Source organism: Scaptodrosophila lebanonensis, unplaced genomic scaffold (assembly GCF_003285725.1).
Source record: "Scaptodrosophila lebanonensis strain 11010-0011.00,11010-0021.00 unplaced genomic scaffold, SlebRS2 tig00000043-arrow-pilon, whole genome shotgun sequence".
NCBI lineage: Eukaryota > Metazoa > Arthropoda > Insecta > Diptera > Drosophilidae > Scaptodrosophila > Scaptodrosophila lebanonensis.
Genome location: NW_022060545.1, coordinates 7,135,348 through 7,202,619, shown reverse-complemented (window position 1 = coordinate 7,202,619; position 67,272 = coordinate 7,135,348). Strand labels below are relative to the sequence as shown.

Sequence of the window (67,272 nt, the reverse complement as noted above, 5' to 3'; positions counted from 1 at the left end):
CTGGCTTGACAAACAAAAAAAAGTAGAACAAAAAAATGACTGTGTGGCCATAACATAGAACATGGCTAATTCTTGCATGACAATTTCACATTCATAACCCTTCTGCGAGGCCGTTGTTTGAACGACGTCCAGTTGGCCGTCAGTCTTCCGCCTCATAATTTTTGTTCTTGTTGCCGTGGCCATTTCTGTTGCTGTTGCTGTTGTTATTGTTATTGTTGCTGCCGACACAACACGCTCATTTTTTCACGTTTGTTCGACGTTCATTTCCATGGTCGGGATTTGCAGAATTTCAGCGCTGTTAATTGTTAATTTTTATGGTCTGGCAATTGCAATGATAAAACAATGGAAACAAAAAAGTGGCAAACAAAAAGAAAGAGAAACAGATTATGTGTAAGGGAAAATGAAGAAATTAAAGTGCGGTCGTGCCGGTGGCAGCCTATAAAAACAATTTACAAAAGCAATAAAAAGACGAAAATAGCTTCAAATTGAATTTCAAAGATGTGTGTAGCCTTCTTCTTTTTTTCTTTTGTATTGATAGCAGCTCAATGGAAATATTGAATCTCTAGTAGTAGTGTGTGGGGCGCGGGAGCGAGAGTTACACTCAATTTCCTTGGCCAACACACCCACAGCAGCTTAAAAACATCAAAGCCCAAACCAACGACCATTAAAGGCGGTTCTTTTTTTATTTGGCTCTTTCCTGCCATTGCCAACCCTTTCACGCACTTACGCAGCTTAAGCAAACAGTGAGCGACCAGAAAGGGTTTGGATGGTGGGGGTTGGAGCTATTCGTAGCGTACGTTTCAATTTTAAAGTAAATATTTGCCTCCAGGGTGCTTTTGATATTTATTAGCTTCTGTTCCTTGGGTTGTTTATTGGCTGGTCATTTGGCGAATGCCACTAAGTAGTGGACATTAGAGCCGGGCTCTAGGGTAGGAGGGAGCTGTTAGTTCTACTAATGGCACCCATATATGCCATAAATTCAAAGCTTTACCTCTAAGTGAAGGGTAGTTAGCAGCCGTCGATTGGCGACTTTTCTGCAAATGCAAACAAATTACATTTGATTAGAAATATGCGTTGGGGTGGGAATTAAACCCCAATGACATTTGACAAATGATCGGAGGCAACTTTAAGCGATTAACTCGTTGATTTGGCACAGACCCCAACCCCTTCCCCCACCCTCCGAAACATTCCAAGGCAGTCACAACAAACTACTTAACATATTGTCGGTGTGGGCCCAACATGTTTGGCTGCTTGGGCCAATGTCTTAAAGGATTTCAGTGTCCTTGCCTGATGATGCGTTGTCAAATGCTTTGCCTGTCTAACTGACTGACTGGCTGGCTGTCCAATGACATGCAAATGTATGCAGATCTTCGCTTTTGTCATGTCAACGCAGGCAAATCGCAACTTTTTTTTTTTGTATTTTCGGGAGCACAACCAAAAATTTCTAACCAGTCCGTCGCCTTCGCTTGCCTGCCTTTTGTATAAATTGTACCTCTTTTCTATATGTTTTTTTCTCGTTTTGTTGGTTAAATCTGCGCGCATGTTTGTGAGGCAAATAAAAAATGCAAAATAAATGCGTAAATCTCTAACAGTAAAGGGTCTGGGGCGGGCTGAGGGGGCGTGGGGATGGGATGGGCCAGCAAATGTGTCTGCAAAGTTTTTGCAGGTGCCATGTCTTTGTGTGTCTGCCCGATTTCAGTTTCTATGCAGACGACGACAAGAGACAGTTCATCAACTTGACTTGTGATTTCCGGTTTTTCAGTATTTTAGTTGTTCTTTTTTTTTCAAATTCTTTCGTTTCGCAACGACAACTTTAAAAGCGGATTAGGCAATGACACAATGGAGCAACGCACCCCTGTAGTGATAGAAGATGAGCTTTGCGTGCAAGTCTGATAGTTTCTTGGAAGCTTAGGAATGCAAGTCATAAGGGCATGAGAACAAGGTTCAATAATGCAGGTGAACACTGTCAGCAGATTCAAATTCTAGCTACATATATTGCTTATGCGATTTTTTTAAATTTGTATTATGCAACATATAATTATTTGGAAGGATCACTTACACCTCGACAGATAAGACATGAAAAAATTACCATACAGTGTGTTTGATGGTCGCAGAAGGCCGCATAAAAGCGAATACGATCTGATTAAATAGTGGCGTTAGTGGAACATTTTAATTTTAATAAGAAAATCCAAATTTAGAGCACGTTTTGCTGAGCAAACTAATTTCACGCTGGTTAGGTCGTTAATTTAAGGACCAAATAAATAGCTGAATTTGAGTTGCAGATGTCTAAATAATTTAAATATTTAATTTTGGAGCAAAAAAAAAACCGCAACAAAAAATTTGTTTAAATAAAACCAACCACTGATAAACGTCTCTCATATGTATATTATGATAAATAGTTATGTAGATAGATAAATAGATAGATAGACAGATAGATGTTTCATATAAATTATTTTCAATCTTTGGCCAATATTATTATGTAGTTGATATTAATACATTTTCATTTCGATTTTTAATATATTTTCATACTTTTGGAACTATCTATTCGTGTTGGGAAGAAGGGTTTAAAATAAAAGCTTTAATTTTCTTTAATGTTCTTAATTCCTTTGAATTCAAAGTTATCTCTTAACATTATGGTTTGTTTTCATTTGTTTGATTGGTACTGTTACTTCAAGTAATGAATATCAAGTTGATATTGATATGATTTTCGAGCTTGCGGTCAAATTTGTTTGAAAGTAGAACATGCCTTAAAGCCGAGATATACTTTCATTCGTTCTAAGTCCCCATGACTTTCTTGAATCTTGGGATCAACTCACTACTTATGTTCCTTTCAGCTGAAATATTTTCGAATCTAAAATGCAGGCTTCAAGTTATCTGCCTCAGTTAGTTCAACAGCTGCCGCACTTTGTTTAGAATTCACACACGCACATCGCAGGTTAGACGCAACCATCCCCGCTCCCTCCCCGGCCCAGTTCCTGCCTCAGCATTGTTAAATACCAAGTGGCAAAGGTGTGCCTCTGTGGTGTGTGGCGTGAGTGCCAAAAATCCACCACTCGTTAAGTTATAGCCGCCATACATACGAGTACATACATATAGTACATACTTGTATATATGTGTGTACACAAAACAGTGAAAACAATTTTTGGCGCAGAAAAAATAAAGCGAAAATGTTTTAACGCTTCGACGCATAATGACAACAAACAAATCGCTTCATTTAACAAATAATAGCTGCCAGCAGCGACGTTTAAAAAACAAACAGCAGCAAGAGCTGCAAAAACAACAACAGCGGCAACAGCCGAAGAATTTTCAACTGAAAAAATAATCGCTTATTGAACACGTTGTCGTTGTCTTCATCAACATCAGCATCAGCATCGAGAGGTAAACAATGACACATGGCAAGTGCCACGCCCACATCAAATGAAAGCCAAGTGGCACTTGTCGAGAGTGAAGCGGAATGAAGGGGGGCTGGGGGGAGAAGAGCGTGCATATTTTTTTGCAATTAGAGTGGGACGCATAAGGGCCCTGAACAGACCATTTGACTAGGTGTGGGATAGGGCCTACCATTACTTACCGATGGCAGTCCACCCCGTTCAACCAGTAATGCATAATTGCAAAGAGGGGCGTAGACAGGGGCGGTGCTGGACGCAGGCAGCGCATGAGCATTTCTGCCACCGCATAGTTTCGTTGATTGGCAGACATGTAGATATAACTTTGGCTTAATTAACGCTGCGGCAAGCAACAAAAGCAACCTGTAATTATCATGATAATAACAACAATTCATTTCTAACGAATTACCTCGTGGCACGCAGCAAGCAGACAGCGAGCAGCTCTAAAAATAACAACCACAAGAACAATAAGAATGGCTGCAACAAATGGCTGCCACTGCAGATGGAAAGTCCCCATTCATTTCTATTTATTAGAAAGCTCATGCGAGACTCCACAATTATGTTACCGTGTCTTAAAAGGTTTTACCCATAACTTATTTTAACTTTAAAATAACAAAAGACCTCAGTCATAGAAGATTCTTCCTAGTGTTCCCAACTCTTCCATTATGTAGGTATTAGGCGGACAAACATGTGTCTTAAAACTCGCGAAAACTGCTTCAAGATTATTATTATTATTTTTTTTATTCTTTTTTTATTAGTTTTTAGTACGACAAGAAATTATCTTATAAATAAATGTTCTAGTCATTATTATTTAAATGGCTCTTAAGTCAGATTTGTTCAATTTCTAAGTTACAAGCGATTGATATTTTCCAGATTCAACGCTACTATTTGGAGTCATTGATATTATCTGGTTTTTTTATTTTAGTCTTTATACCTTATAGTAGCAGAGGATGCATTTTTAAACCCTGTTCCCGAAAAATAAAGGGTATACTTTAAAGAAAATTTTGTAGCAGGCAAAAGGAAGCATCTCCGACCCATTAAAATACATATTTATATGTATTCTTAAATATAAAAAACTTGTAGAAGCTCCCAATCCATTTCCGCGCTACTGAATTAAATGTAAAAATCTTGGTGTGTTAAATCTTTTAATTCACTTTTAATAGGAATTCCTTAATACCTCACAATTTCAAAACTATATTCAGAAACCGAACTAAATAGCAAATTTTGGTATAATTCTCTACCTCTCTTTATAAATTATCAAAATCAAAAATCAATTTAAAGAAAACCTATTAGCGAAAGTATTTCTGTCCTTTTTACTACTCCTATGGAATCTGTTCATTTCAGAATTATGACTATTCGATTGGTAAGCTTAATAAATAAACTACTGATTGATAAGCTAGCCCCAAACTAATTAATGGGAAATTAATGAAAGTCTTCGAAAAGAAAAGATAAATACGGCAATATAATTTATGATTCTATTTGACAACAAGCTGATTGGATAAATTTTTAAACATTTTGAATTTAATATTTGATTTACAATAAGCAAATGCAATTAATTTTATTGAAATTTCAGTGGCCTGCAATAAGTAACTCAAAATTATTTTTCGTTTAACGCAACATTGTTTGATTTCAACAAAAACTAACTGCATATATTTTCAACTCAGTGTCAAAACTAACTGAAAAACGTTTTAAATATATTAACCACTTCTTCATTTCAAATAAGTTGTTAAAATGCTTAATAAATTTTGATTTTGAATTCATTAAAAATAACTAACTAACATTAAAAGGTGAATTTGCGAATAAATATATTATTAAAGGAGAATAACTTCTTACCCTTTGAGTAAAGGGTATACAAATAAATGAGCTTCAAACAACCTAAAAAATTTTAAATTTTAAAAATGTGAGATTAGTGTAGAGTATTTATCTTAATTTAAAGAATCTGAATGTGTCGATACCATTACCCATTGGGTACAGGGAATATTGTAGAGGTTTTATCTTAATTTAAAGAATCAGACAAAATGTTGAAGTCCACTTTTCATAAAGCTGTCGAGAATTCGAATCCCTTCTGTGGTTTGACAGCACCTTATTGTGCTCTTTTGAGTTTCCCCAAGTCAAGCTGACCCCAATATGTTGGCCAGCACATTCGAACAAGCAAATTGAACTTGAGGCAAACATGCAACTTCCTTCCTTCCTTCCAACGACAACCACATTTTGTCGCTGGCTTGTACTCGTGCCATGTAAAGTTGCCAATTTTGTGGCGCTCAAGACATTTTGAGGCTAATTAAGTCCACTTCTTGCTCTGGTTGCTGACAAGCTAAGAAAATGCTAAACACTTTCCGGCATTGACATTTGCCGCGCTCATGCAAGCCACAAATGTTGCGCATACGCCACGTTGCCGAGCAAATTTATGCTATAGTTCTCCCCGTATTTCTTGTTTTTTTTACAGTTTTTTTTTAAACGACTATAAAAAAGTAATGTACTGTAATACCACTCTGAAAGTGTTGGTGGTGCTGGAAAATTTATGACAATTTAAAGCACGCTAAGCTCACAACAAGGAAAACTCTCGTATTGCTTGGCACTTGGCACTGAGCACCCAAACCCAAACCTTGAAAGTCCTCGGCTCTGGCCAATTAAAAATGCTTTCCCGGCTTATCGCACGCGCACCCGCGTTTTTCTTTGGCAAAGTTTTACGAATTTCCACACCAGCGCCTCCGCGCCTTCGCGCTGCTGCCTGCTACTTGCGGCTTTTGCTGTTGCTCAAAGGTGTTGAAAGTTTGTAGAAGTTTCGTCCTTATGCCTGCGCACAAGTTGTACTCGCTGTAATCTAGCGACGCTTTAATCCTGCGGCTGGTTTATTACGCCGCTTCCGCACGGCTCCGCTGATAAGAAATTAATGTGCAAAAATTTATTGTAACCGCCAGCAAGGCGTTAGCGACGCCCACGCTCGCTTGGCAATTAGCGGCCTAATCAAATAAGCCGGTTTTAATTGTTGTAACAAGTACACAAATTATTGAAGAGAAATCGGGTCTGGACTGCAAAGCTGCTCAGTCGCTCACTCAACGACTTGTTCCTCCTGCTGCGGAACACCATAGAAGAGGACATAGGCGATCTCTAGTGCCGAGAGCAGCTGCATGCCGAACATCATAATAATCTTCATATAAATGGGTCCATAGTTCTCGGCTGCCACCACAGACTGGTCTGCAATCAGGCTGAACACGTGCTGCACGCTACTCACATAGCTATGGATGCAGTGCAGCAGATAGGGCAGCATGAATACCCAATTGAGACTATGGATGTGCCCGGCCTCACCCACAACCAAGTGTCTGCTTCTTAATTTAAAGATCAAAGCGGCGGGCAGGGTATATATATTGGCTTCTCCAAAGGTTGCAAAAACATTGTTAATAGCTACACCTAGTTTATAATGCCCAGACTCCCGATACAGATGCAGACTAGGACGTAGCAATATAATCCAGCAGGCACCAAGCAGAATCAAGTAGATTGTCCAACGCCTCATGGCTTCGCCACTAAGAAGTTGAGAGCTCAAGCGTCTGATCTTAATAAAATAATTTCATATTTTGACAGAAATATTTCGATACATTTTATAAAAACACAAATTTCAAAGCAATGAAAGAGCGAAGGTAGAGTGCGTGATTTATTAGTGATATTACTTGTATATGTAAGTTTTCAATCGTTTCTTTTTTTTAAAATATTATATCATATTATTATGAATGGACCTGCAAATTAGGCCATGACATAACATTTTACATACATAAACGAGACATAAGTTTTACAGTTTAACATTACATTCTATACATTTTTACATTTATAGTGAAAACATTTCACTATTGGGGTTAGTTAGTAAGATCTCTTTAGGCGGCTGATTGGGATAGATGGGCAGAGGGACCTGGGAAGACTTTTGTGCCGATTATTTGGTGTGCCGATTTTTTCGGAACTCCACAGTTTCTAAATTAGAAAACAACACTTTACGAAATAAACATGTAACTAAAACATTAGACATTAACTAAACCATTATAACATAAAACATAATTATTGAAACGAAATGGGCAATCAAAGGTTTGAGGAATTGGGACCGAAAGTGTTATATATATTAAATATATTTTTGAATGCTCTAGATAATACCCTCTTAGGTTAATACGTAGTATAAATGCTTGGGCTGTAAAGAAATGATAAAGTAATTTCCTATATCGAGTCGAAGGCCCTAGGAGCTAGTGCTCGGTAAACTAATATTAATATTAGTACAATATTTAATTTTTAAAAATAAAAATAATAAAAAAATAAAAATTTCCTATATTTTCGTCCAAAATTCTAGACCGAAAATGTTGTTTTGCAACTGTTTTCGAGAAATTACTGGGAATTAGACTGGGAGGAGGCTTCCTCTATCATCCTCTAGTGTTTATTTAAATCTCCATTTTTTGATCATCAATTTTGAATATTATATAAGGCGCTCTATAATCGAAAACTGTTCATCGTTTTGTAACACAAAAAAAGTCGTTTTCATTGGGAATTAAAGTCTGATTTACCAGACAGCAATTCTAAACACTGCTAAAGTATAACAGCATTTATAACTTCTTTGCTAACGAAAATACAAGCTCATACAAATCAATCACACAATTTCTAAACACAATTAAGGCTAATGTTTAAATGTTAACATCGCTCTAAAAACACAATTGGTGATGGCGTTTTTCTCGTAACTAACGTGGACGGCCAAATAATTCTTTGCACTAAACGGTGCAAAGTAACTTAAATCAAAAAAAAAAAAAGTCTGATTTATTATAGATAACATTATACTTGTATGTTTCCTATTTATTTTTTTTAGTTTCGGAAAGTTTTCATTGGGAATTAAAGTCTGATTTAGTATAGAAAAAATAATATGTTTCCTACATCATTGTTTTGGAAAGCCTTCATCTAATTTCTGTGCGAATGTTAATATGAGGTCTGTCTTCTTTATATGTATGTAAGTACATACCTTCGCAACATTATAAGCACCCCACTGACTCACACTTAGCGTTTTTAGCCATCTTTTAGTACGCCTTCTATGCACTCTATCCCTCCCAACCAAAAATCATTTACTGTGCCTACCTTGCTCTACCCCTCCCCACCTGGACACACTGGCAAGGACTTAAGAAGCATGAGGACACATGTTGGAACGCACCTCATGCAGCGACAATGGGCCGCCTCTAATACCCACGCAAAAATATAGCCAACTAAAGTCCCTTAAGCACTCGCCGCAGGACACAATGGCAGGACAACGTGGCGTGTAAGAAAACAAAAAATAATAAAAAAAAATGGAAGACAACCTAAACAACATTTCGCACTAAGACCCGCGCTTGAGCCAACCAGTGAAGTTTTGCAGCAAACCGCAAGTCAAACAGAAATCTCAACTGGCGAAAATTTATGTGCCTCAGGGCGGCAACTTCATTATGCAATGACCTACAATGAAATGGGCTGCCGTTGCACGAAATTTATGTGCAAAGTTGAGAGACAGCCTAAGTACTGGGGGCTTGCCCAGACAAGTTGAAGTTGAAGTTGCAGCTTCAACTTAGCCGCAACACTTGCATCTCCACTCGCCTGTTCCACCGCTCGTGACGTCACGGGGCGCTGATAACGACCCATTGGTATTGGTAGCTACTGGCAGCTACCATAGCTAGGCAATTAGGTGATAAAAAACCTTGCCCGAGCTTATCGCCTCAAAACTAGCACGACAATTCTCAGTCCATAAGTTGACTGCCAATTGAAAGGTACGACATGGGAATGGTTCTCAAATATTTGCTGCTACTGGGCTGCTTAGGGTGTACGCTCGCAGAGGTGCGTTACGACCACTACAAGGTCTATAAGGTGCGCATAGATCGGCTGGAAGAGTTCGAGCTACTCAACACCAATGAGCGCCAGTTGCAGGTGAGTTCTTGTTTCAACTTGTCAAGTGGTTCCCCCATAAAAGAAGTGTGGAACCTTGCAGCTAAGCACTTGGCGCGAAATAAGAAAGTTGGGCGAAGAAGCAGACGTTATGCTGCCACCCGAGACACAATTAGCCTTCGAGCAGCTACTAGTGGGCCACAACATTACTTATGCGACCAAAATCGAGAACGTCCAGACGCTGATCGATGGCCAGAGGCCAAAGCAACGTACTGGTTATATGGAGTGGACGCAGTTCCATACGCTGGATGAGATCTATGCCTGGCTGGATGTGATCGAGGCGCGTTACCCCAACATTGTGACACCTTTCATCATTGGCAACTCGTACGAGGGACGACCTATACGTGGCATCAAAATCTCCTACAAGCCGGGCAACAAGGCTGTCTTCATTGAGTCCAACATACATGCGCGCGAGTGGATTACCTCGGCTACCATCACCTACTTCATTGACGAGCTACTGGTGCCTCGTAATCCGGGGGTGCGTGACATAGCACTAAATGTCGATTGGTATATAATACCAGTTCTGAATGTGGACGGTTTCGTTTACTCACACGAAGTGGTAAGAGCTACAAATAATCGATCTAATCAATTGCAATTATGCCGCCGTTTATAGACGCTTATCGTACGGCCATATTATTACTTCCATAATAATAAATTTATGGGAACTTATCTTTATTGCTTTCCCTATTACCTGTAGGAACGACTCTGGCGCAAGTCGCGTCTGCCCTCCGATCCGACTGGCAACTGTATTGGCACGGATTTAAATCGTAACTTTGATTTTCTTTGGATGTGTGAGTTTTCTCTTTTTCGTTCTACGTTCTCAATATCTCATTTCTAGTATCAGTTCCGCTCCATTTCTCGCTCTCATATAAGCTTTACCTTTTTTTTAAGAACTTTATTCTCAATTTTGTAGATTTTCATATTTTTCTTCTCTTAAGTCAAACCTCAGATTTGCCTCGCTCTCAGATTATAGTAATTCTTTTTTTTACAATCTTTATCTTTATAATTTCAGTGGTGGGAGCTGAATCTGATCCCTGCTCGGAGATTTATGCTGGACCCTCTGCCGAATCCGACGTAGAGATTCATCAGTTGACCACATACATAAACAATTCCATACCCGAGGATACTATTAAGATCTATATATCACTGCACTCCTATGGTCAGTACGTGCTCTCTCCATGGGGTCATGTAGATGACGAATTTCCCGACCACTATCCACAAATGATGCACGTAGCCGAAGGCTTTGCCAACGCCCTCTACAGACGCTATCAAACGGAATTTACCTATGGTTCCAGTGCCACCACCCTATGTAAGTGCTCAAGACCCCTTTTATTCGAATCAATAAGTATTTATATGCATTTCACATATCATATATCAGACAAGGTTTCCGGTTCGGGCAAGGAGTGGGCCTATGGCGTGAAGAACATACCCATACCCTACACCATAGAGTTACGTGATAAGGGAGAATACGGTTTTGTACTGCCACCGGAAGATATAATACCCGTGGCTCGTGAAGTGACGGATGGATTTGTTGGCATGATAATGGCCGCACGTGAAATTGATATTTTGTGAAGGTAGACAAACGCAAATTTCTTTCGAAATAAAAATCCCCCTTGACAAGCAGTTGTGCAGGCCATGCCCCAACAGAGAACCCCCGTTGACAAAGCAGTGTGGCCGCCACTGCTTGTTAAGCTTTTGCTCCGCCCCAAAAACGAGCGAAATGCCGAAGCTTCCAATCAGCGCGCGTGCGAGACGCAAAATGGAAAACCGAAACGAAATTTGCCGAGTTGCGCTGATAAGAAGAAGAAGAAGTAGAGGAGCAGCAGCAACAGCAGCAGCAGGAACAGGAACAGGAGCAGTCCTAACGGTTCTGCGCCGCTGCTGCTACATTTTTTTGCTCAGTTGTTTATGTTTGTTGCTTTGCTTGGCTTTCGTTTTATTTTTTTTTTCTTTTTGCCTTTTTCCAAGTGTGAAAGGCGCCGTTGTCGAAGTCCAAAGTCTCCGCCTCTTTTCAACGCGCGCAGCATCCTGCGATTGTCGTGGCTGTGTTGGCGAAAGCTTATGTATGCTTATGTGTAGGAATGTGTATATGTGTGTGGCAGATGTGTGTGTGTGTGAATGTGTGGATGGCTCCTACTCGTATGCGCATCCAGCAAATAAAAATAAACGCAACGAATCGCAAATCGAGCTGCCAGCCAACGAAATTCTTCAACAACATCTACAACATGGCGCCTGTCTGCCACCTAGAATATACGAATTTTTATATACATATACGAGTATGTATAGCCGTACCACATAACGGTGAACATATAGACAGCCTCAGCTCGTACAAGTAGATGCTTTTATGTGCGCTTGCACTTATTTTTTTCAATTTGTCTAATGAAATTGCGTTTCCATCTTGCGACGCAGTGCAGAGAGCAGCCACAAAAAACCAAAAAAAAAAAAACATAAAAACAAAATAGAAGAAGGAAACTCGGAAAAAATCTTGGAAATTTCGAGTAAAATATACCGTTGACACTTTTTGCGCATACGATGTACGCGACTCCCTTCCTTTCCACTCCTGCATGCACACATATGTGTGTGGCTGGTGTGTGTGCCTTTGTGTGTGTGTAGCTGTGTGTGTGTGTATGTGTCAGTGGTCGCCTCTTTGGCTCACTGCTCATTCTGCATATAAATTGAAATTTACTTGCGTTTCTGCTATTGCTAGTTTGTGTTGCTGTTGTCAGTTGCACCTTTATGACAATTTTCTTGCTGCCACTTTCTTTTTGTTGCGCATATTGCGGTGATGAATTTTTCCCTTTGAGTTATGTAAGATGTCTGTACAGAGCACTAGAAGGTGCTGGGTTGGCTTCCACAACCGTTTGGACCATCCTTTTGGCTTTGACAGCTAAAACCCCTTCAAACGAATTGAAACAAATCACACGAGAGAAATACACGCAAATGCGCATTATGTCTAATTAAAGTAATAGATCCTTTTTCGGTGGACAAAGTTGGCTCTTCAGAGCTTTAAGAAATCTGAAACCTCTTGAATATATTCTTGAAAACTTATATTTCAAAAATAACCATTTTCGTGGTAAGGGATCTTTTAGTTTATTGTGTATATTTTATGATGCTGCTAAAATTGGCCTTAGAAAGTAATTCACTGACTAATAAGGATACATTATTATATTAGTGCCTTCCGTAGTACACCTCATTCTGTTTTTACACGGTACATTGGTTTCAGAAAAAGTCATGTAAAAAAAAAACGTGTAAAAAATACATTGATCATGTTTTTTTTTTTTTGAATCGTACTAAATGGAATAAAAAATATTTAATTTTCAAAACGTGTTAAATCAAAACCGATAAAAATGACCGTGTAAAAACAGAATTAGGTGTATTACTTTAATTTTTTTTTTTACTAAACCCTTTAAATTCTTTAAAGCCGTGTTTGATGATCCAAAAGTGGTCCCAATCTGTAAATAATTTGAGACTTAACTTGAAAATTTCTAGACAATTACAGTGAAACATTCTGTTCCCCTCTACAGCTTTCACAATAAGCTTAAAGGCGACTTTAAGGGGAGGAACCATTTGTATTATTAGCGTTCACGCGCTCATCTTTTCATTCTTAGCTCTACTCTCCCTCTACACAGCTCAGTTATCTGCTGGATATGTGCAACGATGTCTGAGGGCTGGAAGTACCCCACCAATCTCACACCTATCTTGTCTATTCATCTCGTCCTAAAAAATCAGCTCAAAGCTGTACTTAGAAGATCTTTAAGTTGATCAAAACTCGCATTATGGTCAGACCAACCATTAATTTGGTTGTGTACATTTTTTGCCTATCTGACTATAAGTCTATGGAAAATTTAGATGTAGATTTAGAAGATTTCGCATAGAGATTTATCGAATTGTAGACGCAGGTGAATCATTAAACCTACAACAAAAGAAATTCTTTCACTAAAATAAACCTCTAAAGTACGATTTAGTGTACCAGTTATTTATCTGTCTGACCTAAACTTAAGAGGGACTTTTGGCAAAAGATCTTTCTAAATTTTCAAATACTCAAAGCTTGAATGAGCATTTTTGTCAAAAATCCGCTCACTTGTGCTTCAATTTAGTTCCCGCTTATGTGGGAAACAATATTTGAACCATATTTGAGCTGTCAGTTCAGCTCTCAAGACTCCAATTATATCAAAATCATGGCAGCACTTCTAATTTGATAATTCAATTCAATTCTCCTGACAACTAATCAAATGCGTTAGTTACCCAAAAGCCAAACCTCAAACCAAAATTGATTTAATTGCTGCCAAAGCAATAAACTTCAATCGCAATTGACGCTTGACACTTGAGAGCATTGCGAATTCAGAGATCGAGCTCTGCACGTACAGCTGGCAAGCTGGCTGGCTGGTTGCCTGGCTGGCCTGAGTCATGGTAGCGACTCCAATGACTCCAGCGAAAGTACACACGACTATATATGATGACAATGTCGATGTGGCTGTGATTGTGGACGATGGCTTGGCATCATATTCCCAGCGCGCGTCATGAAGCTGCGGCGTCTTCACCTTTTTGGGCGATTTGCTTGCAATGACGCTGGATGGACGCCCAGACACGCAAAATGCCGTGGAGCATATGCCGGACGCATAGAGCACCAGCACGAACTGGCGTGGCGCTCCAACTTGGCTCGGTACGCCTACTGTACGCAGTTATGACAGACCAAAGCGAGAAGCCTTAAAAGGCAAACCTGCACGTTTATGGACTGACGACAAAGACGACGACGACGATGAGGATGACGATGAGAATGACGATGACGACGATGATGATGATGAGGACGACGACAATGGCGTTGACAATGATGTGGATGATTGGTGTTTCTGTTGTTTCGTAAGAAGGGTTCGCTCGCTTTTCCCGTGAATTGCCAGTCTCTGCGACTAAAAGACAGAGCCAAGTCAAGCCAAGCCAAGCCAGAGTGCGTCGTCGTCGATATTGCCTTATATGACAGGCAGAAAAGGCGGCGAGTTAGCGACGTTTGTCTAGACAGTCTGAAAAAAATCACAGCAGAATCATTCAGCCTGCCAAGTTTGGTCAACGCGCAGACGCAGCCGCAGCCGCAGACCTCTGAGGCAGCTTCTCAATGATTGCCATGAATGAAAGCCACGAGCAACGAACAATTAGTATGCGCAGATTGTGATCAGTCGGAAGTAATGCTAATTTGTGCCTTTTTACGAGTAGCATGGTCCAACAACTCTGGTTTTTCTTTTTTTTTTTTGTTTTTTCTTTCCAAGTCGCTCTCCATCTCTCCTATTTGGTCTGTACTACTTTTTCTAAGGCTTGAGCTCCTGCAAAAGGTCTGATGCGGCCCCAGAGATGTTATTAACTTTTCAAGTCCAGAGCAGGTGAATGAATGCAGCTGACAAGGAAGTCCAGATGCGTCTGCTAAGCCTTTTGCACGACCAACTCCATTATGCAGGGTGGCGAACTTATCTATGCCATTAAAACCGTTAGCAGATGGCATTAGTATCCTGCGCTCACAACACACCTGACGCTCCTGCTCGTCTCAGAAAGGCAACGCCAACGACGAGGTCAACTTCAGACAAAGGCATGCAAATGCGATTTGCAAAGTGCAGGCTATGGGATGGGGTGGGATGGGATGGGTGGTGGGAGGAAGCCTTGTAGGAAAAATAAGAAAACAACTTTTACGTTAAGCAGATGAAAACATTTGCATTTCTCGGTACACCTTGAAAGGACCGGCAGGCAGGAAGCGAAATCAAAAGCTTTTTAAAGGATATTTCATATAATTTCACGCTTAAAAGACACAGTGTGCTTGGACGTGAACGACCGCCCCGTTGTTTGCTTAGCGGCCGAGGAAATTGAAAAAAGCAGGAAAACTCGTCATCATCTTCATCGTCTTTGCCACACAGCCGTCGCGTTACCCACGATCCAGAGCTGGGTGAGGCCTGCCCGGCAAGCTGCTTAAAAAGCCGGCAGGCAACATCATCATTTGGGTTGGTTGTGGATGGTTGCTTGCTGCTGCCTGACTGCTAAAAATTTGCATGCGACTTTTAAATCAATTATTGTTAAATATTTATTTCTTGACAGTCCATTTGGGGGTTATCTGTTAGACACCGCATGGGGGCATATTATCCTAACATAAATTACATGATTGATTTCATTCGAGGGCCACAATGGAATAGCTGTGCGTAAGCACAAGCGAAAACAAATGAAAAAGTAAACAAAATGCAAATGCCCTTCTTTTTCCGGCACTCTTCGACGTGGCTTTATTAAAAAGCTTCCAAATTAGCATATCATTTGTACAGTTTGGGGCAATATTGAGAGCAACAAATTGGGGACATCACCATACAAAGCATTTTGAATGAAACACAGAATTAACCTATTGACCAGAATATTTAGAAAATAACTAAGAATGTTGTCCGATTTATTCAAATACTCTCAGCGGCATTGCAAAGCTAGAATGAGCTAAACAAAGATAACATTAAGATAGTTATCGTGAACGTAGAATATCTAAAAAGAAAATCATTTTTATAATAATTATTAATGTAAGTAAATGCATTTAAATATAATTTGATTGCTCTTCGGCTTCTTTCTTTATATAATTTAGTAGCTTTGCCTAAATTTAAATATTCGTTGTATAAGTATGCTAGAAGTACTTAGTTCAGAGACTGGCGTGGAAAAATGTCCGAAGATCGATTAAGTGGTTTTGTTGTTAGAACGTTTTATTATTATGGTTGAAATTTGGAAACACTTCCCTAAGAAATCAGTTCAATTACTGATGAGTGATCATCTTTCTCGGGAAATGCGCCCCAATTACAAAACTTAACTAGGACAGGAAGCGACACAAATTTTATATCAATTAATCTCGACATCTAAATATTCAAGTTTTAATTAAACTGATTGTATATTTAAATATAAATCTATTTATATTCATTCTGTCTAGCCTTTTTATCCATGTGTTACCCATATACATATATAAATGAATCTATTGATCTTAGCATTTTCTTATCAATGGTAAATATATCATTATGCATCTAACTGCTCATGCAGCTTTCTACCGATCTATCTGTCTATTATCAACTATCTATGTGTGTATCTATTTATTTATTTATTTTTTATTTATTTATTTATTTATTTATACAAATTAATTTATGTCAGCTATCTATCCATTTCCCTATATTTTTAACTATTTACAAAAGACGGAATCTAAAAATCTAATACCCTTAAAATAAAATTGTAATCAAGTTAGCAAGATATAAATATCATCTGATATATATCTATTGCAGATATCAACAAATTTATCTCCGAAAAATTCCTCTGCCATCTTTAATCAAAATTTTCAGAATTTTAATCGAATTCCACAAAGATATTGTTGCGATCAAGAACTTTTTCAATCATTATCCACTCCAAGGCATCCATTTTAATGTTATGGTCAAAAATGTCTACAATAACGTCCATTAATTCTTTGCATATATCACTATTCAATTCAATTCTTTAATACAAATCGCCAAACAGTGACAATAGCTGCATTTTTAAAGGTAGTTTACTGTTTTTGTGGAAAGTAATTTTATCTTTTTTAAGCGCACATTTCTCCAATAAAATCAATTATTTGAAGTGCGACAGGCCAACTAAAAAATGTGTAAATTAAATGAAAAACGAGTTGTTTTTCTATTCTACACTACAATTTTTATAGATTATTAAAATTGTTTATATTCTCAAAAAAAATTGGGTTTTCAACAGTTTGTTCAATAAATAAACTGCACTTAATTCATATCGAACACCAGATCAAGGCCTTAATGTTTGTCACTTGATTTTTTCGGTTCTAGCAATCGCTTGGTTATCTTTTTAGTTTTCTTCTGGCCCGACATTTCCTTACACAACACATACTTGTATACGAGTATATATTTATTTTACGGAATATATTCTTTATTTATTTAGCTGGTATTTTATTTTTTGTGCGCGCCTCTCCTGCAATGTGGAGCGTGTGTTTTGCTCACTGGCGCGTTGACATCGCCATCAAAATGCTTTGACGTGGTTTTTGATTGACAGGAAACTCATAAATAATTCATGTCATTAAATCATGTTACATTTTTTTTCTTCTTGCAACTCCAACATCTTCTGCTCGCTGTTGCGAGCAGCCACTGCCCCACCAACTCCCCTGCGTCGCCCGTTGCCTTTTTTTTATTTGGTTCCTCGCCATTGAAACAAGTTTCTTGTGAGTCGGGCGAGCCAAGCGAGGTATTCGCACAGCTGCCAGAGTGCCGAGTTTTGAAACAGCTCTTGCACTTCTTAGCTCAAGTCCTAGCAATTAAATGTCAAAACTGTTCGGCTGCCTCCAAATGTAACTCAATTCACTAAAGGCGCTGGGAACATGCTCTACGCTCCGATTTTTTAATATTTCTTGAAGAAAATAAGTTTTCAATGAATATAATTATGCAAAACAGCAGCAGGCAGGACACCACTGCCGGGCTACGAGCTTGTCTATGGGTGGGCGTCGAGTCGGGGACCGCCGGACAGGGCTCGACTCTGGCGGTCGTCACTTGAAAGGCGCAAAAAATACATTAAAATTACCAAAAATAAGGCGCACAACAACAAAAAAAAAGATATGAAAGCAGCTTGAAAATATTTAAATATTTTAGATGTTCACCCGCATCCGACCGCACAATGGGACTTAAAAAGAGATCAAACCTCATTTTTTCCTTGAAGAACCTGCACGCAAAATAGTTTGCTAGCTGGAAACCAAGTATTTTAGAATAACTTTCGACAAAGCTACCCCTAATACATACTATTCTTCACTTAATACACTCCATAACACTGCATCCTGAAACAAAGAAAAAATTTAGAAGGAAAACTCTATCTCACAATATTCTAAAAAAATAAAGAACAAACCTGAAAGCTTGTCCAAATCAAATGTACAAGACTAATACTTGGACACACTACCAAATAAAAATAAAAAAATTAATCCGACTAAAAAAAAATGAATCCAAAATCAATATATTCTCACGTCCTGTCCGTTCCTTTCCAGCAACAGATACAATTTCCCAGCCAATTCAGATTTTGTATCCCTTATCTCAAGCTAAAGTCCCGGCAGTCCCGGCAAGTTACTTTAGTAGATTTATCGGAATTATATTTATAAAGATTTATAATCTATAATAAGTATAAGAAACATTTATTGCATTCCGAAAAAATTACAACTTTTAGCTTTTGATATAAATTGTTTTCCACATAATTAAATCTGTACCACTCGAGTTTTTCGAAGAACAAAAACGAATCATCAACCTTTATTCGATTTGGGGAATAATAAATTTTTAAAACTGAGTTTCTTGGCTTTCGAATCAAAATTTCTTTGTTCTATTATTCACAAATATGAGAAAACTTGACTTAATATCTTTGTTGATAGACAAAAAAAAGGATCAAGAAATCGGTCTCTCTTTTGCAATAAAAACAAAAATCATAATCATTTCTTTTTTAAATTCGTTTCAACTTTTAAAACCACTTTTTCTTAGATTTTCATCCACTGTTCGGCGGTCGTCATAATATTTTCATATTATTGCTTGTTTTAATTCGTTGTTTCATGAAAATGTACAAAAAATGAATCATTTCATTTCTTTTTCCCATTTCCCTCTCAGTTTTGGAGCATTTTCTGCGTGCTGTCAATTGTCCTGCGCTGGCGGCGGCTGACGGCGAAAGTTTTTAATTTTTATCAAAGATTTCTGCACAGCTTTTAATGAAATTTTTTTGCTTTCGCTGCTGGAAAGGATTTCTCTCGCTGTGCCAGGCGTTATTTGCATAATTTTTTTTTCTTTTCGTCTCACTTGGACAGCGGCAGCCATTTTTAATTTGTGATTTTTAGTGGCACCCAAAAGTGTCCTTAAAGAAGTTGGCAACTTTTCGTGCGGTTTTAATTAAAGTAATTTGCGGGTGGTGCCATCTCTGCGATGGATTGGTTGACGGGTTTGTTTTGCTGGTACTCGTATCTACAATCGAGAAACGGCAAATCATTTTAATTGCTTTAGATTTTTGCAGCATCAGTTGCCCGCAACTCCTACCCCCTCCTGCCCCGACTGCTGGTCCTGCCCTTGTTTTTGGCTTTGTTGTTGTTATGAGTGTGTGTGTGTTTGTTGATTGTGTGCGGCGATAATAATTACACGTCACGCTGCCACGCAATCAAAACATTATTTGTGCAAAATCACGGAGCTGAACTGAAGCGGAAGTGATGAAGGACTTATTGGCTGCACGCGTCCTCGACGATGGCGCTGGCTCTGGCAATGTCGCTGACGCTGTCGCTGACGATGGCAACGAGTACGTCTAGGATAGCGCTAAAAAGTTTAAAAAAAATCTTGCACCCCATGCAAAGCATTTGCATGCGTCCACAGAGATCGGCCTGAAGGAGCAAAGCCTCCCTTGGGCCGCCACTTCGCGCGTGTAAAATTCAACGCAACGCGTGCGGTCACGTGGCAGGCGGTTGGACGAGCAATCGAGTTGGGCCGTGCAGCGGTGGCACGCCCACTTTTTTATGATAGTCCGACACCTGGTCGATGAACGTTTTACAAAACGCTGGCAGACGCAGCAGCAACGTCATTCATCCAACCAACGATTTCATTGTCAACGATTTTTCACCCAACGCCAATCAACAAAGGCAACAACCACAACAATGTCACACAGTGCCACCAATTTAGCTATTTTCCGCCAAATTTTTGGATTTATTTAAATTATTTTATTTCTATTTTCTATTAAATGTGCAGAAAAAACATTTTTTGGATCATTATATATTTCTGGTTTTCCTTGACATTTAAATTCAAATTCAAACATTAAAGGCATCAACCTTTCAAACTTTTTTGTTTGTTTTTAAATAGTTTCATAATTCACCATTCTCTATAAATTATTTATTTGATAACGCAAAACTCTGAAAATTTTTAGTAAATTTTCTTGTCTCACATAATTTTATTATACCCTGAACCCAAATGATAAAAATGCTGCCCCAAAATTCCAAAACGACAAAAAACTATACTATTATCCCGCCTACTTTTAGCGTCTTTAGAATTTCCTTATGCTTTTTACTAAACTATATAGTTCTTTATATACTTTCATGTATATATTATCATCTGTAATATTTGTTTCTTTTTTCATATTTGGAATTTATAATCCTGAGAAGGAATCATCGACAAGTCTATTTGAATAAACCTTCCATACAGAAACTGGGAGTTACGATAAAATAAAAATTCAGCCCTTTACGTTAGGATTTATTCAGCTACTTCTAGCTTATTTCCATTGTTGATCTGTCTTTTTTGACACTCAAGAATTGACAGCACTGATGTCAATGGCGACAACAAGAACCGCAGCAACAGCAGCAACAACGCACGGAAAATCGTTGAAAATTATGTAAATTGTTTTTGTTAGGCCAGGAAAGGAGTGCGAAAATTTGCCTAAATGCTTTATAACCAACTCTGTGGCAGTATTTGGCTGGCATGAGACTTCCATTGGGGCCTTCAACTGTTGCACGCACATGACAGCGCTGTGACAGAAACATATGTTGCCACAATCAACAACGTCCTGTCGAGCAGTTAAGAATGCAACCCTTTGGCGCGAGGGAAGACACCCACCCTTTGAAGGCAAATTCAAAAAGTTACAAGACCTACAAAAAAATAAAATGCAACAAACAAACAATTCGAATGAATGGAGGAAACAGTAAAAGTTTCCTAAGTTCCCGTGACTTTTCAAAAAAAAAAAAAAAAAATAGTTCACGCTTACGAGTAAAAATAAATTCTTTTCAATAGCAACTATAGTCAAAGCTGATGCGGAATATAATTTAAATTACAATATTCGTTAAGCTGTCACATGAATTTTGTATATTAAATGGCTCCACTCGATCAGTACAGTCCTCATTATTTATATTCTTTTGAATCATAGCTACCAACGAGTTCTTGCTAAAGAGGTTTAAATACGTATACTATAGGATGTTGCACTGCCAATATCAGCTTATTTAATTTAAAATTTAATATTTCAAAAAATTGTTAACTCTTAAAACAACAATCTAGCTTTATATTAATTGACTCCACTCGATCAGTACAATCGCCATTATTTATACTCTTTTGAATCATAGCTACCAACGAGTTCTTGCTAAAGAGATTTAAATACGTATACTATAGGATGTTGCACTGCCAATATAAGCTTATTTAATTTAAAATTTAATTTTTCAAAAGAGATATTTAACTCTAAAAACAACAATCTAGCTTTTATCTCTGCACTACATATTTTGTTACTTCTAAACACAAAATATTGAACTTAACCGCCAAGTTAAATCGGTATGATATCTATCCCATTAAATGTTTCTTCTGCTTCTTCTTTTCTACCAGTTTTTCCCACCAGCTACCACTAAAGCAGGCCAACTCCCCGCTGCCTGGCTCACCCCCTGCCATGCGCACACACGTTCAGGGCAATAAAAGCGCAAACGTTTCAATTCCGTTGCGGCTGACAAATGCACAAAAATTGCCAACTTTCTGCCCCAAAAATATTATAATGATAAAAAAGAGAAAGGAAACAAGATAGCCGTAGCCAGATAAGAGGGCGATATGGACATGCCATCGAGTGTTTTGATTTGTAACGTTTCTCACTTCATTATTATGCAATAAATTGTAGTCCCATATAATGGGATGTTGTCTCATATTGCAGCACACGAGCGCAAAAAAACTATTCGGTTAGGGCGACATTGTTTGGAGGGGTTGGCAAAGAGAAATAGAGCATCGCGCTGAACATTGTTGGTGAAAGTTAATGAGCCCTGACATGAATAGCGTATATTTCTTGTCTAATTTTCGCCGGCTGATAGCTGTTTTTATGTATACCGTTTTCCTGCTTGGGATCTATGGTTTAATAGCCCTCTTAATCCAACGAATCCAACGAATAGAGTGCATATCTCAGTACTAAAACATATCATGAGCCATCTAATCGTATAGATGACGCTTTTAATGTCGCTTTATGCCCAACCATATATCATTATATAAATCTTACAACTTTTTATATTGTTATAATAATATTAGTTTCTTTCAATTCCTTGCTACAACACTAATTAGAAAAAAAATATAACATGTCTAACGAGTTGTTAAAAATAAATGATTGTAACAGGTTTGGAGTCGGTTGTCAAACCAACTGAAATGGAGCGATATTCAAACCAAACCGATCCGTATTCAGAAAGTTGTGTACATACGACAAAAATTATTGAAAGTTCAACTCTGAAATAAAATTTGGATTGCATTTACCACCGAAACTTTTTCGCTAGCTTTCTACTTTCTATTTAGTATTTTTAAAGCATTTTTCGAAAGCTAACGTAGCTTTTAAGTCGAAAGTTTTCAGCTGAAAAGTGTTGCCAACTAAATGTTTGAGTAACTTTTAAAAGTTTTTGAAAGCTACTTTGTTAATGAAAGCTCGCCTCTGCGCGCTTCAAAAGGCCGGGAAAATTGCTAAAAATTAGTTTGTCCTTTATAAATATTGAAACATTAATTTTGTAGTTTATTTGCAAATAAATAAAATTGTATTTTATATTTAATAATTTTCAAAAGCTTTTTCAACATGCCCCAGCAGCATGCCCTTCGGCGCTGTAAGCTTTCAAAACATAATTAGGCAACAAACCAACCCCTGCTCGAAAGCTTACGCCAAAAAGCTGCAACCCAAAAATCCACCCTTGTAAGTGGCTGGCTCTCTGAGCATAAAAGCTCTGGCGCTCGCCCTACATGCGCCAGCGTTGCGGCGCGCCACAGTATGTATGTGTGGGTGCGTGTGTGTGTGTGTATGTGTGTGCTGGCATGTAAGCTGCGCTCGCTCGCTCCGGCGAGAAAAGCACAAAGTACCCGTACGTGTATTGGTGTCTGTGTGTGACACACAGGAGTGTCAGCAGCATAAATTTCAGCATACAAATTTCACACACTGGCTACGCGTCGCTAGAAAGTTTCGGCGAGTTTTCGCAGAAAATCCATAAATGAAAAAACGCAGTGTAAATAAAAGCAAACAAAAATACCAAATTCCAAAGTTCCTCTAGTTTCTAAATTGTGTGTAAATAGCCGAAATTACAAAAGTAAGCGCGACTCTCGTAAACAACAACAACAAAATAATAATAATAATAATACTGAAAGGGAATGAAATGTTAAAACAACGGTAAATGCTGCACGGCATGTGCCTCTTCTCAGGCAGGGGCGTTCGTGGCAGCAACGACGGCGGCTTTTGTGGATGCGGATGAAGATGAAGAAAACTGTGTATGTGCCCAAGTGGTTGCGATGATAAATCAAACAAGTTTCCAACAAAAATCGGCGCAACAAAGCCAAAAGGCAAATGCCAATACACATGGTGCATAAAAAATAAAAATCATCAAAATCAAATAAAGCATAAATTATGCTTTTTGGCAGCACAAGTGGCCAGCAACAATAACAACAACAATAGCAACAGTAGCAGCAGCAGCACACACTCACACACTGAAGAAAAAACTATACAAGTGGATATATTTTGATTTTTTTTATAAATAGAAAAATCAATTTCGCACGCAGTGCGCCGCACACACACACACACACACACACACGCACACGTAGAAAGGGAGTGAAGAGCCGTTGCTCTCATTTCGACTCTCACTCTCTCCATCTCTCACTGCCTGACTGACTGACTAAATGACTCTCTTGCTCAGCATATTTGGCTGCGGCTGGCTAACAGTGTATGCGTGTGTGTGTTTGTGTGTGTGTGTGTGTGTGTGTGTGAGTGTGTGTTTGTGTGTGTCTATTAAAAGCAGCAACAGCACGCGCATGTGGAGGGAGCTTCGCTTTTTAGTGTACGCGGCTGCTGCCTGCTGCCTGCCGCCTGCCGCCTGTGCTATGTGAGAATAATTGAATATAATTCAAGTGTTTTTGTTGTATTATTTGTTGTGCTTATTATTATTGTTATTATTTGTTTAAATAAGCAAATCGAAAATAAAAGGCGAAGAAACAACACAAACAGTCGTTTCATGTGCGATGACAGCAGCTATAAAAACTGTGCGCGGAAAACTGCGTGGAAATTTGTTGAAATGCCATTAAACAAAAAATTATATTCCAATGTGTATATACATATGTACGTATGTATGTGTGTATGTATTTATTGAATGTGGCGCGCAACAGAAATAATAACAGCAACAACAACAACAAGAGCAGCAACAACAATACAGGACTGTTGCAGTCCAGGCCGAACCCATAAAAGGGTTTGTCTCTATGGCAATGGCAACTTTGGAGCTGTGAGGGGGCTACGAGGGGGCTGTGTGGGTGCAGCGCAGCGTACGTTCGTGTTTACAAATTGACGCTACAAATTGAATTTATAGCGCGTCCCGACCGCCAGCATAAGAAACAAGTGGTTGGGTGGTGCAGGAACGTGGAGAGGTGGTGGCGCAGGCCAAGGTAAAAATTTCCGCTACTTTTTAAAAACTTGTTCGCCTTCATATACATATGTACATACATATATGTATGTACATATGTGTGTGGAATGTTTGGCTTGAACTGGTCTAAAAAGTGGGTGGATGGGTTGGATGGGCTGGCTGGGTGGTGCCGGTGAAACGCAAGAGACCTCAATGACGGACACGGACATAGAGGCACGCAACGCAACGCATCGCATACCAAAGACGACGCTGCTGATGACGACGTCTACAAATAAAAAAAAAAATAATAAAAAGACGTACAAGTGGCTGGACGGGCGCGTACTATGATGCTCTTGTTGTTGTTGTTTGTGCCCTCGTCGCGTAAAAAATGATTTCGAAACTGACGCACAACAACAACAGCAATAATAAACAGTAGCAGCAGCAGCAGCAACAACAGTCACAACAACAACAAGCAGCAGAAATCTAATAAATTAAATTTACACACATAGTTAAATTAGTGAAAATTGAATAAAACACAAGAAGAAGAATATATATATATATACTATATAGTATAGATAGTAGAGCAGCCGCTGAGCGACAGAAAGACGACATGAAAAAAAACTAAAAGTAAATAACAACAACAAAAAGCAAATAAAGCAAAGTCAAAAAACACGCAGAACGTGTTGAACAACAAATTAAAAACTTTAACGCCGCCGCTGACGTCGCAGCTGAGACGACAGCAAAAGCAGCAGCAGCAGCAGCAGAGGGGCAGCGACAAAGGCAGAGATCGACAGCAACTGCGACTGCGACACATCCACAGACATAAAAGATGGGCTGTGGACAAAGTAAAATTCATCTATATCCAAGGAAATCGAAGAGTAAAGCAAATGGCAAGAAAGGAGGACATGGTAAGCAGTCGAGTGTGAGACTAGCAGTGTGAATGTGTGAGTGTGTGTGTGTACTTTCTCTCGCCTTATAACAAAAGCTTACACGCATGACGACATCAATTTGCCTGCCTGTCTGTGCAGTTATGTGTGCATTTATGTGTATATGTGTGTGTGTGTTTGTATGTGTGTATAAGCCACCTGTTTCCACAATGAGGACATCATTGATTAATATGCCAGCAACAAAAGCAGCTACAAAAGCGCACTATAAAGCGTTAGGCCGTTTTAAACTCACACACACACACACAGAAATGGTGGCACACACGCCTTTAATTATGCATGTGTACCTAAGTTTATATATACATAAAAATTTCTTTTTTTTTTAAACCCTAGCCTACATAAAAAGTTTTTCTGTTGAGCCTACCTCTCACCCACTTTTATTTCACACATAAATTTAGCGCATACATATGTTTGTGTGCGTGTAATTAACTGCTAAAAAGCAACTTGTTGTGCTGGCCAGGGGTGTGGCACAGGGTGTTACTGGGTTTGTGTGTATGTGTGTGTGTGTGTGTGACAAGTAGGCGCGAGCACTTTTGTCTCTAAGCCTGAGCTGAGCGTGCAAAAAAGGGTTAAAATGTATAGCATACACAAAGGCGCCGTTATGCCATAAAAACGACCCATTTTCATTGCTAAACTGGAGCTGTCGGCCTACCGTCCCTTGTCGGGATTTAATTATAAAGTTGTTCTTCTATATTTCTTACCAAATTAACATTTAATGTGGATAGCTATTTTAATTAAAATGCTTTTTATTTTATTTTTTTGGAGAACAACATCAAAGTCAGTCCCAAGTTTTAGTAAAAACAAACACACATTTAAAATGTACACACTGCGGTTAATATATATAAATACTTTGCATACTTTGTGCCCAAATAAACCCTTTTTTTTAATTTCCAAGTTTCCTTAACAAAAGATCCACATACAAGTATTTAGATGACGTTAACTTTGTCACACATTTTGGGCCGTTTATGCGGGCGCAAAAACAGAAAATTTTAGGAGGTTACAAAGATTCATTCGGAAAACTTGATTTCCACTTGAGCAATCAATTGCACACTTTTCTTTATTCGATGCAGTGATGCCTGTTTAGCATGCTTAGCACTATGAATCATTATATCTGGGGTATATTTGTATTCAAATTCAAAGCTCAGTTCATGAAATAGGCAAAGGAAAGCATTAATTTTATGCCATGATTCACATATCTTAGGAGCTGGCTTTGTCCCAGAGTCATGGTGTAAGCTGACGCAGCCTCCTTTATAAGGAGTAACGATGTCATACTGTTTCTTTTCAAAAGACTTGAAATTGAAAGTAATTTTAAAACAATAAGCATTATTTATGGTTTGAAACGTTGCCTGGCATAACAACTTCATAGAACAATATATTTATCCATGTCAATTAATGTGGAATATATACCTATTATTTTAATTTGAAACAGTTTGAAGCATACACTACTCTGTGATTGTTTTTTTTACGAATTATACATTAAAGAAAAATGCAATTACGACTTTAATTAGGCATTTAGTCTTATTTAAATTTTAAATATAAAATTTATATAAAACTATTGTTTTGATTGATTGGCATTTTTTGCATGCGTATGTTTAAATAAGGAATGGGCTTTCATTAAAATGATTTTTAAGTCTCCTGACCACTGGAAGCTTGAGCTCTTGATTAAATCACATAAATAAAGTTGATTGGTTTGTCTTAGATGCTAATTAAAATAAAGTTTTTGTCTGAACTGAACAAACCTTAGCAAATCAATGATTTAAAACTCGTTTCATCGACGGGTTTAGCAATATTAATCATACGCACTGTGGATCCAGTGCTCTCGAGCAATGGGCATTTCTGTTTGAGCCAATCTTTTCAAACTGTAAACGTTTCTTGTGAATTGTAGAATTTACACGAATGTCTACTTACAATGAAATATTAGTAGAAGGTATTTGTGAAGATTATTTCTATTCATAAAATTCCAATGGCTTAATAATTAATCGAAAGTTTTCCCCAAGCAGCAGTCTTTTATCGCTTTTCTTTTGCCGACTATCCACTTAAAGACAACTGCCTCGTTCTGAGATATATGCAAATAGAACTTTTATTTTGTGTGGATGTTTTTTGTGTGTGTGTGTGTGTGTGAGCATATGAGTGTGTGCTTGCGTCAATTTGTCTTACTCTGAGCACCCTTCTCAAGCTGGGAAACTTCGAAACTAAAGACATTCATCTTTCCTGCAGCCGATTCAGATGCCGAAACGGATGAGGACGAAGGCCACATTGAGGACGCTGAGAAGGCCCAACAACGGGAGCGGGAGAAGCACGACGAGAGCGAGGAACAAAGCAATAAAGAGATACAGGACAGTGAGGAGGATGTTGCCGTGTCGTTGTTGCGTGCCAAGAATCTATCGCTGTTGCAGAGCCAGTAAGTGAATTTTCGCCTTAATGGCCCATCAAACCAAACTAAAACTGCCTGCACCTTACAGAGAAATATCGTCAAGCCAACAGAATTTCTTTCGCATGCTGGACAAAAAAATCGATGAGGTAAGAAATCCACAAATCGAAATCATCAGCTAGTCGCCAATACAGTAGCATATCTCACTCCAGGGTCCCGACTATGACTCGGCGAGCGAAACCGAAATTGCCTTGGAGGAGGCACGACTGAATGCGTTGGTGCAACATTGGGAGTCCGCCAGTCTGACCGCATCGATATGCTCCTCAGCGAGTCGTTCCCTGCAAACGACCCCCATACGCCAAGTACAAGTACCGATCAAGCAGCTGAATCCAACGTCACGTCCCGGCGCCCACTTGCTGCAGCCCTCGGTGGCGGCGGCGGCCCAACTGCTGAGCACCTCCGTGACGGGTGGCACAACGGATTATCTACCTCAGCACGTCTTGGCGGGGCGACAGGCGCAACAGCAACAACAGCAGCAACAACAGCAACAACAGCAGCAACAACAACTACAGCAGCACCAACTCATGCAGTCCACCGGTATGCTGTTGACGCACATGTCCCCCCAACTAACCACCGTCAATACGTCCAATGCAGCTGCTGCTCAGCTGGCGCAGCTGCAACAGCAACAGCAACAACAACAGCAGGCACTCTACCAGCAACAGCAGCAGCAACAACAGCAGCTGGCCGCGTATGGCACCCACCTGCTGGCACTGCCTGCTGGTTCGAGCGGTGCCACCTCCTTGCTGGGCGCCGGCAAGCCTCAAAACGTCAGTCCCAAGCGCCTCCTAATGACGTCAACGGGAGCCGTTTACAGCACAACGGCGTCAGTCAGTTCCGTGCAGCCGCAGCCACAGTTGCAGCCGCAGTTGCAGCCAACGCCACAATATATAGCAACCAACATGATGCAGCCCGGAGCGACGGGCTTCATCAATGGCGCCATGCAGATGGCCGCCTACTACGGTCCCAGCACTGCCCCACAGACAGCCCAAGCACCACTTCCTAACATCACACATCAACAACAACAACAACAGCAGCAACAGCAGCAACAGCAGCAGCATCAACAACAACAACAACAACTCGAACACGACACATACGACCCACAAACCGCTCCACACAGCCAAAGTCAACAACAGCAGCAGCCAGGTGTCTACTACGGCGAGGTCATGCATGGCGTGCAGGTGAGTTCATCGATCCTAGATTCGAAATTAAATGTCCTTGACTACTGAAATAGCACTTAAAATTATGAAAAAATGGGAGAAAAATTTGCTCTCCATTTGTGTAACATTTAGGAAATCCCTGCAGACTCATATACTGGAAATATCATCTTTCAGAAAAAAGAATACAAGAATACAAGCTATTAGGATTGCTTTTTTCACTTTTATTATACTGTTATTTTGATAACTTCATAAATGAAATAAATTAATTGTCAGGTTTATTTAACCAATTTAATGATTGCACACGATGGACAGTTTTAAATATGAACACTCTGCTAATAAAAATAATAATAATAATAAATTAAATTAAACTTATAGCTAAATACAAATACAATTTAAAATAGGAGTTAAGTCTTATTTAGGTCAGTAGGGTGTGACCTCTTCAGCCTCCTTCTCATTAACCTCCTCCTTTAATGGGCCGTTTCAGCAGCCTTGCTAATTTACTTTGAAGCTTCCAAGTTCCTTATCTATGTTTGCTGTTTTCATCATGGGGCAGGGCATCAGTTAGCAGGCGAAGGGTTTTGGTTTGAAGAATTCGGATTTTCTTCAGTTGGCAATTATGATTCCAACTATCAAAACCTTTAAAAAATACGAACAGTCAGAGTTCAGAGTTTGCTTTAAAATAGATTTGGAATCTCAAAAACTATTGACAATATTCTGTCCAAGGCATGCGAAGCACTTATAATTGTTAGACCACTTTTAACGATGCAAATAAAATTAAAAAGCCAAAAAAAAAAAAAAAACTTCGGATCTAAATGCATTACTTACCTCGAAATACATTAAAACGTTAATCATTTTGATTAAATGATCTGAGAAATGTTGCCTGGTTGTCATTTAAGTGACATAATGTTTCGAGGATGATTCTTAAGTAAGAATAATAATAATAATAATAATAATAATAATAATAATAATAATAATAATAATAATAATAATAATAATAATAATAATAATAATAATAATAATAATAATAATAATAATAATAATAATAATAATAATAATAAAATGAATAGCTGATTCGGACTAAATGAAATAAAATCCACCTGAACATCTCTATAAAAATGGTTATTGGAAATTAACCAAGTTAATGCGATTTTCGATTCAATCTTTGCATACCCACGACAATGCAAATTTAAGACTTCTATGGTTTTCTCATGGATGTCAGAACTGGACCAAATTAAAATGAAAAGCACTAGCTTTCAAAAAAAAAAAAAAAAAAAGAATCATCAAAATCGGTTCACTCAGCATGAGTTCCCCCATAAAAAAAAAAAACGAAAAAAAACAGTCGAATTGAGAAACTCCTCTTCTTTTTGAAGTTGGTTTAAAATTAGATTACTACCTTCCTACCCACGTCTCACATGAAGCATTTAACTAAAGCCGATATAAACAGCAATAGCTGATTGAATATAAGTTAATATTACCTTAGTTATAAATCATTAATTATAAGTCAAAAGTAGTTCAAAAGAAATAAAAAATATAAGGACAGCCCCTTTCCTCACTTTCGATAGGAAGCACCTGCCCGAAGCCGATTTAAGCTGATTTAATAGGTTAATTATCACGCTAACTTTTAAGATTAAATTTCGAAATATTTACCATTTAAGCAGTAATACTTAATCAAATAAATTACATTAATAATTGCTTACATCAGCAACTTCAAGCAGCATTAAGCAGCATTAAGTTAAATCACATTACTTTCGATCGAGAAATCATAACTGGCGATATATACTTTAGAGAATGTTGTCTGATGCGTTTCGTTTCCAATGCAAAAGCGCCAGCTACCCAGAATATTTGCAAAAGTTTTGGAATTTTTCTCAATTTTTTCTTAATATTAAATTTGACTAATGTATCGAAATTGTTATTGTATTTGCAGGCCGCGCCGCCCACGGAATATAAATTTCCGCCGGCCATAAGCGTACAACGCCTGGCGCCGCAAGTGCAGCGGCAGCTGCGGGAGACGCAGGAACTCATAAAAGACTCGTGTCCGCAGCTATATGCAGCGGGCTATGGCAGCCCAGGACCACCGATACGCAACCCCAGCAGAAATCCAACTAGAACTAGACCCACCCTGGAGACGCAGTTCTCGCAGGAACTCTCGTGATATCTATATATGTAAAGCACACAAATCCGTTTCAAACCAACAAATTGCACGATTGTCACAAAAGCTCTTCAAAAGTACCCCCCAGATGGTAACAACAGAGCAAGTGTTGTGCCTATGAACAAAAATGATCGAAAAACTCAATTAAGTCCGATTCATCACCTCATCATACCTCATAGATACTATAACTATTTGGTCGTAAAACTTTGCTAATAGCTTTCGCGCGGATTCAAATTCCTTTTCAATTTTCTATAAAAAGGTTCTATAAAAGGTTGATCTAATTTTTAAAAAATAAAACAATGTATAAACACTCTAGGAATACCTTCTGGATGATGCTTTTTAGCGGCTTTTGTGACTTTCCTCTCATAAAAGTAAAAACACTCACACTCACAACAACAAAAATGAAAATGAAAAGAAAACAGAATTAGGAACCTGCGCCAAAGAACAATTAACCAAAATTAAAGAAAAAATTAAAAATTACAAAAAAAAATCGCCAAAAAAAAGAATTGATGAAAAATTTGTAAAACTCTGCACTAAATGTTTCAGCCCTGCCCAACCTTCCCGGGTTAACCAATCGACAACTTATAAGCGTATTACTTACAACAGCAACAACAACAACTACTACTATAAAAAGTAAATGCGGAGCAACAAATAAAATGCATTATAACGTATAAAATATAGAGTATAAGAGAGGCAGCCAACAACAAGTAGGAGCAGAAGCTAAAGCTGAAGCTGAAACACGTTCATGATAGGCACGAAGAAGAGAGCAGCGCAAGGCAAATAGATTTAGATTGAGAACACGTACATACACACACACACACACACACACACATATATACATGCATATAACTTTACGCTATGTATGCCAAAAACAAAAACAAAACTAAAACTCTATAAAACAAAGAACAACAGCAACAACAAAAGCAACCACAAAATTGACTTCTACATTCTCACATTTTGTTAGTCATAATCATGGTGTAATTTTTAAATAGTTTCTGTAAAATTTGTGAGTTAACGATTGAATGGAAAGAATATATGATGCTATAAAGTTGGAGCTAGGGGCGGTCTAACAATGATGCTGTCTAGTAATATTTGTATAATTTAGTTCTATTTATTATTATAATAATTTTTGATGTATAATAGTTTTTCTTATATAAAAAATATATACATAAATATATATTTAAAATGAAAATAAAATCAATTAAGTTTAGAACCGAAATCGAATTATTGTATGGAGAATTACTCGTATCTGGATACATAAGAATCATAGGAACAGTAAGTTATTACAACAAAAGCGAGGGAGCGAAGAAATGTATCCAAAAATAATTATATTAACCACTACTAAGCTGACTAAAGAGGCCCTCTATGTCAAGCTCTATTCTAGGAACTCAAAAGTAAGTAAGATGGTGCGGACCCCGATTTCCGAATACACTTTTTAATGCATAAACTCCGAATCATGAACTAGTAAGTATTAAAAAGACCTTTACAAACTTTCTTAATTTTTAAAGAATTTTTTTATTTTGATATCCCATATGTTTCCAAATATAGATTAACAATGCAATGCAATTTGTAAACAAAAAGAAATTTTTATTGAGCTAACGGCAAATAGTTGCATCAATTTGTTGTAAACTAGGCAACTTCTCACGCAATTTGACACGATAGCGCATATCCTCGGCCAATGGGTTTCCCTCTAGGTAGATGGTAGTCAAATTTGTATTATTCTTTAAATTGTCCACACTTCTCCAGCTCGTTATCTTATTGTCGCTTAACCAAAGCTCATCGATTTTACTTAAATGTTCCAAGTGGTCGATGTCTGTGAGAAAGTTCTTCGATAAATCTAATGTCTCCAGATTGATGTTTTCATCCAGATTTTCAATAACTGAAATACCATTCTCGGACAAATACAGCTGTGACAAATTTTTCAGCATCTCTATATTTTCGATTTTAGTTATGCGATTAGCCTGAAGACTGAGCACCTCTAAGTTTGCCAATGTACTGAGATTTTCAATTTTTCGTATCTTATTTTTACCCAAATATAAGTACTTTAGGTTAACCAGTGTATCCAAATTCTTTATAATGCGTAATTTGTTGTCACCCAACTCCAGCAGAACAAGGTTTTCCAATGATTCAATATTTTCGATTTCCGCAATATGATTGGCACATAAAAATAATCTTTCCAATTTCAATAGGTTGCTTAGGTTTTCAATTTTTGTAAGTCGATTAAAACTAATATCTAGCTGTTCCAGGTTAATCAACATATCCAAATTTTCAATTTTCCTTATTTGATTATCATAGAGCTCTAACTCAATCAAATTTGTCAACGTGTCCAGGTTTTCAATTTTCTTTAAAAGATTCCAACGCATATATAAGCGCTTCAGGTTTTCCATTTTCTCCAAGTGCTCGATTTTCCCTGCGTGATAATGATTGAGATCTAGAGTGGATGCTTTTGGATCAACAGCTACTGCTTCCTCTATGGTGGAATATCCTTGTGGCTCAATCACTAACATTCCGCTATTGTTAATCAAAATCGGCGGATTCTCTTCTGACGCTCCAACATGGCGAATAAAGATAGGCATTCTTAATTCTCCGGCTTTACTAAATCCTTTTGGCTCGCCCATGCTCCAAAAACATTTTATATTTTTTGAATTTGTATGTAAAAATTTATATTTAATAAATAAGTCCAATGCTTACTAAGTCTAAATACTGAATACACTGTAATATCAATAATTGACGGCTCATTACATTTAACATACCATACTTAACATCTTGTAATATTATAATATATTATTTTATCGAGATATCTTAAAAAACAAAGAAGTTATAATGAGTGAGAGATTATATAAAACCACCAAACATATTTGGTTGTAATAGCTTTAATCACTTTGAAGCAAATTATCCGATTGTTCCTTTCGCAGCTAAATGGGTCCTATCCGGCTGGCTTTGACAAATTGCAGAACTACAACATGATAGATAAACAGTTTTTTTATAAATAATTTTCTAAACTATTCGATTTTGCATTACATTCGTAGCTTCGTAGCTCTTAAAAGTGTTTTTGTTTTATTTTTAAATTTCGGTAGTTGAAGTCAGCTGTGTTAAGAAGAACTGCTTTTTCTTTAAATAAGCAAAAAGCACCACCACCATTCACAATGTGACTCAGTCTAGCCCGACTTACCAGGCGAACATAAATGATAACAGGTTCGCAAAATCAGCGACAAGCAGTCGATTCATTGGGCTGCTTTTCAAGTGCGAAAGGGATGCCCAATGCAGAAGCAGCGCACCTACTCAATACGCACAACAAAGAAAACAAGCAATGCAAAGACAACAACCGCAAAGTTAACATTTGGATTTTGTTTGTCATTGCTTATCCCAACCGTACTTGGTGCTTATTTCTGTTCGCCTGGTAGACGACTCATGCTGAACGCGCATTTTGAGGACTGACTTCTGCTGCCGCAACAGACTTGAGCTGTGTGGGAAATGAGTCAACGGCCATTTGTTATTTTGCATATTACGAGCTATGGTGACGGCTTGTTGAGCAGTATTATTGGCTTCATTTTGCTGCCTCTTGAATCTGAACTGCTTATCGGTAGTCATTCGTTTTGGGAGTCCAAGAAAAGGGAAATCTGAAATTCCGTGGAACCTAAGGAATTGCCAGCCATTTTTAAAAGTTTAGTTAATTCCTTTATTCTTTTTAATTCAATTCATAATAGGTTTACATCAAGTAGAGTTGTTATACATAGTATTATCATGTTTTTTGTTTAGTTTCTTTCAGCTAAGCAATAGATTAGACTAAAACACATAATATGGTTTTTTGTATGTCTACGCATTTGATTCTAAGAAATTGACCTTTTTATATGTATTTATATGCATGTGTTTCTGTGTATGTTGTGTGATTTAATGTGTGTGGTGACATACTGGAGCATTGCAAATTTTTTAGATGAGATGCAATATTACAATTTTTGAGATTTTACGTAAACAGCAGAAATCAAATACGCCAGGGCTTGGAAACGATGCTACCAACGTCAACGTTGGCTAACACACTTAAGTGCCCCTTTTGAAATTTGAACAAATGAAATACAGAAGAAGGTGTCCTTACAAAACTAGAGATTGAAGTAGAAACTAAAAAATTTTTCAAATTACAAGCGTATTTGATTTCAATTCAAACCATATTATATAGCTGACTTGGGTTTTTAAGAAAAAGGAGATCTTAACAAGCCTCGGATCTCGGGTTTCCTTGTTATTTTTTTGTTTTTTTTTTCTTTTTCTTTTTTTGTTGAGTGCTTGCTTGTGTATAGGAAAGGAAATTATAACAGAGAAAAACCTTAGACCATTTGGCCCAACAAATTTGAATCTACACTTTGGCGGTGCGTGTACTTAATTTTGTACGGGCAAAGGTGGCGGCGGATATGCAAAGATATCACCACTATTGGCCATCACATACGGCGCAGCAGCGGGAACGGCATACTGGGCGCGGTAAGGATTGGTTGCTAGAGCCGCAGCGGTTCCACCATTCAGCGGCACGGTCGCAATTCCCGTCGACATGTTCGAGTACTGGCCATAAGCTTGTGGCGGCGGTGCACCTGCTGCTGCCACCACCTGCGCCGGTTGTTGTTGCTGTGCTGCTGGCATGTTGGCAAAGTTCATGTTGTATGGTGTGAAACGGGAGCGCTTCTGATCTATGCCATAGCCCGCGGCAGCGGCAGCCGCAGCCAATTGCTGCTGCTGTTGTTGTTGTTGTTGCTGCTGTTGCTGCTGTTGTTGCTGTTGCGGAGCTGCCACCTGAGCTGCACCAGTCTTGGGCTCAAAACAAGCGGCATTCGGATTGAATCGTGAGAACTGCACGCCATTTGGTTGTTGCTGCTGTTGTTGTGCCGACGCCGGCTGCGAGCCTTGCTGCTGATAACCGGATGGACGATATGCACCCGCATTGGGTGGGGAAGAGCGTGGTTTGTGCTCGAAGCGCACAACGCTGCCGTTCATTCCCCCAGCGCCTGCATTGTAGCCACCGCCGCCATTGCCAGTGCGTTGATTCATGTTGGCATTGTTGCGATAGTTGCCTCCGTTGTAGCCACCGCCACCTCCGCCCATTTGTTGGCCATTGCGCGCCTGATAGCTGTTGTTGCCGCGATAACCGCCCATGCCCCCGCGCTTCTGGTAACCACCACCATGCATAGCCATGTTCATTAGCTTCGGGTTGATGGTCTGCAAGAGATCGGATATAAAATATGGAATCAGTTAAGCTGTCTGTCATTTTTTGAGGCAAGTGGTTTTTTTAATTAAGTCTGCTCACCTGATTTGCCTCACGCAGCACTTGTATGAGATCATTGGCCTTGTTGGCGTTTGAGTGCGTGAACAGAGTGTATGCGGTTCCCCTATTATTGGAGCGACCTGTTCGCCCGATGCGATGCACGTAATCCTCAGAATTCGATGGATAGTCATAGTTGATAACAAACTTGACATCGTCGACATCTGCGTTTTTGTTTCATTTTGTTTGATTATTTGAAAATTGGAGAAGTGAGCGACATGTTAAGCATTTGTCGAATAAAAACAATAATGCAATATGCAAAAATTATAAACGAAAAACGGAAACTTATGTGTGTGGTGTGTGTTGGTTGAATTTGTTGCTAAACTTAAATACGATTGGTTTTTTTTTTTTGTACTTTGAACAAAAATTTCGCCATCAATACTATTTAGCGTATATAACAACTATACATCTTTGACAAACAGATATATGTTTTTCTTATACTGCAGAAATGTGGACCTCGACCTTTGTGTTATCATTCTTAAACATTGTTTTATTTTTCCTTTTTTTTTTTTTTTTTTGAATACACAAATTTTTGTTTAAGCTTAATGCATACAAGAGACGGCTTGATTAAAATTAAAGTTAAAGTTGATTTTTGTGATTGGTTATGCAAATGGGTGCAAGGTAAAGGGATTATGATTGGGACCATGGTGGGACAGGTCAGACGTGAAGGTAATGTTAGTTTTGGGATGGTTGGCAGGATAATTTGGGTGTTGCGCATAAGACTATGTTTAAAAGAGAGAGCGAGAGTTTAACATAATTAGTCTAGTACTTACCCGATGGCGAGCTTTAGATAAAATTAAGTTAGGTGGTAAGGCTTACGTAAAAATGTTCCTGCCATTTAAAGTTGTTGTTTGTAGTCTCGTGTAGTTGTGAAGCTAAGTGATGAGTTCCGCGTCGCGGCGCTAAAAACTTAAAGTTCAACCCTCAACTTGTATAATATAGCTTATCTTTTCATCTTTTTTTCTGACATATTTTTTTCTTTGTGTATATATTGGTCTTAATGCTTTAAACGGTTTTTTTGCAATTTAAAAAATCGAAGTCCATTTCAAAAGTGCTGATGATATTTTTGTTCACACACAAATTTAGGTTTTCTTTGTTATATATATATAGCGACGTAATATACAATATACGATATGGTAAATACATAAAATAAGCTACGGAAATTAGTATCAGTCAAAAATTATTTGGCCGCAAAATTGCAATTTTACATTCTAGAAGAAAAAATGCCAGCATTTGTCACACACTTTGGTTAAGTAGGAAACCGAATCAGCAATATACTAATATAAAAAAAAAACTTGTTAAAGGAGGCCATTTAAGTTAATTGACTGAAAATGCAATTTCTTTTCATCCAGGCCTACCAGCTTGTGAGCTTGAATTCTTAGCCACAACGACTTTCAAAAACATCGCTGTTGAATACTTGTATTTACATTTTAAGGATGTTTATTTTTTTTTACTTTGCTTGGCCATTGACTCCTTGACTGACAACAAATCGCAATTATACATATATATAAGTATGTGGGTACGTTACGATACTCAAAGAAAATGTGATTGCACGACAAAACTAAAAACTATGAGTAAGAAGAGCAACAATAACTAAGGGTATATATAAACTTCATATAACCAGCAATGCATGGAAAACACAATCCCCTCATTATTTCGCCCACACCATTTGTTTTTTTTTCTTTGAGAGATAATATCAGGTATAAGTGGTAGATTTTAAAGATAAATGAAAACAAAACAAAAACGAAAACGTATTTGATTAGTTTCTTTGCACTGATACTGTTGTTGAAGAGTACATGCTTGTTAACTTAACCTGTAAACACAAAGAGGTCAAGTTTGTCAGCAGGGGAAACGAACGGGCGGGTACCACAGCAAATGGTGCACCGCCTACCGACTCATATTGAGTCGAGAGAGCAAGAGAAAGTGAGAGAATGAGAGGCTTGGCGGTGTTGGCCGATTCATCGCTGCTCAGACTGAGCCAGAACCGAAAGCTCGGCTGCAGACGACGACGAATCCAAAATAATGAAAGAACCCTTTAGGTATGTTGATCCACAGCAACAATTGCTTGGTTAAGACAATTAAAGACAAAGGGACAGTGGCGCTACGGCCGCGAGGCCGGCAACGCCGCTGCCAACAATTATGGTGGTAACCAACACTCACCCAGTCCGCGGGCAGCCACATCAGTGGCCACCAGGATAGAGTGACGTCCATTGCGGAAGGAGGACAGCACAAAGTCGCGCTCCTGTTGCGACTTGTCGCCATGAATGGCGCAGGCGCGCCAGCCTTGACGCGAAATGTTGCGTGTGATCTCATCCACGCGTTTCTTGGTCTCCACAAATATGATGGTCTTGGTCTCATTCTCGGCCGATATCTCCGTCAGCAACTTGATTAGCTTGGCTATTTTCTCAGACTCATCGCACACGTCGACAATCTGGAGAATGTTGTGATTGGCCGACAGCGAGAGCGACCCAATGTTGACCTGTATGTAATTGTTGAGAAACTCCTCGGCCAGCTGGCGCACTTCTTTCGGCCATGTAGCCGACCACATCAACACTTGACGATCGGGGCGTATTTGCTGCATGATCTTGCGAATCTGGGGTTCGAAGCCCATGTCCAACATGCGATCAGCTTCGTCAAGCACAAGATATGTGCAGCGTTTCAATGTAGTTGTGCCACGCTCGAGAAAATCAATGAGACGACCTGGTGTAGCAATCACTATTTCCACCCCGCGCTCTAAATCACGAGCCTGCTGACCTTTAGGGGCACCGCCAAAGATACAGGTGTTGCGCACCTGAGTGTTTGAGCCAAACTCGATGGCGACTTGTTGGATTTGTTGTGCTAGCTCACGAGTGGGTGCTAGTACCAATGCTATGGGCCCATCGCCGCGCTCCAAACGTGGCTGATTATTGATGTGGACTACCGCGGGCAGTACATAAGCCAGCGTCTTACCTGACCCGGTCTGGGCCACGCCCACTAAATCACGGCCGCTTAAAGCGATGGGCCAGCCCTGCGCCTGTATAGCCGTGGGTTTAGCGAATCCCTGCTTGCGTATTTCATTCATTACATAGTCAGGGAAGCCGCCCTCCTCGAATTCAATGCTTGGTGTGGGCACCTCATCGCCCTTAATAGTGATCTCGTTGTTGGCCAAGAATGAGTCAGTTTCTCCTTTCGTGCGTGACAGCACGGACTCACAAGGCTGATAGAAATTTTTACGGAATGGAGTCAAGTTAACTTCTGCCCAGACAATCTTTGGCAAATGAGCGCCATGATTTGACGTTCGGTTGCCGTTGTTACCAAAACCATCGCGCTCGTTGCGCTGTCCGGTCATGTTCATGCGACGTGGTCCTGCGGCATTTACAACGCCATTAAATCCGCCGACGCCGTTGCCCCCGTTTCCACCGCCCGGACCACCACGGATGTATGGAGCTGTACGATTACGTTGATACATGCCGGCACCACCTGCACCGCCTGGGCCACCCATACGATTGTTGGCCATCGCGGCTCCTGCGCCACCGCTGCCACCCATGTAAGCGCCCGCACCGTTCACACCACTCTGGTTGTACCTGTAATTACCGTTGTTTGCCATAAGTTACAATTTTGCGCATTAAAAGCTATTTTAATTCCAAATATCAATTTGTATGTCTATTTATGTAATTTCTCGTTTTTATACTGCCATTTTGAATTATTGATTTTCAGACGTTGTACGTATGCATGCATACATGTGTGTATGTATATGAGCATGTCAAATTTTTTCATGCCCATTGGAGCGCTAGCGCCGCATGACACCAAAAAGAAGGGTCTAGAAAAGCGTAGAATGTGCATAAAAAAACAGCAGAAACTTACATTTTTATGGTTCCTTTACGTTCACTTCACAATTAATTTGCAAATTGTAATTTATAAATACAGTTTATTTTAATTTTGTCACCAAAAAATTGTGGAAAATTTCCAGAGTGAACTTTTACGTGAGCGAGTGTTGGCAAATGCCTTTGCCAAGTGAACTACCGTTTGACAATAATGTCTTTGCTAATTTTTGTGTGTGTATACATTAATACGGTCACACTAGTATGCGATACGCCAACTAGTTGGCAGCCTTTTGGCCAGATGTTTACCCTTAGCGATTGGATTAAAAAATAAAATAAACAATTTTCGATTTCACACAGCGCTGGTGTCCTTATAGGGATATAAAATGCGCACGAGTTATAAAAGGAATCGGCCCTTCGATTTCAAACTTATTGATCTGGTTGAGCCCAATCCTGTTCTCTACCAACGAACGGGACTGTCCAATTACGAGGCTATGAAAGCCAAGAACTTAATTTGGGATAAAATTGCGCAGCTTATGGGTCGGAATGGTAAGTTAATCCATTTTTAGTACTAAAAATGGCACCTAATCATTACACGCTTACTCATTACCAGTGGAGTTTTGTTTAAAGCGTTGGAACAACCTTCGCTATCAATTTAAAAAGGAATTGCGGAGAACTGAGAAGCTATGTCCAAAACTTGGAGTCGTCCGTAGATCCACATGGCCATACCTCGAACGATTGCGTTTCCTGATTGACACGGAACCAAAACAAAAGTGTAGAGTACCCACCAATCTTGGTGAACAAACTGAAATGGAAGCTACGCCAGAAGCAACAACTTCTGCACCTTTGGAACAAGGGGTGTGGCAAACATACGATGGGTGTCTGGTAATGCAGGTTACCCAAACCGAACAACCTGATGCGTCGACATTTATAGACGGAGACGACAGTTTCATAATCGAAGAAATTATTGAAGGCCCAGGTGAACAGATGATAAAAGAAGATGCAACTTACGCAAATTATAGAGAACAGCAGCAAACACTTCAAAATCAACCTACACAGATTAAACCACAGAGACCAGCATCATCAGCTGTTAGTTTAGAACCATTTCTCGATGAAATCGATGAAAACGTAAGTTTCCTTAATGTGGACAGCTTACTATCACAGCTTAAGGCCGTACAGCGGGAACGCGCCGAACGACGGGTGTTCGCTTTCCTCCTCAAATGCCAACTACGATCATTACTTAACGAACCCATTGACGATTTAGTTATTTAATTAGCATTAGGCATAACAAACTTCATCTTCTCTAGAATTAAAACCTCGCACACACCTTACACTCTGCATTTGTCCAGATCCAGCCAGGGTATTTTGGGCTTTGTTATGAACTGCTCGCGGGATAAACTGTCCAGCATGACAGCTTGCTGACGAACATACTTGACCAGGCGTTCGATATGCGTGTAATCGTCGCAATTCAGCTCAAAGAAACGTCGCCAAAGAGCACAGGCCAGCACCTTATCGTCGGACATGATGCCCTCGTCGTAAGCAATAAGCGCTGCTTGAAACTGTTCCGAGAGTGTCTGAATCTGTTGCCTCGTACGTGAGGGGTTATTAGCCTAGAAATAAATATGAGATGAGGACATTTTCTTGATGATATTGTCGCTCGCACTTACACCCAATTTTTTGGCTCGTGTGTTCACATCACCCCACATTGCCTCAACTATACAATTTCGTAGGAAGCGACCATCTTCGCCTGTTTCCGAACCTTCGGCCATAGACCGCATTAATAAAAGCCAAACGTGCAGTTCAGTTACGAGAAACCACGAGTTGAACGTGTTTGGCAGGTTGAAATCGTTAAAGAAAGCCACATAGTTGATCTTGTCCGCCACACTTTCGTACAACAAATGGCTAGCAATCTTTAGGCGCTGTATTACGAATAGAAAATAATTTTTATAAAGATTTATATAGTACATATGTAAGTATGTGGGAGATACTCACCGCTTTTGTGTTGGGCGTAAAACCGACTTTGGTCAGAACGCGCTTCAATATATTGGTATCACCAACGTCGCTTTGTTTTGTTTTGTCCGAACTGGTCACAACGCCGGTTGCGGTAGGACCTGAGGAGCATAGTCTGCAGTGGGGTGTAAAGCCAATCGCTGTCACCGCGCTTGGTTTATATATGTGTAGTGTCAGCTGTGGGATCAAGTGAATATTAATAAATAGTATATCGGCGTTGCAGAGTTGGTTTATATAAGAGTTGCATGCATCGCATGATTGACTTTTCTATTATCGCCCTGATCTTCACAGTATTTTACTTACTGCAGGCCGTATATATATGCCGCTCGCCAGCCTCCTAACAGTGCGAGTGCATAGCATATTTAAATAAAATGTTCAATTGGTTTTAAAAAAATGTATACGAAAACTACACGCGATTTACAAAAAGAACAACTGGACAGCTGTTATGTTTGACTGACAAAAGGTGACTGCTACCACCACATACGCTGAATTCAAACAAGTTGGCCCGTTCCGCATTACAACATATTAACCGGCCGTTGTGAAAAAACACAAATAAAGAACATACATATTTTGTACTAAGTATGTTGCGATTGCCCACACAAATGTTTAAGCATGCCTTGATCTTGCAAAGGCTACCACCGCCATGCAATGGAAACACCACAGTTAAACTGGTCCTGCGTAAAATGAATTCACAGCGACCGGCTGATTGGCCAATAGGAGTAGCCACAAATGCGAAGGATAAGGAGAAAATAACCGCACTAGGTTGGTTCCTGCTGGTAAGTGAGGTTGATCTCGATATTGCCATTTATTGACATACCTTACTTTGTTTTAGCTTATACCCGCGACCACGTTTGGTCTAGGCTGCTGGCAAGTGAAACGCAAGATCTGGAAAGAGCAACTCATAAAGGACCTGAACGAGCAGTTACGCATGCCGCCCGTTGAGCTTCCCGATAAGTGTGTAATTATAAATATCCTTTTGCATATTAACATTCATGTGTAAATGTTTACAGTCTGCGAGATCTGGACAAGATGGAATACCGTCTGGTGAAAGTACGCGGCCATTTCCTACACGACAAGGAAATGCGTATAGGCCCACGATCGCTGATAAGACCCGATGGCGTTGAAACACAAGGGGGCTTATTTTCACAACGTGACTCGGGGAATGGGTATCTAATTATCACACCTTTTCAACTGGCTAACAGAGAGTAAGTTTGCTTATGAATGCTAAAAAGAATGCTTAGGGTAATTGCGCAACATTTCAGCGATATTATACTCATAAATCGTGGTTGGGTCTCCCGCAAGCATGTGAACCCTGAAACACGTGCCCTGGGTCAGAATCAAACTGAAGTGGAAGTCACAGCTGTGGTCCGTAAGGGCGAGAGTCGTCCACAGTTCACGCCTGATCACAAAGGAGGCGACAACTATTTATATCGCGACCTGCCCCGCATGTGTTCGTCTACAGGAGCTGCGCCAGTCTTCCTGGATGCCGTCTACAATGAACAAGTTGCTCCTCACAGCCCTGTGGGCGGCCAAACACGAGTTACCCTGAGAAACGATCATCTCTCGTATTTAATAACGTGGTTTAGTCTATCGGCGGCAACTTCATACCTCTGGTATCGGCAAATTGTCAAAAGAATACCATTTTAGGAGTGGATCAGATTTAAATATTTGTTGTTACATTTATTGTATAAAATGTTCATGCAAAAATACACTCATTAGTCCTTGAAATGCTTGTTTAATGCATGAAGGTATACAGACACGCCTGAACTAGTTGGACAGCTGTTATCTTAAGTCTCTATATTGCAACTGTAGACGCTTACATAGAGGACCTACATAAGTATGTATGTAGGTAGTATCTAGAGTATGAATACTTAGGCGTACCTAGCGAAATACTTTATCTATAAAAACACACAAAGGCATATTTACAATTGGTAGTGTCGTAAATACTGGAAAAATCTTGGAAACTTTAGTCTTAAGCACTAAAATGCAATTGCGACGTCCGTTATATTGTCATCATATAGCATTCATTGCATTGATCTGTCGTTCCTACAGTTGTGGCACAATTCCCCAGGAGCGCAATAAACCTGCCCGCTGATACTTCTTGCCAATGGTCTGCACATGGAAACCGATTTGCTGCAATCGCTCGTGGTCAAGAATCTTGCGTCCGTCGAAAATGTACGCCGGCTTCATCATCGATTGATAAATACGCCGATAGTCCAGATCGACGAATTCATCCCACTCTGTGCAGAGGACAATGGCGTGTGTGGAACGCACTGCACTGTACGGGTCGCTGTGTATCTGCACGGCCTTTTTCACATTTTCCGGAGATTCCGTCACTGTGGGATGTGTCAGATCATCGATGATCTGCTCGGGTTCCACCTTGGGATCGTAAATGTCTAGTTTGGCGCCTTCCTCCAGTAGCGTTTGGCATACCGTAATTGCCGCTGTCTCACGGGTATCGCCAGTGTTCTTCTTGAAGGCAAACCCTAAGATGGCAATGCGTTTATCCGAAACGGTGTTAAAAAGACTCTCGATAATCTTCTGCGAGAAGCGACGCTTCTGATACTCATTCATGTCGATTACTTGTTGCCAATAGGCCGCCACCTCAGGCAGATTTAGGTTCTCGCATATGTAGATCAAATTAAGTATGTCCTTTTGGAAACAGCTACCACCAAAGCCCACGGAGGCCTGCAGGAACTTGGAACCGATACGTGAGTCTAGCCCAACGGCGCGTGCCACTTCCGAGACATCTGCGCCCGTCGCCTCACACACCGCTGACAAAGAATTAATACTGGAGATGCGCTGAGCCAGAAAAGCATTTGCCGCAAGTTTGGACAGTTCGGAGCTCCAGGTGTTCGTGGTTAATATATTTTTCTTGGGTATCCAGTGTTCATATATCCACGACAGTTTTTCCACAGCCTTATGACCCTCAGTCGTCTCCTCACCACCAATCAGGACACGATCCGCATTCAGTAAATCATTGATTGCCGTTCCCTCGGCCAGAAACTCGGGATTCGACAGTATATCGTAGTGTATGCCCGGTTTCTGATTAGCTCGCAGAATGTGCATTATACTCTCGGCAGCACGCACCGGAACCGTGCTCTTCTCCACCACAATCTTGTTTGACTGCGCTATCTCGGCAATCATGCGCGCGGCACTCTCCACGTACTTCAGATCCGCCGCTCGACCTACGCACGGAAATTAATGTATTAGAAGTCTATCAAGTATTTAAATTATTCCTCTCTAACTAACCTTTGCCATTTCCACAAGTTTTCGTGGGCGTATTAACGGATATAAAGATCAGATCTGCTTCTCTAATGGCCGTATCAATGTCCGTTGAGAAAAATAGATTAACATTCCGACACTGCTTCACCACATCATCCAAGCCGGGCTGTAATATACAGATAAATATATAAATTAAAATGGGCCAGAAGAAACCTTTTTTCCGTTCATTAGCAAATTTGACACATTTCAGATGCCGTTAGCTGTGTTACCTTTTTATTATGCCACGCACGAAACATACTTATCAGTTCACAACAACAAAGTAAACCTCAAAGCGCGCACCCTACTCGAGATAAGTTCTGGGCCTTATTCAACTATCCATATCTAGAAGCACTTCTGTCTGAAGGTTTCTCATTTAGTTATTAACATGGGCATGTTTATAAATATTGTAGTGACCCACATTATAGCCTGCGACCATAATTTGTTAATCTGCTGCATGCTTTTTTGAAATATGACTCGGATCTAGCTAATTGCCAACACACAACAATTTAGAACTACTTCAAGGGGACACCAAATTAGTTACTTGTCGAATAATCAGAAATTCAACTTAAAGAATGTTCAGTAGAATATACATATATACTTGCCTTTTGTTGTAAGCTTTTTGCTAAAATATAACCATCAATCTTTATCATTTAATGGAATTTGGCGTCTATTGAACCGGTTTGTATTAAAAATGCGCACTTCATTGTACAATTTAGGAGGAAGTTGCTAATGGTTACGGTTTCTTGTTTATTATAACCCTCCATAAAACAAATATGTATGAACCTACATGGAATCCGGGTAAAATTAACAAGTGTGAATGCTAAAGATGTACAATTCAGTCTATGAAATACATACATAAAACGGAAATATTCACATATTAGATATAGATATTCACATAGAGGCCAATGAATTCATCGGGCAACTATTGGCTGGAATATATACGGTGTAGAATTTAGAAATTAAATTGAAAGTATTAGTTTAGGGAAAATAAATCTATAATATATTCTTTCTATAACCAAGATTTCTACAACGAGTAGAAAGCTACAGCCTGATTTTAGTGTGTCTTGTGCTCGCCCCTCCCTCCGCCTTATTTTATCCGAATGCGACTACATGATGTGATTTTAATGAAACTTCGGATTATTATGGGAACATGTACAGCCCTTATATTCCTCGGGTTTCATAAAGACGGCCATGTCTATAACATGGGGTCTGGCCCCCTCCTTATGGTTGCTGCATACATTCATGCATACGCTTCGAATACAGAAAAATGGGTATGGCATTTGGATTCATTTCCGTCTGTTACTCATATATATACAAGTATATATTTTAAACGACTGTTTTTTGTTCAATTTCAGTTCAATACAACCTTGAACCGACTGGCCGATAAACTACCAAATTTTTTTCAATTTACCAAACCAAAGAAATTCATTGAAGTTGATGAAAACATAGACATGGGCTGCAATACTATAGGTTCTGTCTAACAGGTGGCCGTCTGACACTATCTTGCTGTGCAATTAACTGCAAACAAGAAAAGTCAATGAAAACTAATTACAAATTTTGCAAACGCAACAAAAATGTGCAAACTAATAGCCAATTGTGCAAGCTTGTAAACATGAAAAGGAACCAACTATCTGCATATTTGCAATTGTCTTCGATAAATTGCAAGCTAGTTGGGGCTGCAATGATGCAACCATTCGAACATCACTGTAAATACATGTGTAAATACATATACTTGTAGTATGTAAATTAATTATGAATATCGATGAAAGAGAATTGCCGAAGCGCCTTGGCCTGAAACCACAACAGAAACAATGCCCGGCGTAATACTCGCTCTCTGTTAAACTTCTAAATATAATCTAAATATAATATGTGTATATGTATACACATTTGTGACTGTATTTTATAAAGGTGTGGAAGTTTAGCTAGAAAACTGGCTGCGATAGTAAATGGGTTTTATATTAGTTTTTCAACAAAACAATTTTGTTCCCGCTAATACTTCGAACGTCACATATCCAGCACAGATAAAGCGTAATAGACATGCTTATCAGCTCACAAGACTCGGTGAGTTTGGCCTGATACTGATAATGGTTGGTTGGCTGTGGATAGGGTGATGGGGGCTAGCGGAAGTGGTCCGGAAATGCGACTACAAATAAAAAACGTACACGCTTGTTCTGAACCAAATTAGGGGCAACTATTAGAGATTAGTACAAACAATTGGAAATTATTTGATCTACTTAAAAATATTGCTAGTAATTACACTAAAATTCACATTAAATCGATCAGATAAGATGTCGGTTTCTTTTAAATGTGACGATAATTAAACATGAGTTGGAAAATTTTTAGATCTCAAATATTTATCTGAAATACATCTGCAAGATGTACAATCTGGCAGTTATTAAGGCTTTATTACTCTTTCGTCTTATTTGTTGTTGTTGTTCCTTTATTTTTGTAATGCGGTGCTCTCAATGCGATAAGATTTAGAAGTTACTTGGAAAAAACAGAAGTGCCTACACTTTACGATGAACTAACCAAACTACAAGTATTCACGACTTTCAGCCATAAACAGTTCCTTCTTTATTTCTTTATAAATGTATTTTGAGTTACTTGCTTTAAAAATGGTATTTGTTTCTGTACTTTGTTGTTAGGTGTATTGAATATTCAACAGTCAATAAAGATTATTACACACACATGTGTGTGTGCCACTTATGAATGACTAACATGTTCACTGGACGGGTCGATTCTACAGACCGCTTGGTTTTTGGCTTCACTTATGATCTGACCATTAACCTTGTTGTGGGCCAACTGCGTCCGCACTATGCCAGGCATTTGGTTATTCAGTTAGCCAGCACCTGTGTAGTGTGTACGCAACGCACGCACGACTGATTATTTCGAAGGTAAGGGCTAAGGCGAACGTGCGCGGTGTGGTGTTCGGTGCAGGCGCCGGTGTCCCATACGCAAATGAGTTTAAAGAGAACTGGTTTATATATATACACACACACACATAATTCAAAAAGACGTACTTATAAAGGCGTACTAAACACAACAACAACAACCAGCGCAAAGGCAGCAGTCGGCTACTTGAAAATGAGCGCGCGGTCGTTGCCGTTGCCGTGGCTTTTGCCAAATGATGGGTCTGTCTGTCTGCCTGACCATTACCTGATTGATGTTTTGTTTGTTTAGTTTGTATGTTTTTAATTCACATGCCGCCGCAGGGTATGATCAATATTTATAGATTTTACCACAAAACAATGTACAGATATGTTTGTAGGAACATTTTTGACGGTCATCACGGGAGTTGTGTGGGAATAAAAATACTAACCTCATAAATTGGCAATTTATCCGAATTCCATTGTGCAATGCGCTCAGAACTTTTATCTACGAGCGTTATGCTAATATCAGGACACTTGAGGGCCATAACAGCGCATGTGGGGCCTCCAACATAGCCAGCGCCAATACAACAAACCTTCATAGCGATAATATAGTTATTCCTTTTGCAGACAACGCTTTTATACTTTTTATTTCCGTTCTGTTTAAAAAGGTACACTTCGCACTGTTTTCACAGAACCGGCGCGACTGTAGTAAAAATGGGGACGAGCAAACAAGTGAATGTTGCAAAGCACTACTCGATGGGAGCTTTATTTTCACGAATAAATAGTTACTTGTGTTTTGAAGCAAGCGCAGATTTAATAAATAACTGAGCGCTAGCAATGATAACAACGTCCGAACGCGGCGAAGTTTCCAATGGGACAAACTTGTAAAGTAAACCAAATTTGATTGGTGATAAATTCGATGAAAAAACACCTAAGTTGGCAGCCCCAACCACATGTGCGAGTGAAGTGCACATAGGAGCACCGAATAGAGTGACCATGGCGACCAGCCAACAGCTGTTTAATCGCGGGTATTGAAGTTTGAAATGTTATTTTAAAAATAATCTGTCATCAGAGTAGGCTATTGGCATTTATGTTTGACAACATTCGGCTAGGAAAAGCATTTCGTTATGAACTTTTGGCTAAATAACACATAAAAAAGTCCACACTTAAAACTTCCGACTCCCCCGTTTTTGCACAAAACAAAATTAACCATGTTGCAGCTTTATAGAGTATCCAAAATTTTGCGGCTGTGCCACGCAATTGAGGCAACGTCGGCAATGCGTATGATGTCGAAGAAATCAGATGGATGCCCCTCAGACGAAAAGAAGAAAAGTGAAGACAAGTGCAAAAAGAAGGGTTCGTTTTAGAATTTGGTCTCTTAAGCTAGTTATTTAACATTGGCTTTGAGTTTATATAGGGGACGAGGATAAGGCAGCCAAAAAAAAATCCTGTTCGAAAATAGGAGTCGAGGAAACGGCAGGAAAAAAGAAAACAGATACATGTGCAAAGAAAAAAGATGCGTGTCCAAAGAAAAAAGACGCCTGCCCAAAGAAAAAAGACGCCTGCCCAAAAAAAAAGGACTCCTGTGCCAAGAAGAAAGATTCCTGTGGTAAAAAAGGAGATGAAAAAAAGGAGCCTAAGAAAAAAGCGTGTCCGAAAAAAGGAGATGGTGTGTATAAGTATATATACGACACATCGGGACCAGTAGTCCTAAAACATATATTACAGAGAAAGCAAAAAAAGAAGCGCCAAAGCAAGAGCCTAAGAAGGATGTCTGTGCGGAACTTAAAAAGAAAGAGAAACCTAACGATATAAGCGGTGGAGTCAAGTGCATGGTCAAGAAGCCCACGCCTTGTCCGCCTGCAGGTGGCAAACCCAAACAGCTCAGTTGCGAGGAACTCATTCTAAAGCGCGAAGGTCAGCTCAAGTCGGAAGACGGCGGTGATCTGACGAAAATACGTGGCGGTGGGCCCCGATGCCCTTGCCCACCAAAGAAGAAAGAACGTAAGCTACAGAAGCAAACAAAATCGTGTTAGTTTGTAACGATTTACTAATCCCGTATAGCAAATGATAGCAAATTGACGGATCGCTGGCGCAAAATTTCGATGTTTGGCGCTCTTCCATTAATAGCGCTGCTCACCATCTTTGTGTTCACCACCCGGGAGGAACCTGAGCGACTAGAATTCCACAACTACCCGCATTTGTACAAGCGTGAAAAACCCTACTGGTTCTATGACGGTAATCGGACGCTCTTCCATAACAAGGAATACAATCCACTGCCTCCTGGTGGCTATGAGGATGAAGTTGATGAGGAATCTATGGGCAAGGAGGCTGAAACCGAAGAGGGTAAGAAGCAGCGTCTTAAGGAGTTCCAGGCTCTCCTCAAGGAGTGGAAGAAAATGTCGTCAAAGCGTGAAGCTGAAAACAAAAAGAAACAGGCCGCCGAGGAGAAGGAGGCTAAGAGACAGCAAGCGGAGGCCGAAAAAGAAGCTAAAAAGCAACAGGCTGAGGCTGAAAAAGAAGCCAAGAAACAGGCAGCAGAGGAAGCCAAACGGCAAGAAGAGGCCGATAAAGAAGCCGAAAAGAATATGACGCCTGAGGAGCGAGAAGCATTTAGGGCTGAAAAGAAAATGAAACAGGCTGAAGAAAAAGAGAGAAAGCGTCAAGAAGCCGAAGCCGAAAAAGTTCGCCAAAAAGAGGAAGCTGATGCCGAAAAGGAACGCAAAAAGCAGGAAGCTGAGGCCAAAAAACAGGAAGCTGAGGCTGAGAAGGAGCGGAAGAAACAGGAAGCTGAAGCTGAGAAAGAACGAAAACGTATAGAAGCTGAAGCAAAGAAAGCACAAAGTGCTGCGAAAAAAGTTGAACATCAACCCCAAGCCATTACTGCAGAGGATTAATAATTCTAAACAATAACTTCTCATGTCTCTTCCTTAACCATTTCAAAAAAACTGCTTGTTTCAAATTAAAAAGTTTCCCACCAACATTTGCATTCGCTGTGCATATTTATTTTGTAATCTTTGCTTATTTAACTGCGAAACTTAAAACAAATGTACATAAAATTAAAATCTAGCACTTCTTCGGGTCCGTCACTACTCTGCATTCAGAAAATGAATCACTGCCTTTGGCCTCCTTTTTAGCACACGGCGGGCACTCCACGCAACAGATGTCGTCCTTTGGCGTGGCCTTTAGTAGACCATCAATGTTTTCAAGCTTGGGGGGAGCTTGTTTTGTGCCTGAGTCGACGCGAGACGGAACATCGTTTAACTTTGACTTGGATGGTGTCTTGGACTTGAAAGCAAACTGGGGGCCATCGGGCGGATTTGGCTTGCCCCAAAATTCCTTGGGCACGTCCCAGATAATCAGAGAGCCGTCCGTACTACCGGTAACAAACATTTGGCCGCAAGGGCTGAATGCACTGCTGATAACCGATGACGCATGCTCGGATCCAATACCCACAATTTCACCGCTGTTGTAGTTCCAGAGCTTCACCTGCAGATCGCTGCCCACCGAAATAAAGTAATCGCCGGTGCTGTTGATGGACACACAGTTAACCGACGACTTATTGGAGGCAGTCAACTCGCGAATCATAGCCCCATTGAATGTCATCCAGTAGCTAATACGTCCGTCCGAGCCACAAGTAAGCACCTGGACACCGGAGGGGAAATAAACTGCGGCCATAAACTGAGTGTTAGCAGTGACGACTTGCTTGCGAGTCAGGCGCCTGAAATTGGAAACAAATAAGATATACCATTTAGTTTATTTGCTCCTTAAGACATCTTTTTAGACTGTTACTTACGTGACGTCCCAGATAACACAGGAACCGTCGGTGCAGGCGGAAATCACCTCAGTGTCCATGCAGTTCATATCGAGTGTAGTTATGGGGCCGGAGTGATCTTTAAGCACTCCCAGCAGATCCTGACGATATGGATCGATTTTCCACACGCGCACCTGTCCTTCAATACCACCAGTTACTATCATGCGACCATTGGACGACACGGCCAAAGCACTGCAACCTGAACCATTGAAGTCGTGAGTATCAAATAACTATACAGCTGTTTTAACTACTTACCTTTGTTGTGGGCATTGGGTATGCAATAAATGAGGCGACCAGTGATTGGGGTGAAAGCGCGAATGATGCCATCATTCCAAACGGAAATAATACTGGTTCCATCCTGTGTGAAGCGAATGGCTGCGCAGTTGAAGTTGTAGACCATAATACGGAGCAGCTCTTGCTTTCGAGAAGCGGACCAGATGCGAATACACTCACGACCCGATGTGGCAAAAACGGCGGCGTAGTTTCTGCGTTGCGATAAATATTACATCGCTGATTTGGATCGCATTAGACTGCAACTTACTTGGGGAATGTGATGCAATAAACAGATTTTGTGTGACAAGTGCGCAACAGTTTCAGCACCCAGGTGCTAATCATCAACTGGTAGATCTCATTGGTGTCCGTGCAGATGTAAAATTTGTCCGCAGTGGCTCGCACTAATGATGTGACGCTGCCAGAGACGCGTGTACTCTTAAGCTGCAGGAGTATGAACATTAGGACTGTGAAAATCATACCTCTAATTTTACCCACCGTGCGAAGGAACGGCCATGTTGGTCCTGGATATTCACGATAATGGACCAGTGGCACATCCGTGCGCTGCACCACTAGTTCGACAACGCCATCTCCAGCACCCACCAAGAGCTTCCCACCTTCGAGCAAATAAAGGGCCCTCACCCCATTCACATACCGATTGCAGTCACGGCCTGTTGGTTTTCGTGGATTGTGCGTGCCAAACGCACCTAGTATACATGAGGATGTTCCAGGTCGGGATACATTATCGCGATCACAACAGCTAAGTACGATCTTTACAATGTCTCCGGTTCCGGTGCCCAGATAGGCATACTCGTCGTTCTTCTCTACGCGCGCGCAGTAGAATACCCGCGACTTATTACCCACATGGACATCCTGCACATGTAGCTTTTTCTGATCTCGCAAAATGCTCCACAAGCGGAGATGGCGATCACCCGCTGTTATAAAGAAGTACGGATTTTTGTGTAATGGACGTACAGTAAGTGCATTGCCAGAAATGGAGCGCGATGCAGTCTGACGACAAATTGCCGAGCTAGATAAGAATAAATTAGTGTGATTATAGAATGAGAAAAAAACTCATTTAGCTACCTACAATGACTCCACATCGAACACGATGACCGTGCCGTCATCCTTGCCGCCTATTGAAACCACAAAGCGATCCTCGGCAGTAAAACAAATGGCCTGGACATGAACCTTGTGCAAATCGTGACGCGAGAGCTCCCTGCGCTGCGCAAAGTCCCAGAGAATAACATAGCCTCGGAAGCCCATGTGATTAACCTGACCCGATGCTATGTACTTTCCGCTCTTGCTGAGATCTAGACAGGATATGCTGTTGGTGTGGCCGGACATGAACTCTTGGGTGTTCTTTTTGAAGTCCCAAATTGCAATTTTGTTGCCCAGTGCAAAGATCGAATGCTGGTTATCCGGATGCTGACGCAGCCCGTTCGCCACTTTGCCATTAATGCCGAAAATTGTGCGTGGATGCAATTTGGCAATTTCATGTGGAGTTGGTTCCGCCATAACTGTTTTTATATATGTATGTATTTATTGGATTTTAAAAATATACATATAATTATGTGTAATTGTCTCGTTAGAGTTCCACAGTTTGACTAAAACCTGCCGGTTGGCTTGTTTATTTTTAAAAACGAAATTCAAATGACCGTTGCCTAGCGGCCTACCAGCAAAGAGAAAACTAGTCGTCTCTGTTACACCCTCTCAACAGCTGGCCAACATGTACAGAGTTGCCAGTTCGGCAATTGCTAATTTGCGCTTATCATTCTGTTCGCCGGCACCGTTTGTATGTAAGTACAATTTTGCATCTGGACATACATATAAATATATGTACATATGTACATATGTGTGCATGTACTTGTATTAGCTGCTCTATATATGGCCACTCAAATACATTCTCCCATATTTACAGTTTAACTGGCGAACGGTAAACATCATAATCTAATAAGCAACGGACTGTCACACGCTTGACCTAAGCAAACAAAGGAATTTCTGCAGACGGCCACAACAACAAAGTGTGCAACATGCTGATGTTAGGGGGCGTACCTAGATTTTTACCATTGGGACTGCTGTTCCTCGGACTAATTGCGCAAAGTGTTGCTTTGGGTTTTCAATATCGTAATGGCCGTCATGTGCACGGATTTCTGGGCGAGCCGAGTAAAATTGCGACACTTCAGCGGTCGCAGGAACCAGATGACCTTTGGTTTGATCAAATTCTTGATCATTTCCATGGCGCTGATAGAAGACAAACTTGGAAGCAACGGTACTTCGTAAATGCAGCTCACTATCGGAACGACAGCACGGCGCCCATATTTCTTATGATAGGCGGCGAGGGTGAGGCTTCCAAGAAGTGGATGAATGAGGGTGCTTGGATTCATTATGCAGAGCATTTTGGTGCCCTCTGCATACAGTTAGAGCATCGCTTTTATGGCAAGAGTCATCCAACGAGGTGAGTGTACGTGTGTTGCGATCATTGAAATACAATAACATTTCATCTGTCATTAAGTGATTTGTCCACCAAAAATCTGGTGTACCTAAGCTCTGAACAGGCGCTGGCCGATTTGGCCAATTTTGTGGCTGCAATGAAGAGTAAATACAACCTAGCTGATACCCAGAAGTGGATAGCATTTGGTGGCTCTTATCCGGGCTCATTAGCTGCCTGGGCCAGAGAGAAGTATCCGCACCTGATATACGGTTCCATAAGCTCCAGTGGTCCACTACTGGCAGAAGTTGATTTCAAGCAGTACTTTGAGGTGGTCAAGTCGTCACTGGCTAACTACAATCCCGGTTGCGTGGAGGCAGTGACTCGATCATTTGCTCAGGTTGAGATACTGCTAAAGCATATGATAGGACAACGCAATCTCGATGAAAAATTTAGGTCAGTAAGTGGAAATTTATTGAAATGACTTGTACATATATGAGGCCTTCTACAATTAGAACCTGCACGCCAATTAAGGACTCTATTGAAAACCAATTGGACATATCGAATTTCTTTGAGAACCTGGCTGGCAACTTTGCTGGGGTGGTGCAATACAATAAGGACAACAGTCCACACGCCAATCTAACTATCGATGATGTAAGTGATCGCCTTGAACCTAAAAAATTACCCTAATAATTTTTCATGACTGCAGATCTGCGATGTAATGCTAAACTCTACGGTTGGTCCGCCTGTGACTCGTCTAGGGATCATCAATGAAATGCTGCTGCAGCAATCGAATGCCACTTGTTTGGATTACAAATATGACAAAATGGTAGCTGATATGAAGAACGTTTCGTGGGATTCTGAGGCGGCTAAAGGCATGCGCCAGTGGACGTACCAAACTTGTAATGAATTCGGGTTCTACCAGACGTCCGAAAACAAATCTGACACTTTCGGCGATCGCTTTGGCGTCGATTTCTTTATACGTCAATGCATGGATATTTACTCCGAGCATATGGACTCGAAATACTTGGAGCAGGTGGTGGCTCAAACGAACAAATACTATGGCGCTCTCAAACCGGACACAACTAATGTACTTTATGTGCATGGTTCCATTGACCCATGGCATGCTTTGGGTCTAACAGCTTCAAAGAATCCGAAGACGCCAACAATATACATTGAAGGTACAGTATCGACATTCTGTTAGCTAGTAATCCCATTGTTTTTATAATTGTTATCGATTCCAGGCACCGCACACTGCGCCAACATGTACGAGCCGGTACAGACTGATCCAAAGCAATTGGTGGCGGCTCGCAATAAGATACTAAAATATCTGGCCAAGCTATTGGATGCCTATACTTCAACTTAAGACGAGAAAATGTTACTCTAAGAGTATACTCATGTAATAATCAAAATCAAACTTTTTGGAGATAAACAATAAATGATTGTGCTTTGTATTCAAGTTAAACGTTTACAAGAATGTCTCTCCTGCTGAAATTTTAAAGGCAGCCATTGCTGCGTGCTTAGTCCTTCTTGGCCTGCTCCATCTTCTCATGGAACTTCTTCCAATAGTACTTAACCAAATCGTTTTGCACAACGTTCTGGTCAATGAAGCGTATGGCCCAATTGCCGGTCAAATAGGTTACATCGTAGACAAAGGCGACCACACGAAAGAAATATTTCTCAACCTGCTCCTTGCTGGGCAAATTTGCAAGCACATCATTCTCTTGCTTCGGAGTCTCCGTCGAGGTAGTAGAGGTTGTTGGTTGTTGATAAACCGGTGGCGATGGTGTTGCTCCTGCCTTAGATGCACGCGTCTCCTGAGCCACTGCAGTAGCAGTTGTCTGCATCGTTGGCGGCACTGAAGGTGTCGGCGTATTAACTGGCTTAGAAGCTCCCGCAGGCACAACCGTTGTCTTAGCACCTTCCTTGCTACTCTTGCAGCGATCATCATTCTTGCCTAAAGAGGCAAATGGCGCTTGCACGGGATTGGTAGAGACACTTCCAACCAAGTTGGCGGTGCCTATAGCAACGGGCGGCTGAATGGCAGCGTTCGGTTCACGAACATCGGCAGCTCCCCCACCTATAGGGGCTGCAGTGCCACTAATAATGCCACCCAAATTGGATGGGGCAAAGCCAGTAGCTGGCGGCGGCTTGGTGTTGTCATCACCGGTGGCAAAACCGCGTGCCGGCAACAAACTTTGAGGCTTCGCCTCCAGAATTGTTAAAATGTTATAAGCTGTTTGTGAATATCGGTTGGATATGATATGATTATATATCGACCTGAAGACTCAAAAAAATAATATATACTTACGGAAATTCTTGCCATGATGGCTGCTGATGTTGGAAATCACGTTGAAACGTGTTTGAGGTAGCGCCTTGTTAAGCTTTCCGCGTTGGGACATAAAAATTGTTGCACGCAGCATGATCGCGATTTGATGTTCAGTTTTTCTACAAGTTTATAATAATATATAATGATATATATTATTTATAATTTACAAGAAAAAAGCAACGACAACTAGAAACAATTTCCAAAAAAATCAAACTTGCACGTCTGACGTTTTCACACAAAGAGAAAGAACAAGAAAAAGAAGCGGTTGACTCAAATTCAACACAGTGGTGAAATTGAGAAATGAAGTGCGATTTGAAGGATAGCAAGTAACAGTGACAGTGAAGACAAATTAAAAGACGCCTGTTCCGATTGTATTAAATTGTTTTTATTTTGCTTATGCTATTACTAAATTATTAGTAAGTGTTCTAGTTACATTAAAAGGGCTTAAAAGCATGTCGCAGCTAACACTCTCACTAAATTGAGTGCGCAGCTTACCTCTTGGCAAAGTTAGCAGGGCATCTGTTTTGCAGTGCTGCCAATGTTAATGAAATCAAGAATTGCATTGCGTAAAAGTAGATGAAAGAGAATCGCGAATGAGTACAGTGAACACACGATTGTATGCGTTACTTTTGGGCAATGCAATTTGGCCGAATGGACTAAATTTGTTCAACAACTTAATTAGACTACATACAAATATCCTCAAAGATAAGTACCCAAATTTGTAGAGCAAACAAGTTTAGGTAACTATCTTTTAAAAGCTCTGCTCACTAGTAGTTACATATGTATGCATGTTTTTTGTGTGTTAAATTTGTAAAATTACAGTTTCATTAAATTAGTTATTTTGTAAAGTAAAGTAAGCTGTTATTTGTTCATTCACTGCTGAAACCCCCCTTGACTACTGGCAACGAAAATCGGTATTTGTAAGCAAGTAAAGCGTTAAAACTGTATCACTACATATGTATAGGTATATTGTGTGTGTTATGTACGTATGTATATATAGCGCGTATATGTGATATATTTAATTGTTTATTATAGCGGTATGTGTACGTTTTCTATGCAAATGCAAATCATGGAAATGTTTTATGTTCTCCTTTAATACTACGCCATTTTAAATTAACGCCCCCGATCCCTCAGATCAGAAAAGACCAATTTGCTTTAAATTATTCTTGATAATGACATCGGTGACCGCATCGAAAACAAACTTCACATTATTCGTATCTGTTGCGCAGGTCAAGTGCGTGTAGATTTCCTTTTGGTCTTTTCGTTTGTTGAGATTTTCGAATTTCATGCGGATGTAGTTGGCGGCTTCCTCAAAGGTATTCGAACCTGTTAAAGGTAAATATTGCACTATTATAATTAAATTCTACTGAAAAAAAATAGTTTTGGAATTACCTGTGTATTCGGGAAAGCATATCGTCAATGGAGATCGCTTGATTTTCTCCTCGAACAAATCTTTTTTGTTCAGAAAGAGTATTATAGAGGTTTCCACAAACCATTTGGAATTGCAAATGGAGTCAAACAGTTTTAGTGATTCAATCATCCGATTCATTTCTTCGTCTTCGGCAAGAACCAAATCGTAGCCTATAATTCGACATTCAAAATTAAGTATGGAGGCACACAAATATGGGCCTGATTCAGCTTACCTGACAGTGCTACGCAAAAGATAATGGCAGTCACACCCTCAAAGCAATGTATCCATTTCTTACGCTCCGAACGTTGGCCACCCACATCGAAAAGTCTGCAGAAGAAGGAGTTAAAGATCAGCTCTAAACATACACGCTAAAAAGTGCATACAAATTCATTCCAATTTACAAAAAGGCTTTCGAATAATTTGAAGTAGGAAAAAATATATATTTTGGTATCAAATTGTAAATGGATATTCGACAAATTATTCAACTTCTTAAGAGGTCTGATGGACTTACTTAAAGTGGAGCTGCTTGCAGGTGAAATGTGTTTCAATGATGCCCGTGGTCTTGACGCGCGTGCGTAGGACATCCTGCTGCGTGGGTATATAGTTCGGCTGCGCAATACGATCCAACGAATTTAGATAATAGCCGGCTGAGTCGTTCAACTGATATTCCCGAGAGCGCGCAAACGATTGCTGGACACCGCCATCGGACCACAGTTTCTTCATCAGCAGCACGATCTCCGGCAGGAGAATACCCTCGTCAGCGGCTGAAGCATGTGTGAAGAACTGACGTGCGATTTCCGTCTTACTGGGGTCGGTAAATTCGATTTTTAACCTTCCCATCGCACGTATTATGACCATAAGGCTCTGTATTGTATTGCTGTAGACAACGCGTTTATACTCCTCGCATTCCTCCTGAGAGTAGCCAGTCTCGTGAATGATTTTCATCTGCTTTACTATTGTCGATTTGCCAGATTCGCCGGCGCCTGCGAAGGGAAATAAGCAAAAATCAAACATTTATTATGCGCATACACAAACAAACAAACAAACAAATTTAAGGCGTGGAGTAAAGTCGGGCTCATGCAAATTAAGTCTCACACGAGCTCGCATGCATCGTCAACGGGCGTTACCAGGGGGCTAACAATTGAGTACGAAATTGGAGGTACGGCGGACGGGAGACAGCGTGCGTAAAACAGAGACCGAATGAAATGAATGAATGAATCAATGTATGAGTAGTGAGCTCTACAGTTCCGCCCGCAAGTCCCGCCCTGGAGCATCATCTCGCATTGTTTTTATGAATGAATGCCACAAATTGTTCAATTGGCTGCGAGTTCAAGAGGCCAAATTTGTTAGCAATGGGCGTTCTCTACTCGCTTGTGCTGGTCATGTACGTATTTAGTGGGGACAAACAAAGCTTGCTGCTCATTACATCAACTTGACACCAAGTGACACCTATTTGCAATTCATACATAAATATGCAACCATCAACACAAATACAATTACAAGTTAAGAAAGCTTGCATTAATGACTATCGAACGGAGCAATGAACTGTGCATATAAGCCAACCGATCCCCAAGAATTTGCTTCAGATGCAAACGCAAAGAACGTGTGCTGCTTGCCTTACGTTTTCGGTTTTCCAACAGACACAAACTGCCGCTAAGCCGCGTTCTATTGAGATTTGACACGTTTCAGGCGCTGATACGCTAGCCTACGTTACGTGTCTTTTAGCTTCCCCAATATACTAAATATCTATTCAAAGTGATGTTGGGCAATGTTCTCAACCAAACTGATAATCGAGGGTGGTTTGTACAGCATTTGATTTAAAAAATTATTATGTTTTTTCAAGCATCCGAGCCCCTTTATTAATCAATACATATGTAGAAATTCATATCCAAATCCATTGTACAATTTACTATTCTTACAAATATTAATTAGAGTACTCTATTTTGATTATACAATTTATAGCCCTTAAACCTATCATTCTGTACTGGGATTGACAAGAACAGAATTGTGATTTTCTAAGATTATTTTACATCTTCAAAAATATTTGGGAAACAGTGCTTTAGCTACCAACTTTGAATGTATATGAATTTTCATACCAAAATGCTGTGTTGGCAGCAACAAAAGCAGCAATTGTGGTTGCAACAATGGCACATTAAGTGAGTTTTTGTTTTCTACGATTTCAAATGAAGTTTTCGTAGTGTTTCCCCGTCTCTTCGGTTGGGTCTATTCCCAGCTGTTTAGAGGCGCAACTGAAGTTAGATAATTGCCAGACTTGGGCGGTACTTTCACTTTTCCATGTGCAAACATTTTAATGTGCCGCCGAAAACCGCAACTACAGTAGTAAATGCATATACGTTTTATATCACATATTCGTATACCTTTTATTTTTGATTTAAGTCAAGTCCGCACAATGCGCACTAATTTTGCAATAAAAATATTGTGTCGTTGTATTGGATCAGCCGCTCCGGCAATAAGCAATGGCCAAGTTTTAAGCCATCGTAATGATCGCCAACGGTTGTCATAATCAGCGGTGCCAGGGGGCAAAACAATACACGAGAAAAAAGCGACCCCAGTCAAAGCGACAGGTTTGTCCAACATGGTAATCGACGCTGTCTGCCAATCTGAATATGAATTGAGCAAAAATGTGTTTTGCCACTGTATATAAAATAATAAAGAAAATACAAAAACTCTGAATATAATACACACAAACATTCATACGAATAAAAAAAAAGTTGCGAGTTCAGCAACAACAGCGGAAAAAGGTCAATTTAATAATAATAACAAAATGTGTGTATGTGTGGACATTTATCAATGCCCCGTTAGTTGTGCCATAATACTAAAGTAAACTCTGCCAACAGCATCTTCCCAGATCTGGGTGCGTGCGAGCGGGATGGCTATTAGTGGGGCCATAAAGAACGGAGCACCGTGAGCGCTCAAAACAAACGGCGGTGAGTACAAAGAGTGTCTGAGCATTAACAGCACCAACAGCAACAACAGTAACGTCATAAGCGGTAACATAATTAACATTATTAACAGATACACACATACATACACATGACAACGAGCACAGCAGCCCAGTTATCCAGATATACGGGGTCGTCCCCTTGGACCCCATAGCTTCCCTTATCGATGCCAAGTACCCATGCACTTTCATATGCAGATAAAGTGAGTATGTACATATGTATGTGTGTAGGCTTGTTTGTATGTATGTACTTTTATTAATAATGCTGCTTATTGCAACAATCACAATAGGACGCATGTACAAGTATGACTAAAGCCGATGGAAAACAAAAACTGTAGAATCATTCGAAAGTGCTTGGCGCATGAGTAATCGTGTTTACTGGCGCCCCCAGAGAGACAGCTGGCTGTTATTTTATGGATAAATAAACTGCTCGGAGATGTGTTAATCACCTGTGTTTGTGTTGCTGGGCTTGGGTGAGCGTGTAAGTGCTATAGCACCTTTTTATTTATGGGTAATTTACCAAATTTTAAACAATTATCTGAGATAAGTACGCAGCTATGTCATATTATTTGAAATTTCCGGTTTTTTTTAAGATGGTCGATAGCAAAGAACCAGGTTGATGGGGCAAGATTTTTTGCCTCTTTAAAGAAATTAAATTTTTGGGTCAATCGAGTTAAAATTCTCATCTTTTGTGCGTCATAAATGTGCCGCAAGAATTTCCCTTCAATTCATCAGTTTTCGGCCTTATCTTATCTATGAAAAAAGGGCAAGCCAAAACGCTGTTGCCTTGCAGTTATCAATATTGTCAATTATTTAGTATAAATTGCTGCATAAAGCTGACGCAAAGGTCGTTTAGTGATAATTTTGATAAGCAATTCAATGAGTTTAAAGGCGACGACAGCTACATACGCTGGAAGTGGAGCCTCAAAACCGCACATACTTAAAAATGAAAAAGTTTGATTAAGTTGCTGACAATCGGGAATGTGTTTGTCCGAGACATCGGATTGGTGTCGTTTTTTTGTTGCTGACGCTTAAGTGCAGCAAGAAATCGGGGTAAAATGGCGTAAAAATCATGTATTTCGCTGTCGCTGTGTTTGATTATTAATTCGATGTATTTACATACATATGTATACTATAAGAATCTGTCTGTATGTCGGCGCTTGGAAATTTTGATTACCCATGTGAAGGAGCTCTGCATTTCAGAACGTTGTTAGGCAATAAGCCATTCAGTTGTATATTTTGTGAGCTACTGGCTCTTCTCTTAAGAAATAAAGTTAAGTTAAAAAAGTTTAGAAATTCCGTATCTAGAATACTATATAGAATCTGCTTTAGGAGGGCCCCTGTATTTAGCTTTTGGTTTTATTATTATTAAATTACATTTTAATATGTGTTGAAATGAAAATAAAATTGGAATTTAGTCCCATGTTTAATAAAACCAAGCATGATCATTTAAGAAAAAAATTGTAAGAATTATTAGCGACCTGCTATTAGTAGAGAAAGTGGTTTCGTACTTGGCGAGTTGCTGGGAAGCTTCAAAATGCTGAGTTGTCGGGCTAACATGCCCAACCGCCACAGCCGTATATAAATTCACATGTGGATGCTCGTACAGTGTATCCATGTGCTATATAGAGTATGTATGTATGTACGTTGTTGCTGTGTGAAATGCGAGCGCAGCCTAAAGCAAATCATATTAATAATGTCATTCTTTACACAGACATCCACTCAGCGTTGCAAACATGAAATATTTTGAATTGTATACAATTTTTCAAAATGAAAAAAAAAACGAGATTACAAATTTATGTATTTACATTGTTAGTTACATACATACATATAAAATCTGTATGCATGTACTGTAAAAACTTAAAAGCTGTGTGTACAATCATACATAAGTATGTACATAAATTCAATTGAATGGCGTGTCAAAGGGAGAGAGTGAAAATTGTTTATTTTGCGCTGCAGCGGTTGACAAGGGGGCCAAATTAAGTGACAGGCCGAGTGCTGTAATTTAAATGGAGCTCAGCGAGCAACGGCCGATAGCTGACCAAAGCTGACGCTTTGAAATGGAACCCGACGATACCAGACACCCCTTGGGACAACAATAGCAAAATTTTATTAAATCTACACATAAACGTGCAAGTGTGTGTATATACAAGTGTACATGACAACAATAACGGCTATGGAAGCAACTACAATTGTTGCAACAAGCTGCAGTGGTTAGTTCTCCAGCACAGCTGCACTTGTGGGGGCCTTTTATTTGCACTAATATCATTCACCCCACTTTAAATGTCAGTGTACAAACAGTAATACCAACAACAACACGACACAGCTACGGTTGCCCATCTGTGAGAGTGTGGTGTTTGTGCGTGTGTGAGTTGACCAATTAGGCTCGGCTATTTGAGCGAGCGGGGGAGTGAAAGAGACAGTGCTCCGATGTGCTTTGAATAATGAACGTGCGCAAGCGCAACAACAATAATAATAACAGCAACAGAAATAATAACATAGGCCAACAAAGATAAAATAAAACAAACTGAAAATATAACAATGTACGCAGACAGTCGAGCAATGCAAGGTGTTTTTATTTGCCTCGAACAACACTGGCCAGCGTACTTTTAGTGTTACTTGTTTTAATTTCGTTGCAGGCGCACCAGCACCGCCAGCTGTAAAAACAATCGTTTGACATTCCATATGAATTAGCAATGCATTTTTCGATAAGAGTCATTCGGCAGCGTTCTAAAGAAGCAGGTCATCCAAAATGTGCAGTTTATTCACATAAAAAATTAGACAAGCTTCGTAACAAAAAATCTAAAGAAATTGGACTGTTCAGACAATTTGTATGAAATTGTTGGAAGGTAAAAATGAAGCCATAAAATCAAAATTGTTGTGATATTACGACATGTACAAAATGCCGGAGTAGAGATGAAACTCCACAATATTTTAATTCTTTTTTATATTTAATTAGTAGCACATATTTTTACATATTTCATGAACTACAAATATTTGTATTGCAAAATTTAATGAGCAAGAACCACAACCTAAAAACTATAATATTTGTACCATCTAATGAAAAGTAATGTTGTTTTTTAACGGTAACCATATGTAGGGTCCTATAAGTTGACCTAATCGCTAATGAGCAACGTCTTTACGATAATGTATACGATGCATCAATATACATATGTACATGCATATGTGTTTTCAGTTGGTTGCAAAGTGTTTTTGCATTATATATTTTCAAGCAAGTGATTTCACTGTGGGCCGCACAGTCCCCAGTGCGGCACTCGAACTCGGGCACATATTTGAGTCATCATCACGTCGGCGCGGAGCGCTTCATTAGCAAAGCAGCAAGAGGCAAAGTTTTGACATTGTTGTTACTTGAAAACAGAAAAAACCGTTGCATTGTTTTCCAAATTGAATGGCAATGAAAATGAAAAGTGCGCTCTCGTACTCAGTGTATGTTTGTTCAAATCACAATACATATACATACATGTATATAAAATATATACATATAGTAAATACATACATACATACATACATACATATGTATAAAGATATGCCAAAGACAGTTGCAATGCAGCGATAGTAGAAATTAAATTGCAGAAGGTTAAGCCACATAGTGGTGTACAATTTCACAAAAACAAAAGGCGTAAAGTCAAAGTTGATAGGCAGATGGCAATGGCGCCCGCAATGCTTGACTGCATTTTCCAGTGGAAAAGTCTAGTGAAGCAGCCCAAGAGCAACAACAAGTGCCACTCATTCACGCACATATCAAAGGAAAAACATGTTTCGATTGCCAATGCTGTGGCGTCCCACTTGTGGGAGCCCACAAATTGACGCGACGCGTTGTCGGCATTTGGTTTCAATTTACGTTGAATTTCTTATCGCATACGAATTACGGGCACTGAATCGGTTGCATAATGCCTCCTCATACAAAAAGTGCACGCATACATACATATGTAAATTTATGTGTATGTATGTACTTATACATATATAAACATAAGTTCATTGCCTGTGTAAATGCATTTAAGCAATTGCATTCCTTTTTTTACATCCTTCCAAAAAACGTACGCGCAACTCACCACAGCCGAATTTTAAGCCAAAAAATAACGTTGAAAAAACCCACCCCAAAATGTGGCTAATAACACCAGCAACAAGCGACGCCTTTCACATGACTTACTGATTGGTTCTAAGTTACGCACATATTAGATAATATTGTGTAAAGGCTATATAAATTATGCACATAGAAATCTACTTAAATAGAATTTTAAAATATCATTGAGTAAGCGACGCACCCAAAAGCAGCAATTTCACCTCCGAGGCGGCACGTTCGCCCTCTGCCCGTAACGCTCTATCGATGTTCTTCGAACGTTCCGTGGCTTCTTTATCTCGCGCTGTACTCACGGCACAACCCATTTTGTTATTGTTTTATGTGTTTTAGTTGACTGTTGGACAATATCTTGTAATTTTTATTAATTTCTGTTGGATATTTGTGCACTGCTATTTTTGGGATTTTTAATTAGACGCAGGCCGTCGCGTCTGCGCGTCTCTTACAACCACCACACGGCTGTACACTTTTTTGTATGCCACTTCTCTTCCTTTCACACACACAAACACAAACGCGTAGCGACGCAGACGCAGCAACAGCGGCCGTTGTGCACTTTCCAAAAAAACAATTTCGGCTTATTATGCGTTATTAAATTTCAACGCTTATAATAATTTTTTAGTTTCGCGGCAATGCCGATTAATTTCTATTCGTTAAGATTTCTTTTTACACGCGGCTGCGTCTCTGCGTTAGCGTATGATTCACTTTTTAGCTGCTTTTGCACTAAAATGAAGTGCTCTGCGAAAAGAGAGCAATGAATGATCGAGCTGTAGTAGTGTTGAACAATGTTGAACAATGTTGAACAATGTCGGATTTAAGTGGATGTAAGTGCTGGGAAATTTTGACGTCAGAATAGGTAGTTCCAATATGGCAGCGTATGCGCAATGCGCTGTCTGTTATAATGCTAGAGGGCGCTTTTGTATGCGCCACCTACCAGATTTCAAAGATTGTTTCCTGGAATTATATTTGAATATTTAATTTGAATTAAAAGTGCAAACAAACAATAAATTGTTTTCCCTTATAATTCTTTATTGAATGTATTTAATGTTATACGCTTAGAACAAATAAAATGCGCAAATTTAAATGATATGTGTGCAGTTTTACTGCTATTTGTGTTAGTAATTTAAATACAAAGTATTTATTTATAAACTTCAAACGCACTATAAATAATGAGATAATAATTTCAATAAGTTTATGTTTGAAGCTTACTAACGTCTCTGACTACATTTGGCTGTAAATCGGGGAATAGGGAAATGGAAAATAAAATTCACCTAACAAGTGGATGGTGTTATTAGGTATTATTGTAATTTGTTTTTATTTGTGATATTTCATCTCATCATAGTGTTTGTACTTTATCTAT

The 67,272-nt window shown here is 39.7% G+C and overlaps 13 protein-coding genes and 1 pseudogene across 13 annotated transcripts; 6 read left to right on the top strand and 8 right to left on the bottom strand.

Annotated features, from left to right (window-relative positions):
* Nucleotides 1–6,438: 6,438 nt before the first annotated feature.
* Nucleotides 6,439–6,960, bottom strand: LOC115622371. Its single transcript, XM_030516293.1, has one exon. It carries the CDS (start codon nt 6,898–6,900, stop codon nt 6,439–6,441), a length of 462 nt encoding a protein of 153 aa, XP_030372153.1. The 5' UTR covers nt 6,901–6,960.
* Nucleotides 6,961–8,292: 1,332 nt separating this feature from the next.
* Nucleotides 8,293–10,943, top strand: LOC115622703 (zinc carboxypeptidase). Its single transcript, XM_030516733.1, has 6 exons — nt 8,293–8,361; nt 8,422–9,302; nt 9,364–9,879; nt 10,018–10,111; nt 10,333–10,629; nt 10,699–10,943. The coding sequence occupies exons 2-6, from the start codon at nt 9,153–9,155 to the stop codon at nt 10,890–10,892; spliced, it is 1,251 nt and encodes a 416-aa protein (XP_030372593.1). The 5' UTR covers nt 8,293–8,361; nt 8,422–9,152; the 3' UTR covers nt 10,893–10,943.
* Nucleotides 10,944–25,322: 14,379 nt separating this feature from the next.
* Nucleotides 25,323–31,640, top strand: LOC115622942 (transcription factor SPT20 homolog). The gene is made up of 5 exons (XM_030517072.1): nt 25,323–25,580; nt 27,834–28,017; nt 28,079–28,136; nt 28,200–29,225; nt 31,129–31,640. Exons 1-5 carry the CDS (start codon nt 25,502–25,504, stop codon nt 31,354–31,356), a joined length of 1,575 nt encoding a protein of 524 aa, XP_030372932.1. The 5' UTR covers nt 25,323–25,501; the 3' UTR covers nt 31,357–31,640.
* A 1,279-nt stretch (nt 31,641–32,919) lies between these two features.
* Nucleotides 32,920–33,999, bottom strand: LOC115623033 (annotated as a pseudogene).
* Nucleotides 34,000–35,154: 1,155 nt separating this feature from the next.
* On the bottom strand, nt 35,155–40,637 carry LOC115623263 (ATP-dependent RNA helicase dbp2). Its single transcript, XM_030517532.1, has 4 exons — nt 40,499–40,637; nt 38,816–40,218; nt 36,641–36,819; nt 35,155–36,552 (listed from the first exon to the last, which is right to left on the bottom strand). Coding segments are annotated over exons 1-4 (2,412 nt in total). The 5' UTR covers nt 40,501–40,637; the 3' UTR covers nt 35,155–35,724.
* Nucleotides 40,638–40,792: 155 nt separating this feature from the next.
* LOC115622605 lies at nt 40,793–41,786 on the top strand. The gene is made up of 2 exons (XM_030516603.1): nt 40,793–41,004; nt 41,069–41,786. The coding sequence occupies exons 1-2, from the start codon at nt 40,842–40,844 to the stop codon at nt 41,725–41,727; spliced, it is 822 nt and encodes a 273-aa protein (XP_030372463.1). The 5' UTR covers nt 40,793–40,841; the 3' UTR covers nt 41,728–41,786.
* LOC115622606 (ubiquinol-cytochrome-c reductase complex assembly factor 1) lies at nt 41,692–42,922 on the bottom strand. The gene is made up of 4 exons (XM_030516604.1): nt 42,769–42,922; nt 42,448–42,642; nt 42,123–42,374; nt 41,692–42,065 (listed from the first exon to the last, which is right to left on the bottom strand). The coding sequence occupies exons 1-4, from the start codon at nt 42,823–42,825 to the stop codon at nt 41,784–41,786; spliced, it is 786 nt and encodes a 261-aa protein (XP_030372464.1). The 5' UTR covers nt 42,826–42,922; the 3' UTR covers nt 41,692–41,783.
* Nucleotides 42,912–44,193, top strand: LOC115622603 (SURF1-like protein). Its single transcript, XM_030516602.1, has 4 exons — nt 42,912–43,241; nt 43,298–43,419; nt 43,476–43,670; nt 43,728–44,193. Exons 1-4 carry the CDS (start codon nt 43,047–43,049, stop codon nt 44,110–44,112), a joined length of 897 nt encoding a protein of 298 aa, XP_030372462.1. The 5' UTR covers nt 42,912–43,046; the 3' UTR covers nt 44,113–44,193.
* Nucleotides 44,116–49,433, bottom strand: LOC115622602 (UDP-glucose 6-dehydrogenase). Its single transcript, XM_030516601.1, has 3 exons — nt 49,049–49,433; nt 45,718–45,856; nt 44,116–45,653 (listed from the first exon to the last, which is right to left on the bottom strand). Exons 1-3 carry the CDS (start codon nt 49,196–49,198, stop codon nt 44,512–44,514), a joined length of 1,431 nt encoding a protein of 476 aa, XP_030372461.1. The 5' UTR covers nt 49,199–49,433; the 3' UTR covers nt 44,116–44,511.
* A 324-nt stretch (nt 49,434–49,757) lies between these two features.
* On the top strand, nt 49,758–51,580 carry LOC115622568 (axoneme-associated protein mst101(2)). Its single transcript, XM_030516539.1, has 4 exons — nt 49,758–49,955; nt 50,017–50,268; nt 50,328–50,603; nt 50,664–51,580. The coding sequence occupies exons 1-4, from the start codon at nt 49,811–49,813 to the stop codon at nt 51,494–51,496; spliced, it is 1,506 nt and encodes a 501-aa protein (XP_030372399.1). The 5' UTR covers nt 49,758–49,810; the 3' UTR covers nt 51,497–51,580.
* LOC115622566 (cilia- and flagella-associated protein 52) lies at nt 51,559–54,398 on the bottom strand. Its single transcript, XM_030516538.1, has 6 exons — nt 53,774–54,398; nt 53,182–53,713; nt 52,955–53,127; nt 52,669–52,898; nt 52,396–52,612; nt 51,559–52,320 (listed from the first exon to the last, which is right to left on the bottom strand). Exons 1-6 carry the CDS (start codon nt 54,199–54,201, stop codon nt 51,666–51,668), a joined length of 2,235 nt encoding a protein of 744 aa, XP_030372398.1. The 5' UTR covers nt 54,202–54,398; the 3' UTR covers nt 51,559–51,665.
* Nucleotides 54,399–54,604: 206 nt separating this feature from the next.
* LOC115622305 (putative serine protease F56F10.1) lies at nt 54,605–56,579 on the top strand. The gene is made up of 5 exons (XM_030516210.1): nt 54,605–55,141; nt 55,199–55,570; nt 55,630–55,768; nt 55,824–56,295; nt 56,359–56,579. The coding sequence occupies exons 1-5, from the start codon at nt 54,717–54,719 to the stop codon at nt 56,478–56,480; spliced, it is 1,530 nt and encodes a 509-aa protein (XP_030372070.1). The 5' UTR covers nt 54,605–54,716; the 3' UTR covers nt 56,481–56,579.
* LOC115622306 (mucin-5AC) lies at nt 56,533–57,634 on the bottom strand. The gene is made up of 2 exons (XM_030516211.1): nt 57,426–57,634; nt 56,533–57,350 (listed from the first exon to the last, which is right to left on the bottom strand). The coding sequence occupies exons 1-2, from the start codon at nt 57,535–57,537 to the stop codon at nt 56,635–56,637; spliced, it is 828 nt and encodes a 275-aa protein (XP_030372071.1). The 5' UTR covers nt 57,538–57,634; the 3' UTR covers nt 56,533–56,634.
* Nucleotides 57,635–57,806: 172 nt separating this feature from the next.
* Nucleotides 57,807–66,610, bottom strand: LOC115622237 (G protein alpha i subunit). The gene is made up of 5 exons (XM_030516134.1): nt 66,103–66,610; nt 59,366–59,837; nt 59,087–59,181; nt 58,836–59,024; nt 57,807–58,769 (listed from the first exon to the last, which is right to left on the bottom strand). The coding sequence occupies exons 1-5, from the start codon at nt 66,221–66,223 to the stop codon at nt 58,579–58,581; spliced, it is 1,068 nt and encodes a 355-aa protein (XP_030371994.1). The 5' UTR covers nt 66,224–66,610; the 3' UTR covers nt 57,807–58,578.
* Between the last annotated feature and the right edge of the window lie 662 nt (nt 66,611–67,272).

Bases quoted from the DNA above. Each gene is read 5' to 3' on its own strand.
- LOC115622606 (XM_030516604.1), bottom strand. From the start codon at position 42,825: ATGCTATGCACTCGCACTGTTAGGAGGCTGGCGAGCGGCATATATATA. The intron at 42,375-42,447 runs GTGAGTATCTCC...TTCGTAATACAG, and splicing joins TTACGCCCAACACAAAAGCG to CGCCTAAAGATTGCTAGCCA. The intron at 42,066-42,122 runs GTAAGTGCGAGC...ATTTATTTCTAG, and splicing joins CACGAGCCAAAAAATTGGGT to GCTAATAACCCCTCACGTAC.
- LOC115622605 (XM_030516603.1), top strand. From the start codon at position 40,842: ATGCGCACGAGTTATAAAAGGAATCGGCCCTTCGATTTCAAACTTATT. The intron at 41,005-41,068 runs GTAAGTTAATCC...ACTCATTACCAG, and splicing joins GCAGCTTATGGGTCGGAATG to TGGAGTTTTGTTTAAAGCGT.
- LOC115622942 (XM_030517072.1), top strand. From the start codon at position 25,502: ATGGGCTGTGGACAAAGTAAAATTCATCTATATCCAAGGAAATCGAAG. The intron at 25,581-27,833 runs GTAAGCAGTCGA...TCTTTCCTGCAG, and splicing joins TGGCAAGAAAGGAGGACATG to CCGATTCAGATGCCGAAACG. The intron at 29,226-31,128 runs GTGAGTTCATCG...TTGTATTTGCAG, and splicing joins AGGTCATGCATGGCGTGCAG to GCCGCGCCGCCCACGGAATA.
- LOC115622703 (XM_030516733.1), top strand. From the start codon at position 9,153: ATGGGAATGGTTCTCAAATATTTGCTGCTACTGGGCTGCTTAGGGTGT. The intron at 9,880-10,017 runs GTAAGAGCTACA...TATTACCTGTAG, and splicing joins TCGTTTACTCACACGAAGTG to GAACGACTCTGGCGCAAGTC. The intron at 10,630-10,698 runs GTAAGTGCTCAA...ATCATATATCAG, and splicing joins TTCCAGTGCCACCACCCTAT to ACAAGGTTTCCGGTTCGGGC.
- LOC115622305 (XM_030516210.1), top strand. From the start codon at position 54,717: ATGCTGATGTTAGGGGGCGTACCTAGATTTTTACCATTGGGACTGCTG. The intron at 55,142-55,198 runs GTGAGTGTACGT...TCTGTCATTAAG, and splicing joins GGCAAGAGTCATCCAACGAG to TGATTTGTCCACCAAAAATC. The intron at 55,769-55,823 runs GTAAGTGATCGC...TCATGACTGCAG, and splicing joins CCAATCTAACTATCGATGAT to ATCTGCGATGTAATGCTAAA.
- LOC115622602 (XM_030516601.1), bottom strand. From the start codon at position 49,198: ATGAAGGTTTGTTGTATTGGCGCTGGCTATGTTGGAGGCCCCACATGC. The intron at 45,857-49,048 runs GTTAGTATTTTT...TGTATATTACAG, and splicing joins ATAAATTGCCAATTTATGAG to CCCGGCTTGGATGATGTGGT. The intron at 45,654-45,717 runs GTTAGTTAGAGA...TTCCGTGCGTAG, and splicing joins AACTTGTGGAAATGGCAAAG to GTCGAGCGGCGGATCTGAAG.
- LOC115622566 (XM_030516538.1), bottom strand. From the start codon at position 54,201: ATGGCGGAACCAACTCCACATGAAATTGCCAAATTGCATCCACGCACA. The intron at 53,714-53,773 runs GTAGGTAGCTAA...ATTCTTATCTAG, and splicing joins GTGTTCGATGTGGAGTCATT to CTCGGCAATTTGTCGTCAGA. The intron at 52,321-52,395 runs GTAAGTAACAGT...TTCCAATTTCAG, and splicing joins TGTGTTATCTGGGACGTCAC to GCGCCTGACTCGCAAGCAAG.
- LOC115622306 (XM_030516211.1), bottom strand. From the start codon at position 57,537: ATGCTGCGTGCAACAATTTTTATGTCCCAACGCGGAAAGCTTAACAAG. The intron at 57,351-57,425 runs GTAAGTATATAT...ATTCACAAACAG, and splicing joins CCATCATGGCAAGAATTTCC to CTTATAACATTTTAACAATT.
- LOC115623263 (XM_030517532.1), bottom strand. The intron at 36,820-38,815 runs GTGAGTGTTGGT...ACAAAAACGCAG, and splicing joins TGTGGCTGCCCGCGGACTGG to ATGTCGACGATGTCAAGTTT. The intron at 36,553-36,640 runs GTGAGCAGACTT...GATCTCTTGCAG, and splicing joins TGCTGCGTGAGGCAAATCAG to ACCATCAACCCGAAGCTAAT.
- LOC115622371 (XM_030516293.1), bottom strand. From the start codon at position 6,900: ATGAGGCGTTGGACAATCTACTTGATTCTGCTTGGTGCCTGCTGGATT.
- LOC115622603 (XM_030516602.1), top strand. From the start codon at position 43,047: ATGTTGCGATTGCCCACACAAATGTTTAAGCATGCCTTGATCTTGCAA. The intron at 43,420-43,475 runs GTGTGTAATTAT...AAATGTTTACAG, and splicing joins CCCGTTGAGCTTCCCGATAA to TCTGCGAGATCTGGACAAGA. The intron at 43,671-43,727 runs GTAAGTTTGCTT...GCAACATTTCAG, and splicing joins TTTCAACTGGCTAACAGAGA to CGATATTATACTCATAAATC.
- LOC115622237 (XM_030516134.1), bottom strand. From the start codon at position 66,223: ATGGGTTGTGCCGTGAGTACAGCGCGAGATAAAGAAGCCACGGAACGT. The intron at 59,838-66,102 runs GTGCGTCGCTTA...TTCCCTTCGCAG, and splicing joins GGTGAAATTGCTGCTTTTGG to GCGCCGGCGAATCTGGCAAA. The intron at 58,770-58,835 runs GTAATTCCAAAA...TACCTTTAACAG, and splicing joins ATGCTTTCCCGAATACACAG to GTTCGAATACCTTTGAGGAA.
- LOC115622568 (XM_030516539.1), top strand. From the start codon at position 49,811: ATGTTGCAGCTTTATAGAGTATCCAAAATTTTGCGGCTGTGCCACGCA. The intron at 49,956-50,016 runs GTTCGTTTTAGA...GAGTTTATATAG, and splicing joins AGACAAGTGCAAAAAGAAGG to GGGACGAGGATAAGGCAGCC. The intron at 50,604-50,663 runs GTAAGCTACAGA...AATCCCGTATAG, and splicing joins CCCACCAAAGAAGAAAGAAC to CAAATGATAGCAAATTGACG.